This window comes from Helianthus annuus, chromosome 3, assembly GCF_002127325.2.
Source record: "Helianthus annuus cultivar XRQ/B chromosome 3, HanXRQr2.0-SUNRISE, whole genome shotgun sequence".
Classification (NCBI taxonomy): domain Eukaryota; kingdom Viridiplantae; phylum Streptophyta; class Magnoliopsida; order Asterales; family Asteraceae; genus Helianthus; species Helianthus annuus.
This window is the reverse complement of record NC_035435.2, coordinates 145,042,766-145,105,855: the sequence shown is the minus strand read 5'-3', so window position 1 is coordinate 145,105,855 and position 63,090 is coordinate 145,042,766. Positions and strand designations below refer to the sequence as shown.

Genomic DNA, 63,090 nt, shown 5'->3' with positions numbered 1-63,090 from the left:
CCCTTTTTACACTTTTAGCCAAGTTTTTAAATTTATAAAACACGATATTCACTAACACTAAACACACATGTGGGCAAGTGCACCCATCGTGGACGTAGTATAGTGTTGGTAAGATACCGAGGTCGTCCAAGGACACAAGAGCTTTTAATACCGGTTTATCCTCAACGTCTAACCAAATCAAAAAGTTAGAAAAATGTTTTAAACTAAGAAAAATAAAAACTAACTAAATGCTGAAAATTAAAATAAAAATAAAAACAGATAGACAAGATGAATCACTTGGATCCGACACGTGTATTAGTATAACCTTTGATTATTTTCGCACTTTTGCACTTGTTTAAGAGATTATCTTAGTTATTGTAGTAGGCCCCTCTTTTGAAGGCGACGTTACCCTCAACCCAGTAGTTTGAGTCAGCAAGGATACAATCCTAAAGGGTCGGATTATTGAAAGATAATGAATTAAGTTATTAATGCAAATTATGGTAGGCCCCGCTTTTGGCGGTGACGTTACCCTCGGCTAAGTAGTCTGAGTCAGCAGGGATACAGTCCTAAATAGCCGGGTTATAGTATTAATAGTAGTTAGCTTATGAGGGGGTCAAAGAGTTTGGAGCCCCGCCATCCAATACCTATGGGTATTGAAGGAGATCCTACTAAATTTGACCCAGGTCCCCAGCAGGACCTCTAAACGCTGAACAAGGGCAAGACCCTTACCAAACCGTTCCCTTAACCCCCGACCAGGTAGCCAACATACCTCCATATAGACCGTGGAGATATGAATGGTGAAATCTTTTATTTTATATAGACAGTAAAATAATGCCAAGACACCACGGACAAACGATAAGGAAAGATCACCTTCAACATAAGTAACTAGTTATTAAAGTCATTAATACAAAACCAAATAAAAAGTGCAAAAGATTAAAAATAAAAAGTATTATACTAAACACTTGTCTTCACCAAGTGATGTAAGAGATTTAGGCAAACATGGCCTTGATTGTCAAGAACTCTTACGATCAATCTTGGATCCCGAGACGACTCACACACTCTACGATGGACAATGGATGATGGTGGTGGATGATGGTGTTATGGTGGTGGTGGGTGGTGGATGAGGTGTGAGAGAGGTGGTGTGCCAAGGGATGAGAGAGAATGAAACCAAGCTCCTCTATTTATAGGCTGGACAGAACGCTGGACACGGCCCCGTGCCCGTCTGACACTCTCTCTCTTCATTAATTGTAATTGCGAATTACAATTAATGCGCCTGCTGTACTTTCAACACGCCCCCGTGCCCGCTGGGCACGGCCCCGTGGTGAGCAATGGAAGCTTCTACTGGTTTGTCTTTTCTGCTGCTTCCTGGGCACGCCCCCGTGTTCGCTGGACACGGGGCGTGTTCAGACTCTGTTTTCTTCTCTTTGTCTTGGGAGGTGCCGTTGAGGGTTCGGGCAGTCCACTTTTGTTCCTTTTCTTGTATTTATGGTAGAATTAGTGGTCTTTTTGCTTCTTTTGTGATTTTGAGCTCATTTCATCCTGAAAATACAAAAGGAAGACAAAAACACTCTTTTTCCAACATTAGTACTTAAAAAGGGTTAGTTTTATGCCTTAATTGATGTGTTTTATATGTTGCATTTTACACACATCAAATACCCCCACACTTGAACTTTTGCTTGTCCTCAAGCAAAACTCTTTTAATGTGGCTTACACTCCCAAATAGAATAGGTAGAAGAGAAGTTTTTTTTTTAGCTTGTCCTAGAGTGTCGGGAATCCAAGGTTTGTATAGGTTTTATTTTTATTTTATTTACAATCCTATTCGTCATGATTTATTTTGAACTTTTCATAAGATAAACTACTTATTTGGGCATAACATGCCTTATTAAAATTCCATTTATATACAAGTTCACATACCTCACGGGAGACTCAATCACTCGGCCGAAAGTGTATATTTAAGTGAGTCGCTCGAGAGCGGCACGGACTTACGTTTTCCATAGGCTTGCCAAGCGATCAATCCTCCTCCTTTTTAACTTTTTACCTTTGTAAATATCAAGAGGACTTTTGGGGTGAAGGCTTGGGTTTAAAGGTGGGTGGTTGGTTAGTGGTTAGTAAAAAGGGCGAAAATCGTAACAAGTGTCGGTTTTCGTAAAATACCTTATTTTTTTAGTGACATTTATCTTTGAAGTATTTCTCCAAACAAGCTTTTGTAGCTTTTGTTTGTTTTTGACTTCATTATTCATATTTTTATTTTTTTTTATTTTTTTTTTTCGTCACGTAAAGGGTATGTTTATGAAAAACCGAGTTTGTTACTAAAATAAAGGTGAAAAATTGAAAAAGGTTTTTGGTGGGTAAAAAAAATTGTTTTGGGGGTAATGAAATGAAAGGTTTAGGCTCAAAGGGGTTTTCTAGGGGGATTTTGGGTAGGTAAAAAAATGAAAAATAATGGTTTTGAAAGAAAAATCGTTAGTCCTAATGCCTCCATCATTTACTTACTTGGGTTTAAGTTGGTAAGGACCGGGAATGTATCGTCGTGGCAAGTTCTAGATTTGTAAAGACCGAGCGGCTATTCACACAAGAAACGAAAAATGAGCATTTAATCTAAATATGTGTATTTTTATGCTCAATAAAGGCTCAAAACTCACTTTTGTGGGAATGGGTTTTTAATGTGACCAAGCATATATAATCGAATTTTTAACTAGACTTGTTATACCGTTTCATAATTTTCTTATGTTAGTTCTTTTTATCACGACGCTATCGGTTGTAAATTTGTAAAAAAAATATAACCCTTTTATAACTTGTTATTCCCAACTTAAACTAAGACAAGTAAATAGAAAAATGAAAAAGTTTTTGAAAAAAAAATTTGGGGTGTTTAGCGGTTCCAATAGAGTTTTGTGTAAGGCTTGTTTTAGGATTTTGCAAAATTTCAAGGTTTTAGCATTCCCCCCACACTTAAATTACACATTGTCCTCAATGTGTCCAAAAATAAAGTTTTTGGTTGATTAGAATATGTAAAAGTGTGTTTAAAAACAAAGATTTGTGTTACTGGCGCTCTGGACACGGCCCCGTGTTGACCGGGCACGGCCCCGTGGTCAAGTGCCAGTAACAAAAATTATAGAATTGAAACAGAAGCCTGGACACGGGGGCGTGTCCGCTGAACACGGCCCGTGTCCAGTTACCTGAACTGGGTGATTTCCTGCAGGGGGCTCAGCACGGGGCCGTGTTGGTTGGGCACGGCCCGTGTTGAGCCTTCTGTTATGGAGATTTTTGTCGGTTTGTTCTGTTCTTCTGCATGGTTCCATTTTTTCTCGTTCCCTTTTTCATCCATTACCACCATGAGTCCATAAATCATAAAAACCATCATAACATTGCTAACCATAGAGGAATTACATAAAGATAGCTAATTAACTAAGGGATACATAAGGTTATCATAAAGGTTCTACTTATTTAGGAAAATTTTGGGAATAGCTTCCCAATGTAGAAACATTTTTTTAGCCCATGGCTCCTCGGTTTTCACTCAAAGCCATTCTTCTATCTCCCTTGGGAGGTAGAAGGTAGCCTCATTCTCTTCGGTATCTTGAGGAGGAGCGCTTACCGGGACTCCTTGCACTACCCTTGGTTGCGGTACTTGGTGCAAGGCGTGCCATTCTGCTGGGATGATAACCTCGGGTACTACATTCCACGCCCTGTGTGTTATCACCGGAACCAAAGGCGGGGAAGCAAGAAGGTTTAACCTTTGGTGCAAAAGGTTCACTTCTTGCAAGCAGCCCTCCAAGCTTATCGTCAGATGATTAACGCGGTCCACCAAAGCTTCTTCTACACTTGTCATTTCGTCTACGGCTTCCCTTAAAGCGTAAACGTAGTTTACTAGGGAATCCTCTGCGGCGGATGATCTCCTTCCATTTCGGTTATTCCTTGAAGACGCTCCGTTGTTTCGGCTGGCCATTTTCTGCGAAATAAGCCGAGGATAACTGAATTTTTTTGCAAAACAGTACCTCGAACACGGCCCCGTGCTCAGTGAGCACGGCCCCGTGTTCAACTGTCTGCAGGAATTTTCGTCTAATGGTTCTAGGTTTTTAAATTATTTCCATATACTTACGTTGTGTTATGAGCTCAGATAATTTAAAAACAAAGTTATAGGACTAACTTTAGACAAGAATCCATAGCTAAAATTCCTACAAACCTTGTATAGAAGGTTGGAATCATGGGTTTCCAAGCTTCCATGGAGGTAGGGTTTGAAAAAAATCTTTGGAAGAAGAGGAAATGAACAAAAGTGGAAAAGACAAGATGGTCCTTAGGAACCTTCTTTTGGTACTTACCTAGGATGGTATATGTGAAGATTCCAGGGATCTCTGCTTGGTGGAGTGGTAAAAAATGAGCAGGATTCAGGCTGTATTTAAAGAAAACGACAGCACACTGAACACGGCCCCGTGTCCGCTGGACACGGCCCCGTGTGCAGAGAAAATCCTGACACATTTTGTCCGTATTCTGACAGAATCAGCAGAAAATCTTCTGAGCGAACACGGGGGTGTGGTGACCGGACACGGCCCCGTGTCGGAGGGCTGTTTTATGGAGTTTTGTCTTTATTAAGGAGCTAATTTGTATCGGGTGGCTCCTGACTTGTTGGAACAACCCCAAAGTGCCTAAGATACCTTAATTGTCCTATACTAAGGCGAGAACGCAAGAGGTTGTCGGTGAGGGTAATTCCTATTTTCATTCTAGGTGGACAAGTCCAACCCTTTCCCGGGCTCTCGTTAAAGAAGGTGTATGCCGAATCGCTCAGGTCTATGTATGCACCGAACGAGGTCGATGGGGAGTCCTTCACGGCACAATCGGCACAGGGACGACTATCGTCCATGTCTTGTTTAGGAAGAAAGGTATTTTCGGGAGCAACGAGGTTGTCAGAATGCGGTTCCAACATTTCCTCATTGTCATCATCTTGGGATGGATCTAAGAAATCCTTCCTAAGTTCTTTTGACCAATTTAGAAGTAGTTCTTCTAGTTGAAATAGCTCGTCAAGGAGCATATCTCCTAGAATATCTGGCTGGGCGCATTCGAGGGAGAAATAGTGTTTATTTTTACTTTCGCCCCTCTTAAGGTTACAAGGAATTGGTGGGTCTATATAGTGTGGCCTATAAGTGAGGAAGAAACATTTTAATTCCTCGTGTTCGCCTCCACATATTCGACACCACAAACCATAAGAGTGCCGAAAGTAAAAAAGAATCACTATCACTCATGTTTGTATCAGAAATTACCAACCGCCGGGATCGAACGGTTCTGTTTTCAGCAACTGAATCTTGGGCACGGGGGCGTGTTGAGTGGACACGGCCCCGTGTTCAGCCTACTGTCTGATATAAAACAGGATTGCCAGTTCCAATGATTGGGCACGGGGCGTGTTCAGCGGGCACGGCCCCGTGCTGAGCTCTACAGAAGCTGGAAAATCTAAAAAAAAATCCTAAAAATTAAAGAAAAATAAAAAGATGATTAGGCCGTTGATTCCTAACTTTCTTAAAATCCTTGTGTCCCCGGCAACGGCGCCAAAAACTTGATGTGCGTTAGGTGTAATATATTTTAGATGTATAATTAAGCCCTTTTTACACTTTTAGCCAAGTTTTAAATTTATAAAACACGATATTCACTAACACTAAACACACATGTGGGCAAGTGCACCCATCGTGGACGTAGTATAGTGTTGGTAAGATACCGAGGTCGTCCAAGGACACAAGAGCTTTTAATACCGGTTTATCCTCAACGTCTAACCAAATCAAAAAGTTAGAAAAATGTTTTAAACTAAGAAAAATAAAAACTAACTAAATGCTGAAAATTAAAATAAAAATAAAAACAGATAGACAAGATGAATCACTTGGATCCGACACGTGTATTAGTATAACCTTTGATTATTTTCGCACTTTTGCACTTGTTTAAGAGATTATCTTAGTTATTGTAGTAGGCCCCTCTTTTGAAGGCGACGTTACCCTCAACCCAGTAGTTTGAGTCAGCAAGGATACAATCCTAAAGGGTCGGATTATTGAAAGATAATGAATTAAGTTATTAATGCAAATTATGGTAGGCCCCGCTTTTGGCGGTGACGTTACCCACGGCTAAGTAGTCTGAGTCAGCAGTGATACAGTCCTAAATAGCCGGGTTATAGTATTAATAGTAGTTAGCTTATGAGGGGGTCAAAGAGTTTGGAGCCCCGCCATCCAATACCTATGGGTATTGAAGGAGATCCTACTAAATTTGACCCAGGTCCCAAGCAGGACCTCTAAACGCTGAACAAGGGCAAGACCCTTACCAAACCGTTCCCTTAACCCCCAACCAGGTAGCCAACATACCTCCATATAGACCGTGGAGATATGAATGGTGAAAATCTTTTATTTTATATAGACAGTAAAATAATGCCAAGACACCACGGACAAACGATAAGGAAAGATCACCTTCAACATAAGTAACTAGTTATTAAAGTCATTAATACAAAACCAAATAAAAAGTGCAAAAGATTAAAAATAAAAAGTATTATACTAAACACTTGTCTTCACCAAGTGATGTAAGAGATTTAGGCAAACATGGCCTTGATTGTCAAGAACTCTTACGATCAATCTTGGATCCCGAGACGACTCACACACTCTACGATGGACAATGGATGATGGTGGTGGATGATGGTGTTATGGTGGTGGTGGGTGGTGGATGAGGTGTGAGAGAGGTGGTGTGCCAAGGGATGAGAGAGAATGAAACCAAGCTCCTCTATTTATAGGCTGGACAGAACGCTGGACACGGCCCCGTGCCCGTCTGACACTCTCTCTCTTCATTAATTGTAATTGCGAATTACAATTAATGCGCCTGCTGTACTTTCAACACGCCCCCGTGCCCGCTGGGCACGGCCCCGTGGTGAGCAATGGAAGCTTCTACTGGTTTGTCTTTTCTGCTGCTTCCTGGGCACGCCCCCGTGTTCGCTGGACACGGGGCGTGTTCAGACTCTGTTTTCTTCTCTTTGTCTTGGGAGGTGCCGTTGAGGGTTCGGGCAGTCCACTTTTGTTCCTTTTCTTGTATTTATGGTAGAATTAGTGGTCTTTTTGCTTCTTTTGTGATTTTGAGCTCATTTCATCCTGAAAATACAAAAGGAAGACAAAAACACTCTTTTTCCAACATTAGTACTTAAAAAGGGTTAGTTTTATGCCTTAATTGATGTGTTTTATATGTTGCATTTTACACACATCAGTTACCAACTTCTTTCGACGAAATCAATGATTTTTTTGACACGATAATGGAAACAACACAAATAATTTTAGAGGAAGAAGAAACCTCGTCCGAACTTAGAACATAAAATAAGAGCCTAAATATGGATCAAAAAGGTAATTTTATTTGTTGTGTAATTTATATTTTTCTTGTGTTGTTAATAAAGTTTTGTGTAATTTTTATTTTGAATTGTTGTTTATGTTTTGCAAGATTGTTTATATTTTGTAGTGTTGTTAAATTTTTTTTAGTGTGATTTATATTTTGCTGTAATCTATATTATACAGGTGCCCACGATAGGTCGGTGGCCGATCACTTTGCCAAAAACGCGGTATACATGGATGAAATGTTTAGGCATCAGTTTCGAATGAGTCGGCATCTTTTCTTATGTATAGCTAATGATTTGGCAAATTTTGAAATCGTTCTTCACATTAAGATGGGATGCTAGAGGTATAAGGGGACTTACCACTTTACAAAAGTGTACGTCGGCAGTTCGTCAATTGGCATACGGCACAAGTAGTAATATGTATGACGAATATTTGAAGATGTCTGATAGAACTTCACGAGAGAGTTTGTACAAGTTTTGCAAAGGTGTGGTCAAGCTATACAACAAGAGGTATTTGCGAAAGACAATAAAGAATGACATCCTAAAGTTGTATCATGCACACGAAAGTAGACATGTTTTTCCTGGAATGCTTGGTAGCATCGACTGGATGCACTGGCATTGGCATAGTTGTCCAAATGCATGGTGGGGTCATTTTACCCGAGGTGAGCATGGTTATCCCTCGTAAATTCTAGAAGTCGTGGCTTCAAACGATCTATGCATTTGTCATGATTTCTTTGGTGTTCCTGGTTCGAATAACGACTTAAACATTCTTGGTTAGTCGGGTGTTTTCAAAGACATCATTAATGGTACCGACCCTGATACTAGGTTTACGGTTTTGGGAGTAGAATAAAAGCACATGTATTATCTAGCCGACGGAATATACCCAACCCACGCAACGATCGTTAAAACTATACCGCATCCATAAGATGATAAAAGAAAGAAATTTTCCAAATGTCAAGAATCTGCGAGAAAAGATGTTGAATGGCTATTTGGGGTTCTACAACAAAAATAATACATTGTGGAAAACCCGGCACCAACATTTACAGCCAAAAAATTAAGATATTATATGTACGCTCGTATCTTGTTGCGTAATATGATCATCGATAACGAAGGTAACGCCATATACGAATATGATGAAAACGACATTGATGAGAATGTTGTATGGGTTGATGAAGCGCAAAAAGAGTCTAACACATGTAGGGGTGAGCGTATTTAGGTCCGACCCGAAATTACCCGAAATAACAACCGATTCTAAACCAAAACCGAGCCCGACCCGTTACATGTTGGTTCTTAACGATTCATGTTTATAGGCATTCTTCGATTTCGAGTCGGTTCTCGGTCCAGCACACCTGGAAAACCAAAATTGTAATAACCGAACCGATTATAACATATCTGAACTTAATCTTAATTCTTATATACATTTTTTTGTTAGTTTTTATCCCAATTAACGAATGGAAAAAGTCCAATCCAAAATAACAAAATGTCTGGCACATCATAATTAGGGTCATGATATACTAGAAACTTTATTTTGCTAGAAAGGCTAGGAAGTAATCTTGACCATCTATTAAATAACCCATAACTGATATTAAACAGGTGAAATTGAACAAAAAAAAAAAAAAGAGGCACGTGAGTTAGTTAGTTTTAGGGTATTCTACTCCATCCAAGTCAATAGTTTCTCTCTTCTCCAATTCCCCATTGTTTTTAAAACGTTGATAACTTTTTCATACGGGGAAGAGAAATGAATTGCATATGCTGGGTTCTTTTTGAAGATGATGAGTTTTGACCAAAATGCCCCTCCTTATGTTTTTTTCATCTTTGCCACATGTCATCCTCTTATTGCTTCCTATCCTTCCTAGCGAAATTAAACTTCCTATTTGATCTTCTCTCTCACAATTAAACATTAACAAATTTAACAATCAGTAAACATACATCTAGGGTGTTCGCAAAAGCGATTCTGCTTTGTTTTAGTCAACATTAGAATGAACCTTATACTAATTCTGGTTTCTGGAATGAAATTTTAATATAGCGAATGAACCTTTTTTCAAGCTATCACATGTTGATTCTGATTTTTATCACATCCCTTTCTAATCAATAATCTAATCCCCATGCTAATTCTGGATTTTGGAATGAAATTAATCGAATATGAAAATGGAATGGAGTGAAATGGAAGTGGTGTAACTCTAGAATGAAATCGAACAGGTGGTTTAATGTCGGGTTCGATTTTGGTGGAAACCGAAAAACTGATTTTCTATAGAACCTGAGTGTCTATTTAGGGTCAGTGATCGGTTATATATTTTCAATAATTTCGGTTCTCGGTTTGGGTTGGGTAAACGTCGGGTCGGGTCGGTTAGCTCCTTTGCTCACCTAGGGCTGTAAACGAGCCGAGTCGAGCCGGCTAGATCCAGCTCGGGCTCGGCTCGAACTCGATTCGAGCTGGCTCGGCTCGAGCTCGACTCGATTAGAATTCGAGCTAGCTCGGCTCGCCTCGATCTATCTCGAACTAACAAAGAACCGCAAAATGTACTACTTAAAAAGCCTTTAAAAATGAATTTCTTCATAGATTAAGACCATAATTGCCATTTAATTTAACAATATGGCTAAACATGCAAATATAAATAGTTAATTCACTTTGTACATTGTCTTTACCTTGTTTTATAGGAGAGATACTTAGTTTTTGTTTTCTAAGCGACGTGGGACAAAAAATGAAGGATGTAAACCATATCGAGCCAGCTCACGAGCCGAGCCAGGCCAAGCTCGAGCTTGGCTTGTTTACAAACCGAGCCGGCTCCTTTATATCCGAGCCAATTTCGAGCCGAGCTTTCTTTGAGCTTTTTTCGAGCGAGTTTCAAGCGAGCTGCGAGCCACGAGTTTTTTGAACACCCCTATGCTCACCCCTAAACACGTGGGCATTATACAATGAGGCTACGCATAACCATCTTCGTTCAGAATTGATTGATCACGTTTGGTAATTCGGTCGGGTCAACAGCGACGAGTAGTTATCTTTTTATTATTATTCTTAAATTGTAGTTTAAATACATATAACATGTACTAGAATTTCGCTATGTTAATAGCGTGTACTTTTATTATTTTAGTTATTAAATAAATTTATTTAGTTTTATTTGTTGTTTATAAAAATAAATTAAATTCAATAAGTTTTAAATAAAAATATATTAAAAAATAGGAAGTGGATGGTGATGGATCATAACCACATCATATAGGGTGGTGGATAAGGATTGTTGATGAGGGTGAAGTGATGTAAGAATGATGTGGAGGGTGGTGGTAGTGATTAGGAAAATCACCACACCACCAGTGGGGCGGACCCAAAATTTTTTTTCAATGGGGTCCTCTTTTTTTAGTGTTCAAATTTTTCATAACAAAAAGTTAGAATTTTTGGATCGGGGCGGGGCGACCAAGTAGTTCTTAAACCCATATACCATCAGAAGTGCTTTATTGATTCAAATAAGTTGGATTTTTCAAATTTATTTTTCATGACTTTGTTGTTGATGGTGTTTATTTTTGTTAACGAATTCAGAAAATTTGGAGTACCTTCAATATTGTTGTAGACATTGAATTTATCGACAAAAAATAGCATTAGCAATAATTAATATGAAAGCATATATTATCTTCAATATACAACTAAGAATTTATAAACCCATTGACACATGTAGAGTTACCAAAACTACCTATGCTTAGCATAATCCCTTCACGTTTACTTAGTAATTTGTACACAGAAGCTACGAAGGACACTTGTCATGGCATAACTAAAACATGTTTAAAAAAAATGTAAACCCATTGACTTTTTTTTTGGGTTTTGGATTGGAAGCAAGACCACTAATAAGTTAATGGCCTAATGGGTGAAACTACTAAACCCAGTTAAGAACTTTCTACCTTTTGTTTAGATAATATTTGTAGTTGATTTATTTTGTATGCATGAAAATTTTTTGAAGCTGCTCATTGGTGACACGAGAAGCTGCTAATTTTTGTAGTTATGGCATTGGTGACAGGAGAAGCTGCTCATTCTTTTGAATTCATAGTGAAGCTATATGTGTCTTTCATGCAAATAACCATTTTGATATGTTTGATTTTCAGGAAAAACTCAAGTTAAAGATGAGCAGCTATCTTTTAAAGATAAGAGTACTGAAGGAATGATTTAGTAGCAAAATTATTCGTGGTAACATTATAGCTTTTGGAAAATTTAGATTCAAGATTTACAAATTTTACTATATTTATACAGAGTTAATTGCTTTTAAAATATAACCTAGATTATTTAAAACTAGATTATTCATTGGGTCAACCTTCTCCCCCAATTAAATCCATGATGTCATCCCCTTTCAAATTTTTAAACAATAAAAAAAAAGAAAATTAAATTAACTTAATTAAAGTTTTTTGAAAAAAATTATAATTTTTTGACGTATTTTCGATTTCGTTAGTCTATTTTTTTTTTTTTTAAAACGTTGCCCCTATGAGAGTTTTCTATATCCGCCATTGCTTTCCACATATTCCTTTTCCTATGTTTTACACTAACATTGTTTTTTATGCATTTTAGATTTGATTGGATACTTTGTGTATTGTTTCAACATTGAGATGATCGTCACGAGATTTGGGAAAGAAAGCCCAAAGATGAACCTAAAACCAAGCCCGGCCTGCCATTTGAAGCAACTCATTGGTGGTTAACTAAATCCGTCCATTTTCACTCCTCTTGCTGAGTGATGAAATCACAGCCGTCCGTCCATGAAAGCATGTTGATCCCTCAGCAAGTGGTTCAGCTGTGAAAACAACTTTAACAAGTCCTTTTGAAGCCATTCTTCTATAAAAAAAGACTTCGAAAGAGGTAAACCACCAACATGGTGAGTTGCAACCCCTTTAAGACTAGAGGTTATGGAGAGCTTCATCCTCAAGAGGATGGGCCGCCACATCATCGTCACGTAGGAAGGGCTTGGGGGTGATGGATCTAGGGGGGTGGGGGATGAACCTCTTTATATATATATATGTATGTATGTATAGGTATATGTGAGAGAAGGAGAGAGGAGGTGGGGCCGTCGAGTTCGGCTGGTGGGAGCCGAAGTTGCCGGAAATGGGGCGGCAACGGGCATGGGGGGTGGGGAGTTTGGGGCGGCGGCGGGAGGACGGGCCTCAGCCGACCCTCCATACCGACTAGTCTAAGTATCCCTTTCACAGTTGATTCCTGACAACATCAGGATACTTAAGTCTGCCACATCACACCCTTTACATCAACATGGTAAGTAATAAGTTATGAATGTTCTTTTCATATATTATAGAATGTGTTTGTATCTTTGTTTTATTAAATGGGCTCTTATGAAGGAATGAGAGGCATCTAGCACCAGGATATGAAAAGAAACCCTTAGCAAACGATTCGGGCTTGCTAGATAAGGTAACTTGAACAACACTGTAATCTTGAATTCTTTGTTGTTATTATTAAAGAATATGATAAACTTTCATTATTGTCTTTAACAGTTTATAAGTAATTGATTTAATGTAATCTAATAATATTCAACAATTAGATTATTGTTATTGCAATTATATAATTTTTCAAAGCTACTTGAGACATGAACTATTTACATTTATTAAATACCGGACAAAAAGTTTTAGGTCAATCTGACCCATACCAAAAATTTATCCGTTTTGACCCGTTACCTAATCCACCTATTTCTAGTTTTTACCATTTGATCCTAAATATGAATAATGTAAGTGAACAAATGAAGGGGGGTTTTGAGAACATAAAGTCGTAAATTTATTATAAATTATTAGACCTTAGGTCTCTAAGAGTCTAAAACTCTATAGTAAAAACAGCTGTATTATCGAAAGTAGTATATCTTTCTCTCTTTATTGGTTTTGTCTCCCAGAAATCACCATTGTTCTTCAGAAGAACAATGGTGATCGATTAATGATTAGCGTTGTAATGTTGTGAGCAAATTGATAATGTTTAGCATACTCAGCCAACCTGTGTTGTTTCATAACAAAGCTTTCTTTTTTCTTTTGTTTATCGTGGTGTTTTGACTTAATATAATATAGGCTGCAATTCGATCCATTTTACTGTGTGAATTTTCCCGAGTTAATCAGATTTCTTGTAGGATACAACTTGGGTGTGGCACTTGGTTCTTCAACTCAGATTTCGTTTTTGTTTGCTGAGTTTTTTTTTTTTATTTATTTAGACTTAATTATATCTGCATTATTAAATATTTTTTTTTGTTTTTTAAATATAACTTAATTTGTGATATAGCTTTCTATGGACAGTGTCACAGTGGTGTAATTGAATTTTCTAAATATAACTTAATTTTATCTTCATTTATTGTTAATTTATAATACATTTTAGTTTTCTAATTTATGATTAACATAAATGTATTTTTTATGTTACTAATAGACAATGATGTGATTGTGGATTAGAACTTTGTCATAGTATTTCAATATTTGTGTGACACTTAAAAACTGTAATAGTGGCATTTATGTTGGCAGTTAAGGACTTGATCTTAGAATATGTTCATTATAGTGCCATTGTTAATGTTATTCAACTATATTGGTCAGCAATAGAGAAGCAATGCAAAAATTATGGTTAGCTGTAGGGATGCAATGGCCCGATCTTTTCATCTTTATATTATTCAATTTAGGGTGTGCGGAGTGGGACGCGACAAACCTCGGCAAACCTTTTTGCCGATCGGCAAACACCGCCGCCGAGGTTTTTGATGTTGCCGAACAACTCAAGAATCGGGGGAGGATCACCGATGCGGGGAAGGTGATTGAGAGAGAGAGAGGGTATTGTGGGTGGTTCCATTCCTCTCTCAACCATTCACAACTTTTTCCTTTTTTTTAAATATTTTACCAATTCACCAAGTGTCTAAACCATTGCCAACATTTTTCACCAATGTTTAAACACTTTTGACTGATTGACATGGCGTGCTCTGATTGGTCGGTTTTTTGGTTTGTCACTCCAAAGTGTTTAACCACTTCTTACACCCTTAGTGCCCATGGCCTTATAGCCTAGTGGCATCTTGGTGGTGGGATAAAGCTTTGGGACCAATAGGTCCTGGGTTCGATTCCCACAAGGGGGTTTTCCCATGTTTATTGGGTTTCCTCCTGAATTGGTGTGGCGTTATGCCTAGTGGAGATGGATATGATCGGGTGGTTCCTCTGGTGGCACGATGATACTCCAGTGGTCCGTCAGTGATCCAAATTTGCCGTTCAAAAAAAAAAAAAAAAAAAAAAAAAAAAAAAAAAAAAACTCCTTACACCCTTAGTGTTTCAGCTACTCATGTTTGTTTATTTTTATAGCCATTGCATTGGTCAGTTATGGAGGTTAGAACCCTTGCATAACTGAGGGTATACGGTGTGGAGATCGGCAAAGAGTGGCAAACTAGTTTACCACTCGGCAAACACCGCCGCCAACACTAGTTTGCCACTCAAAGTTTACCAAATCGGTGATGGTTTGACGATTCGGTGAGGGGAGGAAGGAGAAAGAGAGAGGGTATTGTGGGTGGGGTCCATTCCTATCTCAACCAATCACACTTTTTTCCTTTTTTTTAAAAAAAAATAGTTTACCACTTCACCAAGTGTTTAAACCATTGCCAATACTTTTCACCAAAGTTTAAACACTTTTGACTGATTGACATGGCGCGCCCTTATTGGTCGGTTTTTTGGTTTGCCACTCCAAAGTGTTTAACCACTCCCTACACCCTGAGTTGAGGTCATGACTTGGTTTGACTATTATAGTTATATTTGCATTGTATGTATTTGTTTTAGTTCTTTGTTTTTCTAAGTTGGTTTGTAGATATTAAAGTAATTATGGTGTACCCGGTTTTAGTTTTGCACTTGTGTGCAAATACATAATTGGTTTGACTATTATAGTCCTATTTTCATTGTATGTATTTATTTTTAAAATACTAAATCTTAAAGTTGGATTAGAGTGCACCTAATTCCTTTCTTATTTGATTCACATTATAGTTTTTGATGAATGCATTATTTAGCTTCACAAATAATGCCAATATTTCAAGTTTATGTTATATAATTTAAGTATAAACATTTTTGATCTCAACAAAAAGTGATAATAATTTATTAATTATTATTTTTTGTTTCAATATATTAATGAATTTAACTTAATTTATGCTCTCAAGAAGAGTATTAAAAGGGATTCTAATGTATAAACGAGAATCACATATCTAAAAAAAACTAATCAAATCGAGAAGAGGAATAAAGGTGAGTTAAATCTAAATATTAATAAAAGACTACAATTAATGTCACGTGTCAATTTCTCCTTCAAGTTCACAATTTTACTTTTATCTTTATTTAAAAATATTTTGTTATCCTTATCCGTATTATTGTTAATATTATTATTATTATTATCTATAAATCTCTTAATTTCAATTTTAATATTATATATAAAAACTATTTTGTTATCCTTATCCTTATTATTATTATTATTACTATTACTATTACTATCACTATTACTATTACTATTACTATTATTATCATTATTATTATTAAATCTCTCAATTTTAATTTTAATAACATACGGAGGAATATTATATTTTTTTGTCATCTTTTTTCTTTTCTTTTTTGGCATTGTGATTTTTTGTTTTGTAACAAAACTTTAGTTTTTATAATTTGTGTCACAAAGGTTAAATAATTTTAGTTTGTTTATTAGTTTTTGTTTTACGTTTTTCTCGGTTTGTTTGATGTTCGTTGCTATTTAGCATAGTGTTTGATAGTCACATTTGTCCCCTCAGGGTTTTTTTTTATTCGTATTTGGTGGTCACATTTGGTCTTTTAAGTTTGTTTTACCCCCTCACTTTCTAATACGCATCGTTATAAATTCGACTCCTACGTTTTACGTCACGTAAGTCACTTTGTGTTGGAAATTCGTGTTTTTTTACGCTTTACCCGGTTTTGGTCTTCGTTCGACGCTACTTAGCATGATTTTACATCCCCATCTCCTCAACGTTGGTAGCATGTTTTATGCCCATTGGCCCGCAACGCGGGTAGCTTAAGGCTAGTGTATAATGATAATAATATTTTATAGATGAAGAGGCTATGTGTATAAAGAGTTAAATGCCATTTTAGTCCCTGTGATTTGGGCCATTTTGCCAGTTTAGTCCAAAAGTTTTATTTTTAACCTGTGGGTCCAAAAAGGTTTCACAGTTGCCATTTTAGTCCACTGGGTTAACTTCATCCGTTTTTTCTGTTAACGAGAAGGCCAATTTGGTCATTTTTTATGGCTGAATTGCCTTTTTAGTTAACAGAATTACATACAAAATGACCAAATTGGCCTTCTCCTTAACAGAAAAAACGGATGAAGTTAACCCAGTGGACTAAAATGGCAATTGTGAAACCTTTTTAGACCCACAGGTTAAAAATGAAACCTTTGGACTAAACGGGGAAAATGGTCCAAACCACAGGGACTAAAATGGCATTTAACTCGTGTATAAAAGTTTAAATGTTTGTGGTTTCCCAAGATGTTTATGTTTTCAAAGTTTGGCAGCTTTTATTAGATGTTAATTTTATGTTTTCAAAGTGATCTTTTTTATCCACCTCAAATTAAATTTCATCTCCCACCGTTGGATTTACCTTCTCCCAATTAAATATATTAATTAAAAGTCATTTAGCTTTATAACTTTTACCTCTGGCCTCTTACTCGTGTTATATAAGGAACCAGAACTGACAATGTTCCAAGTCACGAGAAGAAGAAGCGTGCTTGAGGAAGGGATGGTTTAATTGGGGGAGAAGGTTGACCCAATTAAATGAATGCATGGGTAGAGGGGGGGAGAGGTTGGCCTAATTAAACGGTTCGAGGGGTATTAATTAATCACAATTCACTAAGAAAAAAAAACTACACACGCATATTATCATTTACCTAATGTAATGACAATGGATTATGGGAAAAAAATATTCTTTTAGATTTCTAGACGTTTTTTACAGATTATTCAATCTGATGTGTTATAGTTTTTGGTTTGGAATCTGATGTGTATATTTATAAATTTCTATATAATTTAGTTTTTGGCAATAACCCTTAAATGAGAGCGTGCAATTGGGGGAAAAGGGATAGAAGAGCGTGCAAAAGAACATGGTTTAATTGGGGGAGAAGTTTATCCCAATGAAAATGTTGCAAGGTTTATAATTAGTCTTGGTTATTGGTTAAAAAAACTTTAATTAATTTAATTTCTTTTAATTTTTTTTTTGAATTGTTTAAAAATTTGAAAGGAGATGACATCATGGATTTAATTGGGGGAAAATGTTAACCCAATGAATAAATTGCGAGTTTTAAATAATCTAGGTTATAGTTTAAAAACAGTCATTAATCCTTTTAATTTATTTTTCTTTTATTTATTGTTTAAAATTTAAATAAAAGATGACATCATGTTTTCAAGAATTGACATCATCTTTTCTAAATAACAGCCTATAAGATTAATAAACAAACAAATCATTTGAAAAGTACACCTTGGACCATTTGGCATTACTGCCACATATTGTTTGATAATTTGTAAACGACAAAAATGACTAGACAAAGTTTGCCAACAATGTATTCTATTTAGGTTTTACTATGTCATAGTGTTTTGTTTGGAATCTATTATAAAAAAAAAATATTATGCTTTCACATTTTGTATAGATAATAACTTATTAATGTAGTAGCATATGAATAACTTATGAGTAGATTTCCGTATGTATTTTCTATTTTTTATTGACTAATGTTTATCGTTGTAATTTTGTTAGGAAATTTAAAATGTTCAGCATATGGCATTTCGTATTTGTATCGATTAATGAATTAGAGTTAAAACATTATGTACTTACGATTGATTTGATGGAGATATTGATTTCATTGACTAAAACAAACACGTGTGTTACACGGGTCATAAGCTAGTTATTAATATGAGATTTCAATGCTGTCTAAGTCATTATCACACCTATTAGTAATTTAATGCTTATTTTCTCTGAACCAATAGATTAAATGGGACTGGCCAAAAAATTTAATGACCTTTATTGTTTCTTGCAAGTCTTCTGATGCTCACGTACCTATATAAAGCCTACAACACTTGTCCAACTGCACACAGTTTGCATTTCACGATGCTTTTCAAAACTAAACTATCATCTCTGAATATTCCGATGAAGATATATGGTTTTTATGTGTTTTCTTTGTGTTGTTTCCTGATTTTTAATGGAGTCCGTGTTGAAGCTTTCAGGAACCATACACGGCTACTGAATGTTTCACAGTCTTACCGGACAGCATATCACTTCCAGCCTACCAAAAATTGGATGAATGGTACAGTTTTTTGGTGGATTAACATATGTGTTTTGTTTCATTATCTTTCCTTGTTCTAATGTTTGATCTATTTACATGCATGTTCAAATGGTTGCTGTTGGAATTTGCAGATCCTAATGGTAAACCCACAATCTTTTATGCACTTCACATTGGTTTAGATTTTGTTTTCTAGAAATAAATAGGTACTCTTTTGTGATTACATGGGGTATCATTTTAAAACGTTTTGAAAAATGGGGCTGCCACACTTATTACAGGTGACATCTATAAGTCTTTATTTAAATTTTTCTTTTTGCATTTTTCATTTGATTTCGTTTTTTTTCCTAATATGTGTCTTTGGAGTTTTTGAAAATATTGATATTACATGTTATTAGGAAAAAAAAAAAACAAGATTAAATGCTTAAAAACTGAAAAAGAAAGAAAAAAAAGACATGGAGATGTCATTCTCATGGACTGGCATACCCATTTGTGAAAAATTTAAAAATTATATCTTATGTAATCACATTCTATGAAAAGTACTTGTTTCTAAAAAAAGTCATTCTTGAATCTTGATGGACCATTTGCCTTTTATTAATGAAATATGACACATAAAACATTTGGTGCATTTGGTTTGTTATTGATAACGCAGGACCAATGTATTACAAGGGGGTCTACCATTTTTTCTATCAACACAATCCATATGGTCCACTATGGGGTAACATGTCATGGGCTCATGCCATATCACATGATCTTATCAACTGGGTACATCTTGATATTGCTCTTGTACCAAACGAGCCTTACGATATCAATGGGTGTTTTTCTGGTTCGACAACGATACTACCAAATGGTGAACCGGCGATCCTATACACAGGTGTTGATGCCAATTTACACCAAGTGCAAAATTTGGCATTTCCCAAAAACATATCGGACCCGCTACTAAATGAATGGGTAAAATGGCCACTTAACCCAATATTGAGTCCTCCGGATGAAATTGACCCATCCTTTTATAGAGATCCATCAACTGGTTGGATGGGTGCGGATGGAGAATGGAGGGTTGTGATTGGAACTCGGATTGATCATCAAGGAGCAGCTATTCTATACAAAAGTAAGGATTTTCGCAGTTGGAATAGGTCTCTGAGCCCGTTACACCTCTCTAACATAACAACATTTTGGGAATGTCCTGACTTTTATCCTGTTATGCGTAATGGGAAAAGCGGGCTTGATACATCAGTTACATCCGTTCAAGGGAAGGACATTAGGCATGTTCTTAAAGCTAGTTTTAATTACCAGGATTATTATATACTGGGAAAATACGATCCACTAAGTGACCGCTACGACGTTGATGCTGACTTTATGAAGAGTAAAGGGTGGTTACGGTATGATTATGGGAGGTTTTATGCTTCTAAGTCGTTTTATGATGGTGAGAAGAAGAGAAGGATATTATGGTCATGGGTTTGTGAAGGTGATACTGCACCAGATGCTATCGAAAAAGGTTGGTCTGGCCTTCAGGTAATAATCTAGACTTGTTTTTCTTTCCATTTAGGGTGTGTCTAATTTAGTGATGATTATAAAAAGGTATGTTTTGGGGTGGGCTGGGCTGAAAAGCATACCTTTTTTTATCTGTTTCTTTAATCTAATGATGATATTGTTATAAAATCTATAATAACACGTTTTCAGACGATTCCTAGGAGCATCTGGCTTAGTAAAAATGAAGATCAGTTGGTGCAGTGGCCTGTCAAGGAACTAGAGAAACTACGAACACGAAAAGTGCATTTGGAGAATAAAAAACTCAAGGGCGGGTCCATGATTGAAATTTCTGGTATCACAGCTTCACAGGTGACTAAATCTAATCTTGTACTTATTCAGTTATTTGAGTTCAAAGGTCAAACTACTTTACACAGAGAAAATAATACGGTTTCAGTTACTAATTAGATTATCAGTATAGCCTGTACCATGTATATCCGTTTATTAACATCAAACAGACCAAAAAACATTTACACTATATTAGCTTTGCGGCTGAGATGAAGTTCATTTGACCTCGATAGTCAACGGGTTACACAAATTTCTCTGACAGATAATTTACCTCTTGTTGTAGGCTGATGTAGAAATCACGTTTAGCTTCTCAAATCTCAAACATGCTGAGGTGTTGAGTGCTGAAGTAGTTGATCCCCAAATTCTTTGTACACAAAAGAATGCTACAACAGATGGCAAATTTGGGCCTTTCGGTTTGCTGGTTTTGGCTTCGAAGGACCTTACTGAACACACTGCGGTCTTCTTTCGTGTCTTTAGAATTGCTAACAGTTTCCGAGTGCTCATGTGTGCTGACACAAGCAGGTTTTGTCCAAAACTATTTATTCTTTTAAATAAAAAGTGATTCAACTGTGACTACAGAAATTATAATAGCTACAAAGTCACTTGATGCTGCATTTACATTGTTGTTTCTTCTTAAAATAGGTCGTCTTTAAAACCATTTATCGACAAACCCATCTATGGAGCTTTTCTTGCACTTGATCCTCGATACGCAAAGATCTCCTTGAGAACCTTGGTATTTTTATTACTAGTTTACAAATATATATATATTTTGTATGATTATATGTGCATTTAAAGGAGGCACTTTTTCTTTTTAATCATTTTGTTTGATTTACAGATAGATCACTCCATTGTAGAAAGCTTTGGTGGAGAAGGGTTGGCTTGCATTACATCAAGAGTTTATCCGGTACTGGCAGTTGGAGAACAAGCACATCTTTATGCATTCAACAATGGCACTCAGAGTTTGAGTATCTCAAGTTTAAGTGCTTGGAGTATGAAGAAAGCTCAAATTGTCTAATTCCGTAAGGAAAAGAAGAAAGCCTATTAAATAAACGAACCCATGTATGGTGTCTCAGATCCATTAGTCTCGATAGCGCTAAAGCACGAATCTACGACCAAAGTGTGTTATGGAAAATTTTGCAATGAAAATTTTAGTTTTGTTATTGATAGTTGGTTGCTATGTATGCATGATTACAAGGCTCATATTCTAGGCATGACCAGTTTTATGATTAAAAACAGACAACTCAAAAGTTTTATATCCAGACATTGTAAATACAAAAGTAGATCGGGTATCTAATGCGAGATCCTCAATCAGCTTAGACCATCCATCAGTGAAAGCACTTTTGTCGGACTATCCCTCCATCTTGACATTCCAAAACCTATCTCCCACATACAGAGTTGCTCATCCACCTTTAAAATTCTTGCTGGAAAATTCTCTCCAGAATTTGTCCGCCATGAGCTGAAAAGTAGTTATAAATTAATATAAACAAACCATACACAAGAAAAACGGTGAATAAACAAACTAATTATATCATATATAGTACTTACAATGAAGCCATCATCAGCTATAATTTTAGCGATAAAAGAGTTATCGAAAACACATGCTTTAAAGACCGAAAGATACAATGTGGATGGTCCAATAGCCTTAAACAAAAGATAATCATTTTTTTTTTCAAACCACAATCCCTAACGACTTTAGTGAAGCCATCACCAAAGACAGGGCCAACACATTTCTTTTAACTCTTACCACCCATAATATGTCACCATCAACAATTTTAATAGATTCACCATATGGCACTTGTTCTCCCCACAATAATAGAGTAAAATCATACGGTATTTCCTATCAATCGAAACAAAACAATTAAGTAGCAAGAAGTTATGTTTAGTAAACAGAAAAGTAAAAAAACATACAAAAAATATAGGATCATCGTTCTCAATTAACTTTAAGAAAGAAGGAGTGTTGTTATTGGAATCCATATCTGCAAAAGAAATAACAATTGTTTTTAAAACTTAATAACAATAATTTAATTATAGAAATCAAATCATAATACCGAAAACAAAAGTCACACCAATATAAAGAAAATAACGAAATCTTTTAAGAACCTAACAATGAATAAAATACGAAAATTATTACTGAGAAAACAAACCGTCACAGATTCAGAACATTGATTCTTAAATTTTTAAAATAAATACCGAACATAAACGATAAAAACAAATATTATACTGATAAAAAAACACAACAATAACATTTAACTAACCTCTGTTGTTTGACGAATAATCCGAGTCCGATTGTTATCCAAGATTTAGGATTCCACATGAAAAAGTAAATCAAGAAACATCAGTAACTTGGATAAATGTTTAACACATAAATAACCATCATAGATACTATATAAATAACAAAATGTAGATGATGATGCAGAAAACGTTGGTAGTTGATTTGTATTGCAAAACAATAAAAAGGTAAGGAAAATTGGTTTTTAATAAACCAACCTTTGTCCTGTTGGTAAATAATAATCTTACCTACGTAATTGGTATACAATAATCCTACCTATCAACATGTTGGTACTCAATGAACTTTCGTTAATTTTTTTAAACTGAAATTAGTTTTTAAGTTTTATTTATTACACAAACAGTCCCTGTAGTTGTAATTTACTAGTTTTAACTATTTATAAAATTTAATTACATGGCCCTTGACGTTTTTTTGTTTTACAAAATAGTTAAAACTAGTAAATTATAACTACAGGGACTGTTTGTGTAATAAATAAAACTTAAAAACTAACTTCAGTTAAAAAAAATTAACGGAAGATCATTAAGAACCAACATGTTGATAGGTAGGATTATTGTATACCAATTACGTAGGTAGGATTATTATTTACCAGTGGGGCAAAAGTTGGTTTATTAAAAACCAAAAATAGATTCGATTAAAAATGCACAGTAGATAAACAACAAAATAAAAGAACATACCTGCAACTTTTAGGATCGGATCTACAAAAAATACAGAACAACGACGAAGTTAATATCATTCAAAGCAATCTTTATAAAATCAACATTCTATTTAATCGAATAACATGAAGAAACCAGATTTAGCCTTGATTTTGTAGATTTACCTTTGATGATGATAGATTACTTGATAAAGAAAGCAGATGATGAACGAATGTGCGAGAGAAAGAATAGAGAAAATTGATGGTGTCGGTAAGTGGGATAATAACAATAATGGAGACCTAACGAATTTATATGATCCGAATAGTGTATGTCGGTGCGTTTCAAATCCAATAGTCCGACCCGAAGTCTTCCGGATCCCGCGTACAAAGAAAGTAATATTGCTTCCCTCCCAAAATCAGCCTTTAGCTTCATCATAACATGTGGTATAAATCCATCTCATTTGTTATATATTATATAAATAGGGTTATATATAACTAAAACCAATCCACAAGGTGTAGTCTTAATTAAATCACTAATAATCTAATGGGATATTTCGTAACCGACTAGATTGAAATTCTAATTCAATGCGTGTCATTAAATAGAAAATCATAACATAAGGCTTTTAACTATCCTTTTATATTGAATCACTCCAATTCTTCCAGTGATACTCCACCACAACAATTCTTTGTAACGGTCACTATTTTTGCCCGTTGGCCTCACATACCACCGCGACCACCGCCACCGAATCGGATAGAGGTTACTCAAGTAGTTGCCGACGGTGATACATGAATCAAATCTGCATCCTTTGTCGGTTGATATAGATTTCAGTTCCGGTTTAAGGTAACAATCCTAACCTGTTATATATTTTGAAACGTTAAACAATTTCTGAAACCTGAAATATTACTTTTCACATATGGGATTTTTGGGTAAATGAGGCGAGTGTGTATCATGGAAAAATTAAGGAAGAAGATGACCAGTGATATAAAATTTAAGTAAGCTTAGTGATCAAGTTTATTATGCTAAAGGGTGTGGGGATCATGATTGGGACATAATTCGCCACGTAGAAATATGAATGGAAGGCTATACCATCCTCGTCCCTAATCCGCCATGGTTTGCATGAATTAAACCATAGCAACCATGACCCTTATTTCCATTTTTCAAGTAATCATTTTTTTTTCTTTAAACAAAAATAAATTAAAATAAATAATGAGACAGTTGTATCAACAATTAACATATAAACCTGAAAGTCTGATGTATCCTTGATAAATCATTTTTACTTTATTAATTACAATATTATTCATCCTTAATTTAGCAAAAATACTTGTGAGAGTTTCTTACTATCCAATTTGTTTACACTTCTTACACTTCTCAAGTTTCATTTTTATATACATCAACCCCTTCAGTTTTCATATATATCAACCTTTTTAACTTTCATCATGTATTTTTCATTTTTAATTTTAACACTTTTACACTTTTAACTTTGGTCTCATATAGTTTTCATCTTTCAAAAAATTATTTTTACGTTTCGGTCTAAATCTTACGAGTAAAAACGTTTCAACGTATGTGTGTGGTTCAAATCCGAGCAAGGAGAATTTTAATATTAATTTGGTGATACTAACATACTAAATACTAACCCGGTTAACAATATTCTAACCGTACGCCTTTAAAAAAAGTGAATTTCCAAAATAAATAACAAGTTCTAAATAAATTAAAGTTGGGTTTGTTTTCCGTTCGTGAATACATGTAGGATTTGAGGATTAAATTTTATGATATAGTCAAATGATCAAAACGTGAAACTTAATACACAAACACTAACAATCATAAATACAGGATGATAAATAGTAATTTTTTTTATAATAATTTATAGCATTTTATTATTATTTTATTTAATATATTATAATAGCTTATTATTATATTCACTTGAAATAACATATTATTGTTTACGAATTTACCAATGACGATTAATAGTAAGTTTATTTTTATTAGAAAGGACGATGAATAGTAATTTTATTTTTATAATAATATATAGCTTTTAATTATTATTTTATTTAATATATTATAATAGCTTATTATTATATTCACCTAAAATAACATATTAATGTTTACGAATTTACCAACGACGATGAATAGCAAGTTTATTTTGTTAATAATATATAGCTTATTATTATATTTAATATATTGTAATATTTTATTATTATATTTACTTTTAATAACATATTTTTAACTTTTATTTCCTTTTTTTTAAAACTATATAATATTTCCTTTACCATTTTTTAATATTTTTTCTGTTTTTTAGAACATACATACAGTTAACGAAGGACGATTAATAGTAACTTTATTTTTATAATAATATATAGCTTTTTATTATTATTTTATTTAATATATTATAATAGCTTATTATTATATTCACTTGAAATAACATATTATTGTTTACGAATTTACCAATGACGATTAATAGTAAGTTTATTTTTATTACAAAGGACGATTAATAGTAACTTTATTTTTATAATAATATATAGCTTATTATTATTATTATTATTATTATTATTATTATTATTATTATTATTATTGTTGTTGTTATTTAATTTATTATAATAGCTTATTATTACATTCACCTGAAGTTACATATTTTTGTTTACGAATTTACCAATGACGATGAATAGTAAGTTTATTTTTATAATAATATATAGCTTATTATTATTATTATATATTTAATATATTGTAATAGTTTATTATTATATCTACTTTTAGTAACATATTTTTAACTTTTATTTCCTTTTTTAAAACTATATAATTTTTTTGAACGGCCAACAAACTAAATCTCGAGCTATTTTTTAAAACTATATAATATTTCCTTTATCATTTTTTAATATTTTCTTTTCTGTTTTTTTAGAACATATATTTATTTATCAATTAATTTGATACTTCTTTAACGATTTACGTTTATAACTTTTTTCTTAAAACATTGTTTACCAAGGACGATGAATAGTAATTTAATTTTTATAATTATATATAGCTTTTTATTATTATTATTATTATTTTATTTAATATATTATAACAGCTTATTATTATATTCACCTGAAATAACATATTATTGTTTACGAATTTACCAATGATGATGAATAGTAAGTTTATTTTTATAATAATATATAGCTTATTAGGGAGAGGATCAAATATGAAGTTTATTTTGGCTAGGAAGGATAAGAAGAAATGGAAGCTTATTACGAATTTACCATTGCGTTTTAGGTAAAACACATTTTATGTGTTTTTAATGCATTGCGTTATAGAAAAAAAAAACACTTTCTTTTAGGTTTTTATCTATTGCATTTTAGGAAAACACATTTTTATGTGTTTTTTTGGTCCAATGCGTTTTAGAAAAAAAAAAACACATTTTGAAATGTTTTTAGTCCATTGCGTTTAGGAAAGAACATTTTCTTTTGTGTTTTTAGGCAATTGCGTTTTAGAAAAAAGACATTTTTATGTGTTTTTGATCCATTGCGGTTTAGAAAAACACATTTTGAAGTGTTTTTAGCCCATTGTGTTTTAGGTAAAAACACATTTGTAAAACACATTTTTATGTGTTTTTAGTCCATTGCGTTTTAGAAAGAATATTTTTTTTGTGTGTTTTTAATCCATTGCGCTTTAGAAAAAAGACATTTATTTGTATTTTCTCCTTCTCTGTAGGAGATAGAAGAAGTTTTATTTTTTTTTCTTTGTAGAAACAAACAAATATATAAATTTTTTATTCTCATTTCAATTAGATTCAGTTAAATAATTTTTTTAAACTATTATTATTTAATATTTAATAGGATACAGAAATAAGAAAATAATATTAAATCACAAACTTGGTGGATCTCTCTTATTTATTTATTTTTTTATTATTTCTTTTATTTTTTTATTTATTAATAATCATCTAATATTTCATTGGTTTTATCACGTGTACTACACATGCTTTGAACCTAATAAAAAAATTAAATTTTTAATAAGTAAATAGTACATCGAATTAATCATTCAAATACATATCTCGACGACCGTATGTTTTAATCCATTACATAATATTTATTTAACTCGTGCAATACACGAAGTATTTTAAAGATATAACCATATTGCTTATTATGTAAAATTAAATTTATTCAATCTGTTTAAAACACGGGGTTCCAAACTAGTCTATATATATATATATAAATGAGATGTGATTTGGGCTAGGTGGCATTTAATTTTGGCTATTTTTGCTGATGTGGCAAGTTTTGATGGTGAGTTTAGGAGGGAATTCTCAAATGGCTTCTACAATCACGATTTTAACAAAAAAGTGGCGGGATCCGAATGCATTTGGGTCGGGTTTTTTTCCTAATACAACTTTCACCTGTATTCGGATCCTTTATATATTTCTTTTAACGCTTTCTTCCTTCACACAGTTCCAAATTTTCACAGACCCTAAATCTGAGCTCTTCATCTGCTTCTCTTTTCTTTGCAATCTTATACCCTATCCTCCCACCGCTTCATCGCAATCCTCACAAACTCTGTTTCTTTTCGATCGAAGTATGGAAGACAATGATGGTGGTGTTTAGGGTTGGAGAAACGATGGTGTGAGCAATGGTCGGAGACGAAGGGTTTCATCAATCTTAATCACATGTATGTTCTTCCTACTTAATCTTTGATTCTTTTTTGTTATCTGATTTGAATCGTATTAACCCTATTGTTGTTGTTTGTTTTTTATCCCAAAAACCCTAAATACTCAATGTCTACATGCGGTTTGATTTGTATGTCGATTCTTCCATGGCGATTCCTAAATACTCAATACCAACATCACCAAGATCGCAAACACTAGGTAAGGTTATTAATTTTGTTTTATGGTATGAGTTTACTTTTTTCTCTGACTGCCATCATTTTTTATTACAAACCCTAAACGTCTTCTTCTCCATCACATGTATGTTGTTCTTGATTCAGTTGCAAGGTCTTGATGGATCCCTCACTCTTCTAGGTAAGAGTTTCTAATTAAGAGTGTTGATTGTGGATCAATGAAATAGAATTGATTTGTATTGTCTGGTTTATTGTTTTTTGTTTTGCAAAAATGTGATTGTTTAGGGTTTTTTTTTCATTATTGTGATTGTTGAAGAAACTTATGTTTTTCTTTTGTTTATGTGGTATGGCAGCCATGGATGTTGTTGGTTCTAACGAAGCACCGGTGAAAGTTGAGGTTTGTGCTCAAATCTCATTTGTTTTTTATGATCTTTGCAGATTTTATGTGGTCAAATATATTATTTTAAAGGCTAAATAATTTGTGTTTTGATAATATCTTTGTAGCGGAAGAGGATTGTAGTTTCAGTATGTTGGATTGTTGGATTTCAATCTTTGGTATCATGGAATACTGTGTTGACTATTGCAGACTACTACTATGCCTAATTTCTTGTAAGTTCAAGGGCTTTAAGATCTATCTTACTTTTAAGAACTCTATGCTAAACCGAATAAATCATTAAAAGAATAAAAGCAATAGATTTCACCAGAAAAGTCAAATGACACTTTTTCATGCTTCTATAATGTGGACTCTATTATTCTCCAGGGAAACTATGTATTTGATGAGAGGTAAAAGGGAATTGAAGATGTGGAAGCAAAATCATTTAAGGCTCGAATGATGGCTACCCCCCTCCCTGTAAAATATGAATCTTAGGTTGCTGGACCACTGGCATGCTTAGATTTAGTTTACGAACTTGTAATTTAATTATTGAGACTTAAAGACACAATTTTTTATGTTTATACAAGTAGACTATACTTTTGATTACATCAACTCTATTAATCATTTCATACCAATTGCAACAAACTGGTCAATCAAGACATTACATATTTAACCTAAAATGAGAGACTTGCTCTCATTTCACAAAAAATAATCTCTTTTTTATTTCTCACGAAAACAGTTATTTATATATAATGATCAGAAGTTACCAAACACTCATTTATCCCCTTAAATAGAACTTATATAGTTGTAACTCAATAGATATCTTATTTTTTTTTTCTTTTTGAAGGTGAACCTTGATGTCGTTAGGCCATCCGCACAGATCGATTCATGAATCCTGCTTTATCTTAACTGGAAGCTGCTTTCTCAGCAACCCATATAAAAACTAAGATTACCAGTTATATCAAATGCTGACCCTGGTGAGCTCCAATTCCAACGCTTTGTAAGAATTATATCCTTAGTAATTGAGGTAATACTTCTAACTATTCAGTTGGTACCGATTTAATACACTTAACAATTATTTTAAGCAAGCAGGATGTTTGGTATGATCCCATATAAAGTAAAATTTATAGATATACTCATATGAAATGTAGCAACAAGTTTATAATAAGAAAAACAAGGGTACAAACGCTATATATTTGCATTTTTGTCAAGTAACAGAGTTTTGGGTTCGGATATGGTGATTTTGTTAAATGCATGATTTGAATGACAACCATAACATCTATTGTTAGTTAGCTTAGCATCTGAAATTTTTGTATTATTTTGGTTGTGATGGACTTTTTAAATTATCAGAGCTAAGATCCTCATTGCTCATATTTAAGTAACAATTGTTCTTTTCTTTGTGCAGGTATGACGTTGCCTTAGCTTTGCGAGTTTATCAGTTTTGTTATTGGTTAAGGTATGTTCTTTCTTTTGTGTGATTTTGGAGACGATTGTTATGTTAGATTTCATTTTTTGTTGTTTGCATTTGTTGTTGCTTTTATTGTGCGTTCTGATTTTCTTTTTTTGTGTTTTATGTTTTTTTTTTGTCTAAAGCTTTTTGGAGAAGGTAATGATCAATTGTTTGTGATAGTCATGTGATTTTGTTTCGTAAGGTATTTGCCTTTATTTTTTGGGAATTTTGAGTTAAAATGGGTATTTTTGATTGCTTTTTGAGTTGTGATTGTTGATGATAATCTTGCCTTTGGTTTTCAATATGGTGTGATGGCTGTATTGCTTATTTTTGCAAGCGAGCCGACGGTTCACGTCATGGTCACCGGCTTTAAGGTTTGGGAATCTGGAGGGTCTTAAATAATGCACTTATGATTAAGAATTACACTTTTGATTGGGCATATATTTTTCTTAACCTTTTTGGAGAAGGTAATGATCATTCTTTCGTGATGTTCATGCGGCTTTATTTCGTAACGCATCTGGCTTACTTTTTTGGGAGTATTTTTTATTGCTTCTTGGGCTATGATGGTTGCCTGAGCCATCTTTTAATTATATAAAACCACGCCGATGACATGTTGCCATTGGTTTTCAATTTGTCTGCATTGGTCGTGTGGCTTATTTTTGCAAGGTAACTAAAATTTTCCATGATGGTCCTCTGCATTTTCAATGGCAACCAGGGCAATCAGCTTTAATTTTTGAAAATCTTGATTTTTGGGCGTTGATGTTTGTCTAAGCCGTTTTTGTGATAATGTCTTTGACTTTTGACTATGCATGTTTGGAATGACATGCTTTTGGTTTTCAATTTGTATGTGATGGCCGTGCTGCTTATTTTCTCCAAGTATCCGACGTTTTCTGTGATGCTCATGTGGGGTTTTCATGTGCAGATGACACCGACATCAAAGAACTCCCGCCAGATCGTCTGTCTTACTGAGATCCGCCGTTTCTTTGAGGAATTTATCCATCTATATATATATACACACACGCTATTTAATACCTCTTTATTAATGTACGTGTTTTGGCATTCTTAACTTGATAACAATAAGAATGAGAACAAATCAGTGAAAGTCGCAGTCAAAGCTATCGAGTATTGGATGTGAGTCCAAAATCTTGCATCTATTTCTGTGTTTGTTCTTTGCATACATAAATCTTATATTTAAGCACATGAATGTTTGTGATGACAGGGATCTGTATGCCTCCTACATTATTGAAAGCTTGAGGCAGTGATTTGATTCGGTATGTTAGTGTATAAACATGTAATATGTCAAGAGACTTAAAAAACTTGTAAGGGTTATAATGGTTGCATGCAGTTATGTTTAACAGATCAATTACACTATTGCTATTTTCTTTATTAATTATAAAATTGCAAATCAAGTACACAAGACTTGACCAATGATCATTTGCACTATTGATGTATATTAAATGTCTAAAACATTATATTCAAAAGGTTATATTATTAATGTTAGGCATTTTAAAAAAAGCATTCACATCAGCTCAGTTGTCAATCCCCATCCACTTCTCTCCCCTTCACTTACAACAATTTTCAAAAATATTAAAAAATAAATGTGGGGGAACAATATCTTCTCAAATATATACAGATGAACATTAACCTTTTCTTTCTCCACTACTCGCAACGACTTTGTAAAATATGAAAAATTCACTCACAAAGGTAAAACAATATCAAGAAAAAAAATAAAAAATGTCAAGTAAACGCACTCATTCCTACATCTGAACCAACATTTCCTTTAACCGGTTAATAATTGAAATGGTACAACCATTCATGTAACACATTACACAAACTGGTATGTTGGTTGCTTTAATATCTATGCATTTAATATAAAAGACACTTCAAATGCCATGAAGCGGTGTGGCTTTACATATAAAACGTATTTTAATATTGTTATATATAATACGTCATAATCGAGCACAATTGCTAATTGTGTGTGTGTATATATAATATATAAACGAAAGGGTATAACCCAAGTTGGTAATTGTATATAACTTTTTTAACCGACACGAATTTTAAACGAATAGTATAACCCGAGTTGTTATGGAAAAACATGGTCAAAATTTTTATATGACTACCGGGTGGAATCGCATCAAAGAAGACATGAAAATTCAAGATGAACATTATATTGTATTTGACATGATTTTCGAGTCAAAGTTTGATACGATACCTTTTAAAGGGACAGAAGCTTTGGTCTGTATTCCTGAACGACGTCTTGCACGTGTTAAAAAAGAAGTTAATGAAGAAGTTGCCGCTTAAGTTATTTAATATTTTTTTAGCTATGATATAACAAATATAAAACAACTTTGTTTATTACATTTTATAACTGTTTAATTTTACAGACATTGTAACATTGATTAATCTACCTTATTCATCATGTAATTTTCATTTATTAATATATATGTATATTTACCAGATAGTTAAAGCCATCTTATAAGTTATTACACTAGACATGCATCTTGAAGGGAAAATGTTGTTATCTTAATTCTTAAAAACGTGCAAAATATAATATTTGTTTGCATACAAACTAATACTCGAAATCAATGGGGGTAACATATTTGGGGAAGGACATGAAGCTGGTTGAATGGGCAGCTATACGAATCCAAACTGCCTTTTGAGGAATTCTGGTAAGTATATGATAGATTTCTGGAAAAATTTTCACAAAAGTAAATAGAGGTGGTGCCAATTTTGACCCATTTACCTATAGATGGGTCAATTTGGGTAGTGTTTAAAACTTTAATCGCAAATGTATCAAACAAAAAGTTTAGTGAAAATGGGATTAGTTTGGTCAAATGAGTCAAACAGGTTGAAAGTCGCTTGAAGTATTTTTAACCAATTAAATCATTTTATTTTAAGGGTTTAGATGCTTCTTATAATAATATTTAACACGTTCATTATTTGTGAAAAAACTTAAAAAGTGGTAGCTGGTCAACCTAACCCGTTTTAACCCATACTAAAATATGACCCATATTGGAATTTGTTGACTATGAAAGTCAAACCCATGGTAAATTGCTTAAAATTCAAGTAAACCGGGTTAAGACGCTACCCATATTAGACTTCGTTCTTGGGCAGGTTATGGAACACTTCTACATCTAATGCATCTTGATTTCTCAGTTGTTGTTTTATGTTGTCTTCTCATTGTTTTATGGTACTTTTTATCATTTCTCAATTTCATTTTTTATTATTAATGTGTAAATTAAATGAAGTATAGTGATATATTATGTGTTTCTATTTAAAAGATCCAAACCACTCTCACTTCTTTAAGAATGGAATTTGTTTTCACTGGGAGTTATACTAATTAATTGGTTAATTATTTACTGCAAGTGGTTGCTAAGGTCAAATGGATCTAACTAAATTAGACAATCATGATGAAGCCTCTCAACCAGGTAATTTCAAATGTGGGTTGAGCCAACCTGCAAATGCATTTTTTATTCATTTTGACCGAGGTGCGTTGTTTTGATAGTTTACAAGTGTCATTCATTATTTTTTGTTTACATTTTTACTTATATGAAGAGGTTTATTTGTATGCAGCCCATGTACTGTGTGTTTTAGAATCACCACTCTTCTTTCGGTTCTTGATTATAAATGTAGAATTGGTTTGTAATTCATGACTTCTTTAAGAATAACATAAGCATGTTCATTCGATTGTTCTATTAAGCTATCAATCGAAACGCGATTTTGTATGTTTCCATTCTTTAAATATAACTTTTTTCTACCTTTCATTTGTTCTTTAATAGGTTTTCGGTGATAGCTTAATCAAATTTTAGCCAAAAACCTAAATCAAAAAGCAAAAAGTAGCCTTCTCAATTTATCAATTTGGCATGAAAATCAATGATGTTGAAGATTGATTTGGTAAATCAAGTCTTTTTTTTTTAATTCTACAAGTTTGGTATTTGATATTTGATACTTTTTTATTGTCAAGTTTATAGTGTTTACATTTTGTTTCGAGACTACGTTTTACTTTTTTTTTTATTCTGTAAGTTTGGTATTTTGGGGCTTTTTTGAGAAATGGAAGATGCAAAAACGTGAATCTAAAAATTAATGAAAATGGTGACAAACAAAATAGTTAATTTTTAACCAGGAACTGACTAAATGAACCACTAAAAAGGGCCCATTAGTTTCATTATTCGAGGTGACTGCAGGTGGAGGTGTAGCGGCTACTGACGATGCTGGTGCTTAAAGACGAAGTCAAGCAATGGAAGTTTTCGTATCTATGAGTTGAGCTCTACTCGATGTCCTCATCAAGTATGTCTCAATCTTATTTCTACCGGTTTACATATGAATTGAGCAATTTGCTTACTATCTTATCTCAAATGGGTCAATTAAAAAAAAGGCTAGGGGGGATGGGTTGTATGGTGGTGTTAAATTTGAAATTCGAAAGTTACCAAATGTGTAATCTTTAATGCATACAACTTCCTACATCATTTTTTTTAACTAAAGCTTGGATATGGCAATTGATTGAACACGTGACAGAATCTTTCATTTTTATTAACTGTTTATGCTCTTTAATTTGCATTGTAGTACATAACTGATGGTTTGCTTCAGCGTGAAACATTGAAAGATGTTGATCTTGACAAATGTTGGTAAGTATTATCTAAGAGCGCAATTGATGGTGTGTGCAATATATAATTATTTATTTAATTTAATTTAACTTCTCTAATTTTTCATGCAATATTGCAGTGTTGTTGTGTTCGATGAAGCCCACGAAAGATGATTACGTACTGATGTGTTATTCGGGATCCTTAAAAAAGTGGTTGCAAGGCATCAAGACTTTAAGCTTATTGTTACTTCTGCCAACGCTCATAATTTTTCCAACTTCTTTGGTACGTAATTTCAATGTGCCTAAGTATTTATAGTTAAGAGAAAAAATATTATGTATAAGTGGCAAAACAACCTGGGTCAGTTTGGTTGTGTACCAATAGTGGATAGCTAATCAATATCATGGAGACTGGTCATTGATGTAACGATCATTTTTTGCAAGTGAAGGGTTTGAAAAAGGTCCGGAAAGTTAGGTCGCATCTGTTTAAGACATTAAAAACACTAAAGATTCGGTTGACCTCGTGCGGGACAGATTGTGATATTGTAAGGGAAACAATACGTTCGGATCATTTTCATAATGTTGCAAGACTAAAAGGGGTGGGAGAATATGTGAATTGTAGGAAAGGAATGTCGTGCCATATGCACCCGACCTCGGCTCTTTATGGGTTGAGGTACATGCCGGATTATGTGGTGAACCATGAGCTTATACCGACGACAAAAGAATACCTGCAATGTGTGACTTCTGTTGAGCCATAGTTGTTTGTTGAACTGGAACATACCAATGTGATTGATCCTCATGTCTTAATTTTTAAGAATATCCTCCATATTTTTGTGGTATGCATACCAATGTTTTTTTATTTTTTTGGATCACTCGAAGTTCAACTTCCTCATTGTTTATTATACATTTGAATATTTTTGTGTTGTTTGATTTACAAAAACTTTATTACAAAGAAAATTATAAATAATTATACCATTAATTATTCATATTCTTAGTCTTTAGGATAATAATAAACAAATTAATATTAAACTTCCCATAATTATTTTTTAATTTTGAAGACACTAACGTTTAATTAATATATCTAAGTCGTCACACATTATTCAGTTTTTAATATATATATATATATATATAGTTTTAATAAATTTAAATATCCGAACACATAAAATTTTCAATAATATTAAGAACTCACGAATTCGTTCATACTATCTCTCTCAAATGTGTTCATCAAGAACGTTTGAAAACATGTGTTTTTATTTTATTTATGACTTAATATGATTAATGCAAATTAAATTTTCCAACCGCGAGTATTCGCGGGTGATAACCTAGTTCCTTAATAAATGAAAAACTTTGAGGACACGTGTCATTCTCTGGTATTTTCTCACTGTTATTTTTTTCGTCTTTTTCTTCTATTATAATAATATTAAATTAGTTTCTTTTTTCAACTATTTATCCTATTAAATAATGATATTAAAATTAGAAGAATATCTATCTATACATTTAATAGATTTAACTGTGGGTAAGAATTATATAATTGACTAATTTCTTTCAATCACTGTCGTCTGTGAAACTTGAACTCAAAACTTCTCCCTCCCAAACTCAGGTGTTTTAAACGACTACTGTCCATGGTTTATTGATTTTACATTTTAATTGATTCTATTATTTTAAACAACTAGATTAATTGATGGTTTCAATTTTTATCTACAGATTTTTTAATTCAAAATTTTATTTTATTTAACAACTAAATTTTTTAATCATATTTTTATAAGTTCTACAATCTGAAAACGATTTCATAGCCATTTAGCATCCAATAAGAAAACGTTCAATCATATATTTACACTATCAAGGATCTAATATTTTCTTTGATTTGTTAAATCATGCTGTATCTTTTGTCATATTATTAAAGTAATTAGCTTCTTTTATTCCCATTGTTATTATGTCTGATTTTATTATTTACACATGTTAATATATGTTTTGTAGATATGGCAATCAACCCTTATCATATGAAGGGTCGATTTGGGTTATGTTTTATATCTACCGAGTAAACTAATTAAAAATAAAATAAAAATAGTATAAAATGAGAAGAACGATGATTTGACAGTCACCATAAGTTTAAATTTAATATAAATAAATATATTTGGATTGAAATATTATTATTAGAATAATATAAAGTTTTACTTCTATTTTTCTAAAGCGTAATGGATTAAAAACACAACTTTTAGTATTTAATCGTTATTTTTATCAATGTCTTTATAAATCGATTACAACTTTTAGTATTTAATCAAGTGCAGAGATAGAAAAAAATTGTAAAACGTTACATATTTTTAAATTTGTTGAGCACCTAAGAAGTATATTGATAGAAATAAAATGTTATCTAATTAAATTACGAGGGTAACTAACTGATATTTATTCCGAGTGGTTTGAGTAAAGAAACTTTTGGTGCATAACATTATACTTACTATTTGGTGGGTAATTTTAAGGTTTGATTAACACGATATGTTGTATGATAAAAGGGGGGGGGCATTGACTTCTGTTTTTTGTTAAGAACGAATTTAAAAGAGTAAAAATATGAATTACAAACTTGATAGATATGATAAGATTTGTTTATTTGACCCTTTTTATAAGGTCACTGGCATTTTATTTTTATAAAATTTAGAGGTTGAAGTAGGTTTTACTTTTATAAAACCGATATAGAAAAAAATAGCTGAGTTAGTGGTTGAATGAAAATTCATAAAAATTATATGACAAAACTATTAATATTTTTATAAGATTTGCATGTATATTCTGTTTTATATATATGTGACAAAATTAATTAAATAAAGAAATTAAAAAGAATTTAAGTAAATTGCCAAAATCGTCCTTGAGGTTTTATATTTGTCAATTTCATCCAAATATCCTTCAATTTAACAGAAAAAGTAAAACTAAGTTAGTGATTTGTATGAAAATAGCAAAATAAAGGTAAAGGGCTATTTGGCACAAAAAAATTATTTTGTATGAAACTGACAAACAGACCTAAACTTCAGGGGGACGATTGTGGCAATTTACTCTAAAATAATACAAAAAATATTTGCCCATACATCACACAGAAAATGATAAAAATTTGATTAGTAGTTATCAATTTCAAACTTGCTTTCAATTTAGAGAAAACTATGAAAATGCTATCTCGTGTGTATTGTCACTACTTAGTATTGATATGAAATTCTCTTTACCGTATAAAATAACATGAAAATTGATTAAGATGTTTAGTTAGAGAGCTAAACGAATGGACCTAATTAAAAATTTAAAATAGACCATAAAACTAACTATTTATATCGAAATATTGTGTAAATTAGATAAAATATAAATGGGTCTTAACATACAAAATATTCTTAAGTATAATGTAATTGCAAAATGTAAAAACAATCATAATTTTACACTAGTAGAGTAATTAAGTAATTTTTATAGAGTAATTACATAATTGCTCTACTAGTGTAAATCATAATTTTTTCTTAGATTTTGGGACTAATATATGTGCTTAATAAAATGAGAAAAAAAAATATTAAGTTATTTTATATGTTAAAACTCATCTATAGAATAACCTTACTCTTAAAGTATTACAATTCATAAATAATACATAAAAATAAAACGCACAAAATTATTTTTTTTAAAGCATTCTAACACGGGACACACATCCTTGATTCTCACTCCACCAGTTTAAAATAAACTAACTTGTTAAATTAGATTTAACATGTAATTTAGTGTTTCCTTAATAATTTGTTATATTTATTTGAAAAAAAATCTAAATATTTGTATTTTTTATTCACTTAAAGTTATATATAAGTTTTTACTAACATGTTTTGGTTATGGTCAAAGGAAAATGTTTTTAGTCTTGTAATATCTAAGTTTTTACTAAAATGTTTTGGTTATGGTCAAAGGAAAACGATTTTAGTCTTGTAATATCTAAAATCTACTTTATCTTATATAAAAATTTATAAGAAAAAATATCAAACAAGAATGAATGTTTTAAGTTATATTAAATATTAACAATGAGCATAAAAAATATCATTGTTTGTCAAAAATATATGACACGACTCCGTTTTTTTATAGAAAAAAGAGTAAACTTCCGTTTTGCTCTTTGTGGTTTGCTCACTTTAACGATTTTGCCCCAAACCTTTAAAAATAGTCATTTTCCTCCAATAGTTTGCTTTGGTTTTTCCATTTGTTCCATGCGAGGAGCAAAATGGAAAAACAGACAATTTGGATAGAGTTAGAGGTGTGGAGCAAAATGAAAATACCATAGCAAACTATTGTAGGAAAATGACTATTTTTAAAGGTTTGGGGGCAAAACCGTTAAAATGATCAAACCATAGGGAGCAAACGAAAGTTTACTCTAGAAAAAGTTATATATATATATATATATATATATATATATATATATTTATATATATATATATATATATATATATATAGAAAACTAATTAAAAAAGCCAAAAAAAACATACCATTTTTTTCATACAAATTTTCGCCACTTTTAGCATATAAAAAAAAATTTCAAATTTTTTTTTGTAGTGCACATGTGTAATACTACACGTGTAGTACACATACACATGTGTAGTATTATACATATGTAATACAAATTTTTTTTGAAAAAATTTTTTTTTATATAAAAAAACATGCGACTTTTTATAAAAAAAAATTGAAAAAAAAATTTTAGTTAGTTTTCGAGTTTTCACAATAAAAGTGGTTTTAGTTTGAACCATCCCCTATATATGAGCTAGGTTAACGTACAAGAGCCCTTATTCTAAATTACGTACGCAATCATCTCAGCCGTCAGATTTTCATCCCACATTGAAATCGCATGTTGGTTTTTTTTAACAATTTCGCATGTTGGTTTTTTAACATGCGATTTCATCAAAAATTACCACATGCGGAATTGTTACAAAAATCCAACATGCGATTTCATCAAAATTATCACATGCGAAATTGTTACAAAAAAACATGTGATTATCACATGCGATTTCATCTATGCTATTTTATAACATGCGATTTCACATCGTGTACGTAACGTACGTTAAGCCATTTTGTACAATACACTTTTCTATATATATATCTATATATATAATAAAGCAAACCATTGGGGGACACATGTCACCCAATGGTGCAAGCCAACTCAGCAAGCCATGTCAGCATCTATGTGGCACACCTCATAGTTAAGGATTGAACCAAGGCTTCTCATTTATGCTTAAACCTTCTCTCTCCTCTCAAAACCCTAAATCGGACTCTCTCTCTTTTTCCTCTCTGAACGTAGACGGCGAACACATGAACTTTAATCGATCCAATAATTTTGTTCAAGACTCATCGGATTTGAAGTCAGAGCGTATGCGGTACTATCTAATTATAGTATTTCATGATTGATTATATGTTTTGATATGGATAATTTTGCAGGAAATCACATCGCCGGGGATCAAATCGGTGATTTAGTGAAGAGGTATAACCAATCTTTTTAGGTAACTTTCTTCATCGATGGTATTCATGCTTCATTCCGACAACCCCATCAGTTACATAAGATTTAGTTTTCTTTGATTCGATTTTTGGATTCAATGGTTTTGTTAGATTGTTCGTTTGTGAGTAGTTGATGTTACTGATTGTCATAGCAGATTAGGGTTTTAATTCATTTGTACAGTTTTTTTTTATGGTCTCTAATAGTCGATTCTGATGTTTGGGTTTTTTTTTTTGTGTTTTAGGTTTTTAAATTCGTTGTTCATGTATTGTTATTTGTTGATGTTACTGTTGTTGGTAGCCGATTAAGTGTTTAATTCCTGTGTACAGTTTCTTTTATTTAGAATCTGTAATAGTGTATTTCGATTTTGATCATTTGTTGGTTTTAGAAACGGTTGATTTTATGATTTTTGAATTGAGTTTGTTTAGATGTAAGCATGCCCTTCTTACTTACCTGCCTGAAGTGTGTGTTATAAAAAAAGAACCAATTGATGACTTAATTTAAGTGTCTGTTGAATAGGTGCGTAATGCGGTTGCTGCGCCTGTATTTGAACAGAGTGTTGATGACGAAGTACCGGTTACTTTTGTTTTTGACAGCGTTTATGTAAGTTTTTATTATTTAGGTTTTCATAATATTAATGTATGTTTTGTAAATCCAGTTGAAGTCATTAGTTGTATGAAAACCAGATTTAATGCTAGCTATTATTTAATCTTATATTCTGATTTGTAGAGTTTGAAGAATAAGTGGGCACAAACTCATGGATTGGATCGAAAGATGGATTTGACCATCAAGGACATTGCTGGTCAAACTTGGAATGTGGCTGTTGGTAAGGAGTTCTCACAATGCTGTCTGCGATTCAATGTTACCGGTATGTGATAGTTTGTTAGGGACAAAACGGTCCGGTATTTGGTTCTTCGTTTCAGATGGTTTTTGTTAAAAGTAAAGCTATGTTGCTTTATAACTGAGTTGGTGAAGGTACATGGTATTATTTGGTAGTATTTTTTTTTTTTTTTCATACACTGTTCATCGTTAGAATACATTTAGTGGTATGTTTTTGGTGTGGTTGTTACGTAGATCTGATGTCATGGTAGAAGTTGGTGATACTTTTTTTGGGCCTTTTATATTTGATGCCGAAGTACTTAGTTTTGAATGCTTATATGACTAGACTGTGTTTATGTTTTTTTTTCTACATGTTTTTTATTAGTATCCTAATTTTAGTGTAATCAACATTTTTTTTTGAAATTTTATGTTTCTTAGTTTGATAATTAAGAAAATTATTGATCATATTAAACTTCATTAATGTAATTTGTTTGAAAAAATGGTTTATGCCGCCACTTTTCAAAAAGAAAATAAAGTTTCGTATGATTTTGTTTTCTATTTTAATTTTGTAACCCACGATATATATTTTAAAAAAAACGGCCACATTCTATAGGATTACCTATATTTAGGTTGAATTTATGATGTTTCCTTTTTTACACGCATATATAAGGTTAAGAATACTTTCCATTTAAAATTTTTTTATAAAAATAAAAAAAAGGTTGGTTATTGAAATTAAAAGTTTTGGAATTAGAATATTTTTTTTATATTTGTGTTTGAAATTCTAAATTATATTTGGCCGTTTTATTTAAGTTTTTAATGATGGAAAGTAAGAATCATTTTTTAATATTTTCTATTGAAGTTTTGTAAACCATTACAATCATGCCATATTTAATTAATCAATTAACTTGAATAAATAAATTTCTAAATCTTTAAGATGATTTGTAGTTTTTTTTAGAAATGTAAACCCATTTCTAAAAATAAAAAATGTCTTTAATTTCGGGCAAGATTTTGTTTTCTAATAATTTTTTTAACTTTACAAAAATAAGTAAACTAAATTTGTATATATATATTTAGTTAATACATTCATTTGATTTCATTACGAATTATTTTCTAACATCAATCATATCATTTCTGCTCAAATATCATACAAATGGATGAAAATAATGTTACTTTCTTAAACAATCTTGATTGGAGATCCAAGTTGTTTACCATCAAAATCAAGGTGTTAAGACTTTGGATTCGTGTGAATCCAAAAAGAGAAGGAGAAATCGTTGGTACTGAAATGGTGGTCATGGATGAGCAGGTTGGTTTGAATGTCATTTGATTTTTAAAATGTAGCTTATTTTTTATTTTTTATATATACTTATCAAATTTTTTCTGTTTTTATTAGGGTACCAGGATGCAGGCAACTGTTTGGAGCAAGTTTATGAAAAAACATGAAATTTTGCTTAATGAAAACGAGTCTTATTACATTTATAAATCTCAACTTTCTGTCATTAAGTCAAATTTCAAACACTTTGATAAGGAACATGCTATTAGCTTAAACTTTGATACATCTATTAAAAAGTGTGAGAACTTTGATGGAAGTTTATATGGTATTCGGTTAGCCTCTTTTGAGTCCATTAAAGGCGGTGAAGTCGATGTCAAATATCGAGTTGGTTTGTACTTCATCTTATATACCAACAATATTATAAATTAAGAAATATATAAATATAGATTAATTTTTAATTATTTTTTTGTTCTGATTACATTATTTATTTATCAATTTTTTTTTCAGATTTTATTGGATATGTAGATGAGTGGTCTGAACCAGAGATGACCAAAACGAAGATGGGAAAAGATAGCAAATACATGAACTTGCAATTGCTGGATGAAGAGTCTGTTAATTAAATTATAAATTCAGTTTATTTTAACTGTAGTGTCAAGTATCTTTTTTATTTCATGATATCATCTGATATGTTTATTTTGTATTTATGTAGGGGTATCAAGTTAAACTGCACTTTATGGGATGAGTATTGCGATGAGATGTTTGGTTATATTCAGAGTCATAAAGAAGAAGTTCATGTTGTTCTGCTTGTGCAGTTTGGTAGTTTCAACAAGTATAAAGGTATTAAATCATTAAATACTTTTTTAATTTTATAAAATTTTTATATCATTTACGAAGTTGAATATCCTAATATCTGATATTAATTTTTTGACACAGGGAAGACGACGCTATCTAATGCTTTCCATATAACAAGGCTGTTTATCAATGCTGACATAGAGGAGATTCGTTCATTTAGAACAAAGTAAACAATTTCTAAAATAATATGAACTACTTATTGATGTTGTTAAATTTTTTTGCTTCCATTATTGTAATCAGGTTTGTTGAGAAGATATGTAAAACATCTTCTAATGGTCAGAAATCAATTGGTTCATCTGGAAGTATAAGCGTTGCAGATGACTTTTTAGTGAAGCATCCGTTTTCCTATTTTCGTGATATTACGCTCTTGGATAAGGTTTGTGTCTACTTTTTAATATTTTAAATAAATATATTACACAAAATTTGTTTCAAAAATTCATTTTTATAACTCTAATGTCTTACATATAATTTCAGCCTTGTGAGGTCATAGTTCTTGGTACGATCATGGGTGTGGATGATAAAGATGATTGGTACTACCTTGGTTGTGAGGAGTGCACTCGGAAGGTTGAGACAACTATGGTCATTGAGGATGCTGAAGACGGTGCTGAAGAACCGAAGTTTAAACAAGTTTTAGTTTGCTCAAATCAAGATTGTCCTAAGGAGGTTGTGGCTGCGACGCCGATATAAGTTACTAATATTATTTGTAATTCATATTCATATATAGTATAATTTGCAACAACATTAGGCATTTGGTTGTTGTACCATGTGCATATTTGGTGTTTTATGCTATTTGTTATTGTAACTTTGTGGTGCTTTAGGGGATGTACATCATGCTTGATGTTTTATAATTACTCAATACTAATAATTTACAATATTATTAGGCTCATAGGTATTGTAACTTATGCTTTGTGGGTTTTTTTAAAAAAATGATTTTTTACTTTTAACCCAAAATTATTTGATTTTTTTTACTTTTAACCTAAAACTATATGATTCTTTTTTTACTTTTAACCCCAAAATTTTCATCTTTTGCAATTTAATCTAACAATTTTTTTTTACTTTCAACTTTGGTCCTCTATACTTTTCATTTTTCGCAAAATTTTCGTGTTACGTTCCGTTCTAAATTTTGCGAGTTAAAACGCCGTAACGTGCGCGCGTGGTTAAATGTTTTTACGTCGTCTATGTTTTCCCTTTTGACAAGTTCATCGTAACGCTCGAGTCCTAGATCGACTTAGTTATTCTTTTATATGTTTTACGTTTCAGTTTAATTTCTTCGCATTAACACGCCGCAACTTCAGTGTTTGTGGTTGCTGGCAGTAGTGTGACATTAGTGTTCGCCCCCGCCGCAACGCGGGGGTGCTTAATTATATTATATTTATGATTACTTTATTTTACTTTAGGAATGTAAAATGTATTTATTTTGTGAATCACTTTTTGTGCATTTAGTTTTAGGATTCCAATAAGAGTACAAGATTATGCAGTTATTGCCTCTTTGACTTTGTTCGACCGTGAAGCTAGAAAAATGTTGGGTATGACAGCAATTCAATTGCTTGAGAAGTGTAAAGTGGATCAGGTAACTTATTTCACATCACTACTTTCTTTAAATTTGTATACAAGTTACATATTATTAATGTTTAAATCTTATTTCTATGTTATTTTCAATAAATTTTGATTCATGTATATTAGGCATCTTTGGAAGAGAAAACCATTCCCTATCAGTTTAAATCTTTGAATGATAAGAAGTTTGCCTTCAAGATTCAAATTAGTCAATTCAATATTGACAACCATATTGATGGTTATGTTGTTCATAAGTTGGTGAATGATGCAGCAATCATTGAGTCCTTGGAGAGCCGAATTCCAGCTGATCAGGTTAACAATTACAAACCTTTGAATTAAAGTTATGTTATGAGATTTATTAGTTTTGTTGTGCCTAGCCTTATTATTTTTTGAATTGTAGGGTGTGGACGAGGCGGCTGCTGATGTTTCACTTAGTGATATGTCAACTGGAAACCCTTTTGCTCTAAAGGTATGTATTTTAAGTTAATGTTACAAAATACCAAATGTTTTAAACATTTTATATACTTTCTAATTTTGAACATATTATTCAGGATGCTGTGGATTCTATTGGTGATAGCTTCACACCCGATTGCACATCTAAAGATTGTTCTAAAACTTCGTCTTCGGAATTGAAACGTAACCTTGCTAACGTGTATGAAGTTGAAGAAAGCACATCTCTATCATCAACAAAGGTTAAAAAGGCTAGTGTCTCGGATGTTCAGGTTGATGATGAAACGATTTTGCTGGTTCCAAAGTTGGAGAAGTAGTTCATGGTTGAAGTAGTTTTAAGAAAAACAATTTATTTTTTTCCGAATATTGCTGCTTGGGTTTCGTTTGCGTGTTTGAGTGGTTTCGATTGTTTTGTCGTGGTTGGTTTGTTTGTTTGATTTTGGATTTTAAACATATGGTTGTTTGGTTTTTCATTTGATGCATGGGTTGTTGGTTATTTATTTGAGAAATATGATTGGTTTTTTAGTTGAGACATATGGTTTGTTTGGAATGTTTTCTATTACTTATACTTCTTTAAACTTTACCTTTTGATACTTTATATTTTGTTTAGAAAGTATAATTTTTAAAAGTATTTATAATTTTTTTAAATACTTAAACTGTAAATAAAAATTTTATTAACCGGTTTTATGTAAATAAATTTGTTGTAATCAATGTGTAATTACTATCATTATGTAATTACTATAATCATTATGTAACTACTATATATAAAATTATATAGTAAACCTCCACTTTTTTTAAATTTATCAAAAGATAATAATTTGTATGAATTTGTTTCCTTTTATAAATTTTATAACCGACAATTTATAATTTTTTTAAAAAAAATCAGCCATTAAATTTTAGAATATTTACCTCCATTTAATTTTAATGGTACTTTGTTTCCTTTTTTACATTTAGAACCGAATTTTTTTTTTTTAAAATTTATAGTTTCCATTTTTATGATCACTTCCAATACTATAAGAACCTCTACTCTTATTTATAATACACACTCAATGTTTTATACTAAATGTTGTACAAGTCTAATCAGAAAACTCTCTCCCCACATTCATCTTTTTTGAAGTTTTGACGTTTGGTCATTTCTCATACATGTAAGTTTTATCTTTTTACATTATACTTGTATGTTTATATTGTTCTAAGTCATTTTAATACATTGGTATGTTATATATGATACAATTTTAGGATATGCCGAAGCGTGCAAAACGTCAACCTTTACCTTCATTTCCACTTCCTATTGGTGTTGAACCTTCCAATAGTATGTACTTTATTTTTAAATTTGTGTACAAATACAATAAAAAATAATATATTAGGTAACTATGTTAAGTAATGTTAATTTTACTTAAAATTTTGTAGGTGCTGTTGGTAGAAGACCTTTGTCTAACATTACGAATTGTAATGTTTGCAATTTTTTAGAAATGGATTGATTGTTTTTTTATAAATACTTAAAAAAGTACTATATGCATTTTATTCTTCAGTTGATCCTAATCAAGTTGAGCATCAAGACTATGCTGAACGTAGAAAGTTAAGGAAATTGTATTTGGACAATAAAAGAAGAAATGCAAATAATAAATCGTCCACTTCACAAAACCCCATTCGTTCATCCAACGTTTCATCATCCGATACAAATGTTTGCCATGTCGTAACACCGATTCGTTCAGCCTCTTATATCAATAACATGAATGGACGTATTTTGCCAACCACATCTTTAACAAATTCCTACGTGGCATGTAAGTCAGTTTTGTGTTTCTTTACTATGATTATGTGTTTATTTTTTTATTTTTAAATCAAAAATTATGTAATACATAAACATATTTGATTGGTACATTGGAGTTTATTTGTCGCAGTTCAAGCTCGAAGAACTCCATTGACTAATATAACAAATGGTAAATTTTTTTATTTTTGTACACATGAATATAATTTTTCATTTTAAATTTGTTTAACATTACAAATGGTAAATTGTTTGTTTTTTATAAAGGAATTCGTTTGGTAATGTATAATTTGATAATTTATGGATATCTATTTTTTTCAGTTTCTTATAATGATGTTGAGAATAAAAAAATCAGCTGAACGAAGAAGATTAAAGAAACTACATGAAGATAATAAGAGACATAATGTGACCAACAAGTTAAACACAACAGAAAACGTAATTCGATCATCCAATGTTTTTTCATCCGATACAAATGATTGCCGTGTTGTAACACCAATTCCTTCATCATCTTATATCAATACTATTGATCGGCGTATCTTGCCAACCACACCTTTAACAAATCCGTACGAGGCATATACATCAGGTTGGTGTTATTTACTTACATATTTAAATTATATTTATTATGATTATGAGTTTTTCTTAAATAAAAAATTATGTAATACATAAACATGTTTCATACGGTGACTTATACTTTTTTTGTTGTAGTTGAAGCTGAAAGAAGTCCATTGGTTAATATTACAAACGGTACATTCTATAATTTTTTACATATGCATACGTTTTTTCATTTATAATTTGTGTAACATTACAAATGGTAAAGTCTTTGGTTTTTTATACAAAAATACAAATTTTATTGTATAATTTGATATTATACGGATATCCATATTTTTTTTTCAGTTGCTATTAATGATCTTGAGCATCAACAATCAGCTGAACGAAGAAAATATAGGAAATTACGTTTGGATAATAAGAGAAATAATTTGAGTAACCAATCTTCTATTTCAAAAGATGTTACTCGGTCATTCAATGTTTCTGCATCCCATACAAATGAATGCCGGATCGTAACACCAATGCGTTCATTCTCTTATATCAATACCTTCGATCCACGTTTTGATTCAACCACACCTTTAACAAATCTGTCTGAAGCATCTACTTCAGGTTGGTGTTATGTATTTATGTTTTTAACATTTCTTTTTTTTTATTTTTATTTTGACATCTATATTTTTTTTGTTGGTTTCAACATATAGGTGTAAATAGGAAACAAAGAGGTAAACAAAGGTTTTCTACTAATCAGGGTAGAAACGTATATCCTATTCCAATGCTTGATTTATCTTCTGACGATCATATTATTCCTCAACAATTAGTTGAAGATCCATACAAAGGAGTTTCTAACAGTAAGTACCTTACACACTCACTACTTTAAGTTCCACTTGAAGAACGTCATTATATTAATTTCATAACGAATAACACAAAATGATATATTTTTTATGCTCAATAATAGATTATTTGGATCATGGTGATCAAGTAGTTGTATGCGACATATGTAATGCTAAGTTGTGGAAAGTTGAGGTCGGAAAAGGAAAGCTTTACTCAGGAAGAACAACTTATATGCTTTGTTGTGCTTATGGAAAAGTACATCTTCCTAATTTTAAAGAGACGTGTCTGGAATATCAAAGTCTTTTTAAGAGTTTAGACGAAAGGAGCAAGCATTTCTTACTGAATATTCGTCGTTTTAATTCTATGTTTTCGTTCACTTCAATGGGTGGTAAAGTTGATTCGAAAATCAATAGAGGAAATGCTCCGTATGTATACCGAATTAGTGGCGAGAATTATCATACACTGGGAAGCCTTCTTCCTAAAGAAGGTGGTGAACCAAAGTTTGCGCAGCTTTACATATACGACACAGATAATGAAGTCTGTAATCACAAAACCGTATTTAGGTATTTCTGGAAACCATTTATTTATTAATTTTTTTATTTATTTTTGGTTGTATGTTATATAAACTTTTAGTTATACTTTTGCTTTTTTCTTACAATTGCTTTGCAGTAACTCAAACAAACCAGCTTCCGCAACTTCTAATATGCTTGACACTGAACTGATAGAGTACCTTAAGGTGATTTTAGATTCAAATAATGAGCTGGTGAAAACATATAGACGTGTACGAGATCGGTTTGTTGATAATCCTCAAGTTGACTTAAAATTAAGGCTTAAGGCAAATAGGTCTAAAGATGGTCGTACATACAACCTACCGACGTCGTCCGAAGTTGCTGCGCTTATTGTTGGAAACATTGAGGAAGCTCTTGATAATCGTGATGTAGTTGTTGAGTCAAAGAAAGATGGTCTACAACGTATTAGCGAGCTTCATCCTTCTTATCTCGCGCTTCAGTATCCATTGCTTTTCCCCTTTGGTGAAGATGGTTACCGGATTAATATTCTTCATAGAGAAGGAAGGGCATCAACGAAGTAGAAAGAGTCAAAATGTACAATGAGAGAGTATTTTGCTTACCATGTTCAAGATAGAGTGAATCATTTCTCTTTGATTCTTAATGCCCGAAGACTTTTGCAACAGTTCTTGGTTGACGTATATACGATGATTGAAAGTGAACGATTACTATTCATACGTATGCAGCAAAAAAAACTGAGATCTGAGACATATGATAACCTTAAAAAGCTTCAACAAAATGGTAATCCAGATATGTCAAACGTTGGAACACGCGTACTACTACCGTCTTGGTTTACCGGTGGATCGCGTTATATGAGGGAGAATTATTATGATGCGATGGCCATTTGCAAATGGTTTGGCTACCCTGATTTTTTCATTACGATCACTTGCAATCCTAAATGGCTGGGGATTAAAAGATTTCTAAAGGACACGAAGATTAATCCCGAGGATAGGCCGGATATTTTATGCCGATTGTTCAAAATTAAGCTTGACGCAATCATGAAAGACTTGCGAGAGAAATCTTTATTCGGCAATGCATCGGCAGGTAAGGATCCATATAAATCGGTTACTTTATTATAATATTTTTTGGTATGCTACGTTCATAACCGTAACTTCAAAATAAGTATTTTAATATTAACTATCCTATTGCAGTTGCTATAGAGTTTCAGAAACGAGGGCTACCGCATGCGCATATCTGTCTGTTCTTACATGACGAAAGTAAGCTTCCTTCGGTTGAGCATGTTGACAACTTCATTTCTGCCGAGATACCTGACAAAAACTTAGAACCAGATCTATATACTCTTGTCAGCGAGTATATGATTCACGGACCTTGTGGTGTTGCAAAACCAAATTGTCCGTGTATGGTCGACGGTAAATGTTCGAAGAAATTTCCTAAGAAGTTCTGTGATAAGACTTCTCTAGATTCTAATGGTTATCCGGTATATAGAAGAGCCGATTCAGGTGTTTTTGTTGAGAAATCTGGTATTCAGCTTGATAACAGAAGTGTGGTTCCGTATAGCAAAACCCTATTGAGACGTTATCAAGCACACATTAACGTCAAATGGTGTAACCAGGCTGCGTCTATTAAGTATTTGTTTAAATACATTAACAAAGGACCAGATAGGGCTGAATTTGGTTTTGTACCAAATGGTGATGAAGGTCAGCTTGAAGATGGAAAAGATGAAATCAAAGAGTATTACGATTGTAGATATTTCTCGGCGTGCGAAGCTTCATGGCGCATATTTGCATTTGATGTTCATTATCGTTATCCATCTGTAATCAGGCTTCCGTTTCATCTACCTGATAAACAAAACGTTATATACGGCCCTGATGACGAAGTTGATAGTGTTCTAGAAAAACGTTCTGTTTCTTCTACGATGTTTTTGGGGTGGATGGAAAAGAACGAAAAAGATCTGTTGGCGCGCAGCCTTACTTACGTTGAGTTCCCAACTAAATTTGTTTGGAAGAAGGATGAAAGGATATGGGATAAACGCATAATAGGCAAAACCATTGGTCGTATTCATTGTGTGAATCCTTCTATGGGCGAGTCATACTTTTTAAGAATTCTTCTTAATAAGGTAGTAGGTCCTAAGTCTTTTGAAGACATTCGTACTGTAAATGGACAAGTCTTCCCAACATTTAGAGATGCGTGCTACGCTAGAGGCCTTTTAGACGACGACAAGGAGTATATAGAAGCTATCAAAGAGGCGTACTACACAGGTTCTGGTTACTATCTTCGTAATCTGTTTGCTACAATGTTGGCGTCTAATACCTTATCAAAGCCTGAACATGTTTGGGAAAACACATGGGAGTACCTTGCGGATGGTATTTTATACAATCGGCAAAAGCTTTTGAGGATCGAAGGTACGCAAATTGTTATGTAATATTTTTGTCAGTTATATTTTACACGTTAGTTTTAATTAATTTCATTTTTTATTTACAAGAATTTTAATAATTTATTTACATAAATTTAATAGGTTTATCTCTTCCAGAAGAACAAATAAGGAACCTAACGTTGTTGGAAATTGAGCGTTACTTATTACGTAGCAACTCAAGTTTAAGTCGGTTTCCGTCTATGCCTCAACCCGACAGTGAATCAATATATTCAGCAGACAACCGTTTAATTGCTGATGAGCTTAGGTACGATGTAAGCGCTATTGCAATTGAATTTGATAATAATTTAAGCAGCCTAACCGATGAGCAGCGTTTAGTGTTTGATGAGATAATTGAAGCAGTTAATAGTAATGCTGGTTGTTTGTTCTTCGTATATGGCTACGAAGGTACTGGTAAGACGTTTCTTTGGAAGACATTATCTACATCCATTAGATGTAAAGGCGATATTGTACTAAATGTTGCATCAAGTGGAATCGCATCTCTGTTGTTACCTGGTGGGCGTACTGCACATTCAAGGTTTCATATACCTCTAAATTTAATAGAAACCTCGATGTGTTTTATTAAACCCGATGATGACGTTGCTGATTTACTGAAGAAAACAAAATTGATCATTTGGGATGAAGCACCGATGAATCATAAACATGCGTTTGAAGCACTTGACCGAACAATGAAAGATATCTTCAAATGTGAGATGACATTTGGTGGAAAAGTTATGGTCTTCGGTGGTGACTTTAGACAAATACTTCCAGTTGTACCAAATGGCAGTAGGCGAGATATCGTTAATGCTTCAATCACGTCGTCGTATATTTGGAGTAGTTGCAAGGTCCTTACGTTAACCAAAAACATGAGGTTAACTGTAGGAGCGAACGCATCTGATATAGAGGAGATTAAAGGTTTTGCGGATTGGTTGCTTGACTTGGGCGAGGGAAAGATCGGTGACAGTGATGATTGTGAGGTGGCTATAGATATTCCTGAAGATTTGTTAATCAAGTGTTCCGAGGATCCTATGTCAGATCTGATCGAAATTTATATCCTTCACTTCTTCAACTGTACAAAGATAAAGATTATTTTGCTGAAAGAGCTATTCTGGCACCAACAAACGAGGTTGTTCAAGAAATAAATGAAAAATTGCTTGATTCGTTTCCTGGCGATGAAGTGGAGTATCTGAGTTCTGATAGTATTTGTCAAACCGATCAAGGAAAGAATGAAGCAAATGCGACACTATATTCTCCCGATGTTCTAAATGGTTTAAAAATTTCTGGTCTGCCTAATCATCGATTAGTCCTTAAAGTTGGTGTACCTGTAATGTTGCTTCGTAATATCGATCAACAAAATGGTTTGTGCAACGGTACAAGACTACGGATTACTAAACTTTATAAACATGTTATAGAGGCGGAGATTATATCCGGAGGAAATATAGGGACCAGAACGTTTATTCCACGAATTAGTTTAGCACCGTCGGATAAAAGAATTCCTATCAAGTTTCAACGACGACAATACCCTATAAATGTATGTTTTGCAATGACTATAAATAAAAGTCAAGGACAATCTCTATCGATTGTTGGATTGTATTTGAAATATCCAGTTTTCTCTCATGGTCAGCTTTATGTTGTGTTATCAAGAGTTAAAAGCAGAGGCGGTGTGAAGTTGCTTATACTAGACAAAGATGGGAATGTAACGAGTAAAACAACAAATGTAGTCTACAAGGAAGTTTTTTCCGAAATTTGAATTGTTTTTTGTTTTTTTTTCTTCCAATGTATGCGTATGTACAAAGTATTATATTTCAAAGGAAATAATATGGTTTTGGATGAAGCCGCACATCGCGCGGGCATTAACCTAATATATATATATATATATATATATATATATATATATATATATATATATATATATATATATATATCAAAACAATTACAATGGTATATCTTTTATTATATATTTATATTTATATATATATTGAAAAAATATATATTGAAAGTGTATTATACAATTTTGCTTAACGTACGCTGCATACGCTGTGAAAATATAAAATGCGTGATTATGTTCAAGCGTGATTATGGTTTTCAACATGCGTGATTAGGGTTTTTGAGATTTATAACTTGCATAATTTCATCTCGTACACATCGTACGTTAAGAAATATTGTACGTTAACCAACCCATATATATATATATAGGGGGAAGTTCATTTGAGAAGAAAATTAAATTGAGAAGAAAAAGAACAAAGGGTACAATTATAAAACATTAAATAGTTTTTCTTTCATCTCATTTATTATTATTTTTGACTAATTAATTAGTCATAAAGACTATCATCCTCCACACTAAGGCTACACGGTATGGGGGCGTCCCCACACCGTCGAGGTCCGGCGCCGCAGCAAACACCGTGCCCCCCCCCCGGTCGCGGCTTCCCCGTCCGAATCTCGCCGTTGGCGACGTTCCAAAAATGTGGGCCCCATTCCGAATTTGACCGTTAAAAACAAAGAAAATTAATTATTTTTCAACGGCTATTTTTTTAATCCTCCCCCATTTCACTTCCATTTTTATAAATACTCACCTCTTTTACTCATTTTTTTTACAACTTTTCACCCACTACAATCTCACATCTCTCTCACATTTTATAACCCTCTTCCCTTTTTATAAAAACTCATCTATTTTTTTACCCGCTACCACCCCATCTCTCGCTAAAAAATTATATTGGCTTCACCCATTTCTTCCATTTCTTCAATTTCTTCTATGTCTTCATCGTCTTCGTCTGCGTGGTATTAATCATCTTCGAAAGAGGATGCTATTATGCACAACATGATTATGAACGCGGCTCAGGTGTTCATGGCGTCTGATGAAGGGTCGTCCCAACGGCTAACTAGACGAGCAAAATATAACCGAGACCAAGAAGGTATTTTACTTTTTTTTCCTTATGTTTTATATAGATTTGAAAATGTATTTTATAATTAATTTCATTTATGTTTCGTTTTAAATTTATAGCCGGCCACGATAAACTAGTAGCCGATTATTTTGCCGACGAACCCGTGTACCCAGCCGAGATTTTTCGACGTCGGTTCCGCATGAGTCGTCCACTGTTTTTACGTATTGCAGGCGACATGGCCAGTCTGATCCGTTTTTTACATTGCAAAACGACGCTAGGGGCAAAGGGGTTTCAGTAATTTACAAAAATGTACGTCGGCCATTCGCCAACTTGCGTACGGTTACGCACCCGATGCATTAGACGAGTATATTAGGATGTCTGAAAGAACCGCACGTCGATGTTTGCACAAGTTTTGCCAATGGGTTGTCAAATTGTATAGCAAGCGATACCTGCGGAAACTGAACGCAAACGACGTTCAAAAATTATATCAAGCACACGAACAGAGACATGGTTTCCCAGGAATGCTCGGGAGCATTGATTGCATGCACTGGCAGTGGCAGAACTGCCCAGTTGCATAGCAAGGTCAGTATACTAGGGGAGATCATGGACATCCGACTATTATTCTAGAGGCTGTTGCGTCACAGGATCTCTGGATATGGCATGCTTTTTTTGGTCTACCTGGTTCGCTCAATGACCTTAACATCATATACCAGTCACAGATATTTGAGGATGTAGTGGCGGGTACAGGTCTAGACACAAGCTTTACGGTTTCAGGGGTGGAATACAGGCGAGGTTACTACCTAACCGATGGGATATACCCAACGTACTCGACAATCGTTAAAACTATCCCGCACCCGACAGACGAGAAAAGAAAAAAGTTTGCGAAGTTTCAAGAGGGTGCGAGAAAAGATATTGAACGGGCTTTTGGTGTTCTACAAAAAAAATGGCACATCATTTCACATCCAGCACGTTCGCAAACACCAAAGAGGTTACGACACATTATGTACGCTTGTATCATCCTTCATAACATGATCATTGAAGACGAAGGGAGAGCGATATGCGAGTACGACGAAAACGCGTCTACTGGAAATTCTGTTCCAGTTAGTGAGGAACAACAAGATTTGAACGCCTTCGCTCTACGTAATGAGTACACACATCATAACCTACACTACAAGAAATTTGGTGTTTTACCAACACAAAGTATGTGTGGGAAAAAGCATATAGTGTGTTGGTAGTTGTCTTTACCTACACATAAATTAAGTGTAGTGATGTGTAGACTCGTGACTGTGGATATAGGCCATTACCCACACATAAGTTATGTGTAGGTATATAGCAAGCTATACCTACACATATATGTGTGGCTAAAAGGCATTTATATGTGTGGTTAAAAGTACAACAATTTGTTTAGAAGGCATTTGACGTGGCAGGTGACGTGGCAGGTGACATGGCATCTGACGTGGCGGATGACGTGGCATGAATATATGTGTAGGTAAAAGTAATCTTAAATGTAGGTAAAAGTAATATTATGTGTAGGTAAACGTTGAAGATGTGTTGGTATTGATCTTTATATGTGTTGAAATAAATGTAAACTAAACGGTAGTAAATCATACATAATGTCACAAACGTCACCATTGATTAATACATGAAACAAAGTGCCAATTTGATTTAATACATGAAACAAATGTAAACTACAAGGCAGTACAATCATAAATAATCAAAAGGCCTGTCAACTTAACAAGAGAATCAAGAGTTGGAAGAGGGAACCCACGGTATAACCCAGCAATGTCGTCTGATGCGTTTGTCTACTTGTAAACGTCGATTAAACCGTTGAACTGCCTCTCGCCACCCTTCTTCGCTGACTTAGCGTCATAGACTAAACGAGTTCTAGCATAATCTCGCCACCCTTCATTAGTGTTTTCACTTTCAGTGGTCTTTTCTTGCATCTCGCTAAGACTGTCTCCTTCATCGATGGCTACGTTGCCTTCTTCAGGTGCACTGCCTTCTTCTTCAGGCGCGTTCCCATCTTGTTTTGGCGCGTTGCCCTCTTGTTCAGGTGTGTTCCCATCTTCTTCATCACCTTTAGACTTCTGTAACAAGCTCCAGTACATGATATGCTTGCTGTTAGGATCAGAATCATCTTCGGGTTAACCTGTCAGCAAATTAAAATTCATTTTATAACCGTTTTCAAAAAGTTAGTTCATTTTTTCAATAACAGTACCTCAAGAATGTCCTCAGGCAATAAAAAGATTGAGCATCCAAGCTTTCTTGCAACACTAATTATATTTGTTGCATTTAAGTTCTTATCCTCCTCTGCAATTTCGACAAAAAAGAAAAAAAACGTTACTTTCTTAAACTTGAATGCTTAACAACTTAGAGTTTTTAATAAATAGTTGCAGTTGTACGTTGAGTTTTTAATTCATCTCTTGTAATTCTTTTGAAGTTATATACATAGAAAAAAGTGTCCTATATGTGTGTTTAGTGTGTGTAACTAGGCCTGATCCAACAGTAACTACATGTTTCAATCTATGTTTTTCTTCATGAAAAATCTACTAAAATGTAAGAAATTTGTTAAGTGTGGTATACATTAACATAAGCGAACCTCTGCTTGGCGTCCAGCTTGCAATCGCACACCAGCTGCATCATTCATTATGAGCTAGATGCATTTTAAACAAGGACAAAACTGATCCATCACATAATAATATATAAATATGTAATCTAATTAAGGAAATTGAGCATGGGTAGTAGAGACTAAAGAGTGAAGACTTACTGAGATGGATCGATTGAGCATAGAATCCAGACGTCATCGGATCTTTTGGAGTGATTACCGCAGAAGCTGGATTAGATTAGAGATGTGATTAGTTAATAATAGCTAATGGTTAATGAGTATTTATTGCTGATTGTTGTTAAGCTTACTCGGAATTAGAGAGCGGCAGAATTGCACAGAATCTCTTCTTCTTCGGCAGCCAAAACTTGCAACGAGTCGCCATTCGCTCCTGAACCCTAGAAGGTCTGCCGGTGGCCGCCGTCGCAAGAGAAACGGAGGACAAAATTACATCATGTAACCACATTATAAAGGGGAGAATATTAAATCAACAATATGTGTATTTGCAAAGTGATGATGATGATATGTGCTCCTCCTACCTTCGGCCTTCCTGCACAAAAAATTTAGCGCACAATTTAAAAATGGACTAAAAATGTTAGTTTTGCATAGGGGTGCAAATGAGCCGAGCCGAGCCCGAGCTCGACCAGGCTCGAGCTCGTTTAACATATGAAAGCTCGAGCTGAAGCTCGGCTCGATTTGAGCTTTATTTCAAAAGCTCGAGCTCGACTCAAAGGTAATTTTTGAAGCTCGAGCTCGGCTCGGGCTCGACTCATTTAGTATTTATTAATTAATTTATATTAATTATAATTATTATTATACATATAATTAGGGAAAATTTCAGAGAATGGTAACCAAGTTTTAAAAGTGTTCTAATTAAGTCACTGGTGTCGTTTTTGTCACAATTAGATAACTTAACATTCAAATCGAGCCATGTCTTTTTTTCCACGTGTCAATAAAAAAATGGAGCATAAGATGTTGGGGTCGAATTATTTTAATATATGAAATTATATTTAATAAAAATAAAAACCATTTAATTACATTAAAAATTAAAAAAACAAGTTACAATCCACGTCATCACTCGATATTAGCATCAAATAGAAGAGAAAGAAGAAACAAAAATCCACATCACCACGGTTACCTATGAAATGGATGAAAAAACCCTTAATTTTAATGAAGAATGAATGTTGAGTGACCTAATTGGAACACTTTTAAAACTTAAGTGAACTAATTGAAACACTTTTGAAACTTGATTACTATTCTACAAAGTTACCCCAATTAATTAAGTTATTTTTTTATATTTATATAAATGGTAATTATTATTATATAAATATATGTTTAATATATTAATAAAAATATATAAAAAGAAAGCTCGTCTAGGCTCGCGAGCCGGCTCGAGCTCAATAAGCGAAGCTCGGGCTCGTTTACTAAACGAGCTTGTTTTTTAGGCTCGGGCTCGAGCTCGAGCTCATTTAAGCCAGGCTCGTTTGAGCTTTTTTTTTTAGCCGAGCTCGAGTAGCTCGCGTGTAGCTCGGCTTGTTTGCAAGACACAAAGCAGTCAGAATTTTATTTGACCAATTGTTTTATCTGCTGAGTCCATCCTATGAGATCTGTTTTTAAAGCCAAAGCACCAGCCACCAAGTTCACTGCAAGTGTATCTTGGTGCACTGGCCATAGAAAAAACAATGGATCAAATAAAGTGTGTCTAGATACATCAGCAGAGGATATCATTAAGGGAGGTGATTTAACCCAGAACAAACTGTGTCCAAATCTTATGATCTTTTTTTTCATTGCGACTAAATAAAGCGTACCTATTGCAGCGAATAAACATCAATAGGGAAGAAACCGAAAGGAAATCGGCAGTCACACCCTAGAGACCAAAAAACAACAGTGACTTCAAAAGATTAGAAGCTAATACAAAATGAAAATAAAAAATAATGATTAACATAGTAAATTTCGTGTTGATGCTTTATATTAACAAAAGTGTCGTAGGCTCCAGGTTTTACATCCGCAAAAAAAGTTAAAATTTAAAATTCTAGAAGAATAGTATGAACAATATTCTTCAATTACTTCCACATAGTTTCATAAGGACATGAAAACAAAAACAGAAACTCAATCACACTTGGGGATTGGAAATTAAATCCAACCAAAAACAACAGTTCAATACCATATAACTAAATCAAAATTACCTGCTAATTTCTGTTCCGTTCAAACTCGTTGCCCCCATACAACCTTCTACAAACTGCAACATACCAACAACTGAACTTTCACCTCAGGGCCCAACCCAATACTGGTAGATGGAAACACAGAGATCTAAGCTAGATTTAGAGGTCTAGAAGTGGAATGGTTAACCGAGAAACTTACCAGAATCATAGCTGCCAAAAACTGATTTGAATCGGCGAAGATCTCATATGGAAACCCTAGCCTTCGCCGCGGCCAAAGCCATGGTGGCGACTCCTTCTCTCCTACTGCCGCTTGTCCTACAAGACCTCAAAGCACCCGTTCTCCTTTCCGAGTCGCAGAACCACCATACCTTGCCGGAACCCCAAGTCACCCACTTCTCACTCTCGCCTCTCCCTCTCTCTCATTCTCTGTTGTTTTTTCCGCAATATGTGAAGATGAAAAAAAGCAGATAAGTGTGAAGAAGGTTGTTTTAAAGTTTGAATTGAGGTAGGGATGAAGCTGGGAGGCATGGTATGTAGCAGACCGATAATGAAAATGAAAAGAAGACAAAAACTGGTGTATGGGGAATTGTGGGTGAGCGGGAATTCAAAAATTAAATGAAAATTTTGGCCGCCAAAAATTGATGGATACTTTAAAGCATTGAATACTTGTACATAAAGCTTCCATGCTTGTACACGTTAAGAGCATTCACATTCTATCCATCAAAATATGTGAGGGAGGGTCTTTATATTATAAAGAGAATAAAAAGTGGTTGTGAGTGGAGGAGAGAGAAAATGTTACTGTTCATCTGTATATTTGAGGGGACACTGTTCACCCACTATAATTTTTTTAATATATATTGAAAGTGGTAGTGAGTGAATGAGAGAGAAAAATGTAATGATAATATTATTTAATTGAAAAGGAGAGAGAAAAAGTATTTGTTTTTAGTGAAAATATATTGATATAGAAATTGTTTTTTAGTGGAATGTATGTATAATTTGATGGATTGGATGTGAATGCTCTAAAACTGCCCTACGAATATGCATATTATATATCGTATAGATAGTATAGATATATATATTATGTTATATATAAAAGTTTGAAAAATATATAATTATAATTAATATAAATTAATAAATCAAATAGAAGCCAAATCGAAGCCTAGTTTGAAAAATTACCAACAAACCAAGCTTAAGCTTTAGATGAAGCTTGGAGCCCTCATAAGTTATTTTATATATATCCAATATCTATACATATTGTACATTTCTAAATATGTGTAGATATTTGTTTTGCCACATCACCTTATAAAAAAGATTTAAATATATATTTTATATGCATTCAATATCTACATATATTGTACATTTCTAAATATGTGTAGGTATTTGTTTTGCCATGTCATCAAAAAATATATATTTACTTATTTTATATATATCTAATATCTACACATATTATACATTTAAACATGTGTAGGCATTTAATTTGCCACATCATTTTTAAAAAAATAAAATAAATACATATTAACTTAGTTTATCTACATATTTTTTAAAAAAAACTATGTGTTGGCAAACATAATCATTTACCTACACATATATAAGTTTTTTACATATGTGTAGATAATTTACCTACACATGAAGAAAATTTGCCACATGTGTAGGTATTTTAATATTTAATTGATTGCCAATCTTGGGGGGAAATTTTCCCACCAACATCAAGTGTGGCTAAAATCCATTACCAACACATATTAAGTGTTAATCATTATGAAAATATATTATCAACCATTACCCACACATATACAAATATGTGTAGGTAAATACCCACACATTTACATGTGTAGGTAAATTATGTGTGGGTAAACACCCTAGTTTCTCGTAGTGCTACAAGCGGACTTGGTGGAGTACATTTGGAACAACGCTCCAAACGAACCCGGCCACGACATGGAAGACGAAAACTAGTAGCTTATTTTAATATATTAGGATATTTTTAAGTTTTTTTTAACTTTATTTTTTTTAAGTTTATGTTTTTTTTTAATTTATTTTTTTTAAGTTTAATTTATTTTTTAAGTTTATGTAATGTTTTTTAATATTAATGAAAATATTTTGTTACTTTATTTGTTAAATGTTAAAAAAAAGTTGAAGATTAAAAAAAATAAAAAAAACATAAAAGTGGTGGAGGACTATGACTAGGACCATCCTCCCATGCCCTCTAGTTTTGGAGGATGATCCATCCTTGGGAGGACTATGACGTGTCGCCTATGTGGCGGATCATCCTCCAAGTATGGACCATCACCATACCTTGTAGTCTAAAATTTTTGCCTAGACATATCAAAATTTATCCTACACGTTTTTTAAATTTATCCTACACATACTGAAATTTTATCCTACACAACTCGTAATTCATCCTACACACCTCATAATTGATCCTACACTTTAAATTAAATTTTTTCTTCTTTGAAAAAATATATTTTTTTTTTGAAAATAAGTTACAAATTTAATTTAGTTAGCTATTAAAAATGAAGACTAACAATTAATGATCTATCTAATTTTACCAATATACATTACACACATATTAAATACAAAAATTAAATGAAGTCAAATGAAGCATTCTTATTGGTTGAAGTTTGTTCTTTTTTATTCTTACAAACAATTTCTTCTCATTTGAACCCTTCACTATATATATATATATATATATATATATATATATATATATATATATATATATATATATATATATATATATATATATATAGGGGGAGGATCATTTGAGAAGAAAAATTAAATTGAGAAGAAAAAGAATAAAGGGTATAATTGTAAAACATTAAATAGTATTTCTCTTATCTCATTTATTATTATTTTTGATTAATTAATTAGTCATAAAGAGTATTATCCTACACACTAAAATTTTTGCCTAGACACATCAAAATTTATCCTACACGTTTTTGAAATTTATCCTACACATACTGAAATTTATCCTACACAACTCGTAATTCATCCTACACACCTCATAATTTATCCTACACTTTAAATTAATTTTTTTCTTCTTTGAAAATATATATATTTTTTTTAAATAAGTTACAAATTTAATTTAGTGAGCTATTAAAAAGGAAGACTAAGAATTAATGATCTATCTAATTTTACCAATATACCCTTACACCCATATTAAATACAAAAATTAAATGAAGTAAAATGAAGCATTATATATATATATATATATATATATATATATATATAGGATTAGGATCATGAGTGAACAACTTGTTGAGAGTGAACTAAGTGAACTAATCTTGGCCCTTGATCATTTTTTAGATTAAAAGGGTATGATTGACATTAGCCAAGTACTTTTAATTAAAATCCCTTAATTTTCTCCACTATTAACTCTCTCTCTCTCTCTCATCTTTAATTATTTCTCTATTATTTTAATTACAAGAGATTGAAGGGCTAATGTTATTTTTATATAAACTGTTATGTTCCTTTTAAAATTAAATATTAAACCTAATTAAATTATGATTTTTAACATATGTGTATACAGGTCGGTATATACAAGACTTATACATGTGTGTATTATTACATCTTGTTTTCACGGGTTAGTATAAACCAGATTTATACACTTGTGTATTATTCAAGTACATATGTGTATACGGGTCGGTATATACCGGACGTATACACCTGTGTATTATTCAAGTACATAGTGTATACATGTCGATGTATATCAGACTTATACACTTGTGTATTACTACATATTGTTTCCACTATACATCTTTTCATCAAACATTGATCTAATACATATATGGATAGAGAATGTAATTAAATATTTTTAATTGTGTTCTAGCTGGAACGATATTTGATAATGTTTGTATTTTTGTAAAATTATAAAATATTAAGTTAGGTAATATGTGAGAGAAAAAAAAATATAGAGAATGTAATTAAATATTCTTTTAATTAGAAAGAGAAAATCAGGAGAGAGAGAAAATTAATTAATTAAATGAAGATAGAAATATACAATTATACCCTTTTGTCTATTAAAATACTTGTAAGTTACAAAAAATAATTACAATCTTGCCATTAAAGAAAAAATCTAGATCTACAAAATTAGTGGTCATGATAAGTTCATTTTGTTCACAAATAAATCATTGTTCACTTATGAACCCTACCCTATATATATATATATATATATATATATATATATATATATTTGTTTACATCCATTAGTTTGTAAGGGCTTCAATGCAGACTTTGACGGGGATCAAATGGCTGTTCATGTGCCTTTATCTTTAGAGGCTCAAGCAGAGGCACGTTTACTTATGTTTTCTCATATGAATCTTTTGTCTCGGAAGGTTCATCAATTCGATCCACCGGTCGAGCGTAATTGTCTTCTATTTAATATTCCAAACTATCTCACCGGCCTTTCATATATATATAGGGTAAGGTTCATGCGAGAACCACCCTTATTGCGAGAACCGCGAGAA

General features: G+C 32.8%; 3 protein-coding genes and 1 long non-coding RNA gene across 8 annotated transcripts; all 4 read left to right on the top strand.

The window, feature by feature from the left end:
• The first annotated feature begins 12,426 nt into the window (after nt 1–12,426).
• On the top strand, nt 12,427–21,529 carry LOC110898890 (beta-fructofuranosidase, insoluble isoenzyme CWINV1). Of its 2 annotated transcripts, XM_035987392.1 has the most exons (9): nt 12,427–12,554; nt 12,638–12,707; nt 18,495–18,581; nt 18,692–18,700; nt 19,207–20,066; nt 20,235–20,393; nt 20,653–20,891; nt 21,012–21,102; nt 21,205–21,529. In XM_035987392.1, the coding sequence occupies exons 3-9, from the start codon at nt 18,575–18,577 to the stop codon at nt 21,382–21,384; spliced, it is 1,545 nt and encodes a 514-aa protein (XP_035843285.1). In that variant the 5' UTR covers nt 12,427–12,554; nt 12,638–12,707; nt 18,495–18,574; the 3' UTR covers nt 21,385–21,529. The 2 variants fall into 2 exon arrangements, with proteins under 2 accessions (XP_035843285.1, XP_022001437.1); XM_022145745.2 differs by lacking the exons at nt 12,427–12,554; nt 12,638–12,707 and having other exon boundaries at nt 18,371–18,581.
• A 6,160-nt stretch (nt 21,530–27,689) lies between these two features.
• LOC110898889 lies at nt 27,690–31,301 on the top strand. Of its 4 annotated transcripts, none has more exons than XR_004889660.1 (9): nt 27,690–28,116; nt 28,236–28,269; nt 28,442–28,485; nt 28,593–28,697; nt 28,849–28,956; nt 29,309–29,488; nt 29,867–29,917; nt 30,834–31,042; nt 31,131–31,301. It is a non-coding gene; the product is annotated as an uncharacterized LOC110898889 (long non-coding RNA). The 4 variants fall into 4 exon arrangements; XR_002569704.2 differs by having other exon boundaries at nt 27,691–28,116; nt 28,849–28,938; nt 29,309–29,438; XR_002569702.2 differs by having other exon boundaries at nt 27,691–28,116; nt 29,309–29,438.
• An 11,124-nt stretch (nt 31,302–42,425) lies between these two features.
• On the top strand, nt 42,426–49,137 carry LOC110901443. The gene is made up of 19 exons (XM_035988203.1): nt 42,426–42,447; nt 42,563–42,662; nt 42,765–42,892; nt 42,989–43,073; nt 43,148–43,283; nt 43,382–43,524; nt 44,351–44,477; nt 44,591–44,773; nt 44,862–44,930; nt 45,013–45,207; nt 46,148–46,220; nt 46,319–46,357; nt 46,441–46,592; nt 46,995–47,256; nt 47,379–47,417; nt 47,568–47,828; nt 47,918–48,064; nt 48,172–48,610; nt 48,717–49,137. The coding sequence occupies exons 1-19, from the start codon at nt 42,426–42,428 to the stop codon at nt 49,135–49,137; spliced, it is 3,021 nt and encodes a 1,006-aa protein (XP_035844096.1).
• Nucleotides 49,138–49,155: 18 nt separating this feature from the next.
• On the top strand, nt 49,156–52,734 carry LOC110901442. Its single transcript, XM_022148271.1, has 4 exons — nt 49,156–49,657; nt 49,765–50,976; nt 51,090–51,987; nt 52,086–52,734. The coding sequence occupies exons 1-4, from the start codon at nt 49,156–49,158 to the stop codon at nt 52,732–52,734; spliced, it is 3,261 nt and encodes a 1,086-aa protein (XP_022003963.1).
• Nucleotides 52,735–63,090: the final 10,356 nt, after the last annotated feature.

What these genes read in the sequence shown, in the direction of transcription:
- LOC110898890 (XM_022145745.2), top strand. Translation starts at nt 18,386, where the DNA reads ATGCTTTTCAAAACTAAACTATCATCTCTGAATATTCCGATGAAGATA. An exon ending in AAGGTTGGTCTGGCCTTCAG is followed by an intron (nt 20,067 to 20,234) that starts GTAATAATCTAG and finishes ACACGTTTTCAG; the next exon opens with ACGATTCCTAGGAGCATCTG. An exon ending in ATGTGTGCTGACACAAGCAG is followed by an intron (nt 20,892 to 21,011) that starts GTTTTGTCCAAA and finishes TTCTTAAAATAG; the next exon opens with GTCGTCTTTAAAACCATTTA.
- LOC110901443 (XM_035988203.1), top strand. Translation starts at nt 42,426, where the DNA reads ATGTCAAATATCGAGTTGGTTT. An exon ending in TTGCAATTGCTGGATGAAGA is followed by an intron (nt 42,663 to 42,764) that starts GTCTGTTAATTA and finishes GTATTTATGTAG; the next exon opens with GGGTATCAAGTTAAACTGCA. An exon ending in GCCGAATTCCAGCTGATCAG is followed by an intron (nt 44,774 to 44,861) that starts GTTAACAATTAC and finishes TTTGAATTGTAG; the next exon opens with GGTGTGGACGAGGCGGCTGC.
- LOC110901442 (XM_022148271.1), top strand. Translation starts at nt 49,156, where the DNA reads ATGAGAGAGTATTTTGCTTACCATGTTCAAGATAGAGTGAATCATTTC. An exon ending in AAAGCTTTTGAGGATCGAAG is followed by an intron (nt 50,977 to 51,089) that starts GTACGCAAATTG and finishes TAAATTTAATAG; the next exon opens with GTTTATCTCTTCCAGAAGAA. An exon ending in ATAGATATTCCTGAAGATTT is followed by an intron (nt 51,988 to 52,085) that starts GTTAATCAAGTG and finishes TTTTGCTGAAAG; the next exon opens with AGCTATTCTGGCACCAACAA.